The 59074-nt window shown below is 35.7% G+C and overlaps 9 protein-coding genes across 19 annotated transcripts; 4 read left to right on the top strand and 5 right to left on the bottom strand.

The window, feature by feature from the left end:
• Window positions 1-2768: 2768 nt before the first annotated feature.
• LOC110821817 (Late embryogenesis abundant protein (LEA) family protein) lies at window positions 2769-3727 on the top strand. The gene is made up of 3 exons (XM_022051766.2): window positions 2769-2966; window positions 3060-3164; window positions 3259-3727. Exons 1-3 carry the CDS (start codon window positions 2844-2846, stop codon window positions 3502-3504), a joined length of 474 nt encoding a protein of 157 aa, XP_021907458.1. The 5' UTR covers window positions 2769-2843; the 3' UTR covers window positions 3505-3727.
• A 1996-nt stretch (window positions 3728-5723) lies between these two features.
• ABI3 (AP2/B3-like transcriptional factor family protein) lies at window positions 5724-9022 on the top strand. Its single transcript, XM_088216039.1, has 6 exons — window positions 5724-7505; window positions 7677-7769; window positions 7870-7970; window positions 8126-8172; window positions 8277-8353; window positions 8441-9022. Exons 1-6 carry the CDS (start codon window positions 5724-5726, stop codon window positions 8600-8602), a joined length of 2262 nt encoding a protein of 753 aa, XP_088072165.1. The 3' UTR covers window positions 8603-9022.
• Window positions 9023-9897: 875 nt separating this feature from the next.
• LOC110821664 (uncharacterized) lies at window positions 9898-13317 on the bottom strand. The gene is made up of 2 exons (XM_022051582.2): window positions 10386-13317; window positions 9898-10297 (listed from the first exon to the last, which is right to left on the bottom strand). The coding sequence occupies exons 1-2, from the start codon at window positions 13315-13317 to the stop codon at window positions 9960-9962; spliced, it is 3270 nt and encodes a 1089-aa protein (XP_021907274.2). The 3' UTR covers window positions 9898-9959.
• Window positions 13318-15001: 1684 nt separating this feature from the next.
• On the top strand, window positions 15002-24155 carry LOC148266717 (uncharacterized). Of its 3 annotated transcripts, none has more exons than XM_088215937.1 (4): window positions 15002-15365; window positions 16543-16604; window positions 16691-16795; window positions 23839-24155. In XM_088215937.1, exons 1-4 carry the CDS (start codon window positions 15134-15136, stop codon window positions 23890-23892), a joined length of 453 nt encoding a protein of 150 aa, XP_088072063.1. In that variant the 5' UTR covers window positions 15002-15133; the 3' UTR covers window positions 23893-24155. The 3 variants fall into 3 exon arrangements, with proteins under 3 accessions (XP_088072063.1, XP_088072062.1, XP_088072061.1); XM_088215936.1 differs by lacking the exon at window positions 23839-24155 and adding an exon at window positions 18240-18600; XM_088215935.1 differs by lacking the exon at window positions 23839-24155 and adding an exon at window positions 18247-18600 and having other exon boundaries at window positions 15004-15365.
• LOC110821719 (alcohol dehydrogenase-like) lies at window positions 18654-21807 on the bottom strand. Its single transcript, XM_022051641.2, has 10 exons — window positions 21619-21807; window positions 21039-21175; window positions 20727-20773; window positions 20128-20453; window positions 19962-20044; window positions 19777-19852; window positions 19610-19671; window positions 19357-19452; window positions 18955-19116; window positions 18654-18866 (listed from the first exon to the last, which is right to left on the bottom strand). Exons 1-10 carry the CDS (start codon window positions 21797-21799, stop codon window positions 18750-18752), a joined length of 1287 nt encoding a protein of 428 aa, XP_021907333.2. The 5' UTR covers window positions 21800-21807; the 3' UTR covers window positions 18654-18749.
• A 1820-nt stretch (window positions 24156-25975) lies between the features above and the next one.
• Window positions 25976-30174, top strand: TMKL1 (transmembrane kinase-like 1). The gene is made up of 2 exons (XM_022051788.2): window positions 25976-27731; window positions 29366-30174. Exons 1-2 carry the CDS (start codon window positions 26261-26263, stop codon window positions 30004-30006), a joined length of 2112 nt encoding a protein of 703 aa, XP_021907480.2. The 5' UTR covers window positions 25976-26260; the 3' UTR covers window positions 30007-30174.
• An 869-nt stretch (window positions 30175-31043) lies between these two features.
• Window positions 31044-35414, bottom strand: LOC110821787 (Pectin lyase-like superfamily protein). Of its 4 annotated transcripts, XR_002541124.2 has the most exons (8): window positions 35124-35414; window positions 34868-34921; window positions 34440-34505; window positions 32168-32810; window positions 31983-32086; window positions 31745-31883; window positions 31364-31642; window positions 31044-31280 (listed from the first exon to the last, which is right to left on the bottom strand). XR_002541124.2 is itself a non-coding variant. In XM_022051732.2 (7 exons), the coding sequence occupies exons 1-7, from the start codon at window positions 35225-35227 to the stop codon at window positions 31421-31423; spliced, it is 1332 nt and encodes a 443-aa protein (XP_021907424.1). In that variant the 5' UTR covers window positions 35228-35414; the 3' UTR covers window positions 31044-31420. The 4 variants fall into 4 exon arrangements, 3 of the variants coding, with proteins under 3 accessions (XP_021907424.1, XP_021907425.1, XP_088072060.1); XM_022051732.2 differs by having other exon boundaries at window positions 31044-31642; XM_022051733.2 differs by lacking the exon at window positions 34868-34921 and having other exon boundaries at window positions 31044-31642.
• A 6434-nt stretch (window positions 35415-41848) lies between these two features.
• Window positions 41849-44032, bottom strand: LATE (C2H2-like zinc finger protein). Of its 2 annotated transcripts, none has more exons than XM_088215932.1 (2): window positions 43108-44032; window positions 41849-42666 (listed from the first exon to the last, which is right to left on the bottom strand). In XM_088215932.1, exons 1-2 carry the CDS (start codon window positions 43121-43123, stop codon window positions 42056-42058), a joined length of 627 nt encoding a protein of 208 aa, XP_088072058.1. In that variant the 5' UTR covers window positions 43124-44032; the 3' UTR covers window positions 41849-42055. The 2 variants fall into 2 exon arrangements, with proteins under 2 accessions (XP_088072058.1, XP_088072059.1); XM_088215933.1 differs by lacking the exon at window positions 43108-44032 and adding an exon at window positions 42796-43101.
• Window positions 44033-44187: 155 nt separating this feature from the next.
• Window positions 44188-57991, bottom strand: SGT (UDP-Glycosyltransferase superfamily protein). 5 transcript variants are annotated; one of them, XM_022051509.2, is made up of 14 exons: window positions 57582-57975; window positions 56175-56362; window positions 54858-55094; window positions 54235-54346; window positions 52293-52463; window positions 51006-51069; window positions 50810-50867; window positions 50542-50719; window positions 50143-50273; window positions 48823-48925; window positions 48564-48640; window positions 47326-47373; window positions 44714-44863; window positions 44188-44558 (listed from the first exon to the last, which is right to left on the bottom strand). In XM_022051509.2, exons 1-14 carry the CDS (start codon window positions 57760-57762, stop codon window positions 44391-44393), a joined length of 1866 nt encoding a protein of 621 aa, XP_021907201.1. In that variant the 5' UTR covers window positions 57763-57975; the 3' UTR covers window positions 44188-44390. The 5 variants fall into 5 exon arrangements, 3 of the variants coding, with proteins under 3 accessions (XP_021907201.1, XP_088072056.1, XP_088072057.1); XR_015817810.1 differs by lacking the exons at window positions 44188-44558; window positions 44714-44863; window positions 47326-47373 and adding exons at window positions 47554-47745; window positions 47841-48210 and having other exon boundaries at window positions 57582-57991; XM_088215930.1 differs by lacking the exons at window positions 44188-44558; window positions 44714-44863; window positions 47326-47373 and adding an exon at window positions 47554-48210 and having other exon boundaries at window positions 57582-57991.
• Between the last annotated feature and the right edge of the window lie 1083 nt (window positions 57992-59074).

Below are 59074 nucleotides of genomic sequence, written 5' to 3'. Positions count from 1 at the left end.
TACAGTTAAAAATATTTTAAATCTTAACGCATTAAATTAAAGTGTGAACTTTATTTTATATGCGAAAATTAAAGTGTAATTTTTAATTTTGTGATAGATAAAATTAAAAATAATAAAAAAAATTAAGAATATAAATAAACAATTATGATTCACAGATTATATGTTAAGATTTTTATATACTTTCATTCTATCACTAGAAAATAGAGAGTGTGAGAACTCCAAATGATCAATGTATTGATTTGAAAGATTTATCACGTAATCAATGTATTGATTTGATTTTGTGATGGATAAAATTAAAAATAGTAAAAAATTAAGAATATAAATAAACAATTATGATTCACAGATCATATGTTAAGATTTTTATATACTTTTATTCTATCACTAGAAAATAGAGTGTGTGAGAATTCCAAATGATCAACGTATTGATTTGAAAGATTTATTACATGACGTACAAATTTTTTCTGTTATGAATTCAGTTACGTTTCCGTTTACAGATCTAATCTCAATTATTCAATATAAATATGTGTTTTAAATTTAGTTCTAGTTTATTTTGAAATCTCGACAAGTGAGACTGACAAATAATTAACACTCTGAACAATCGGAACAGCCAGATCAGCCCAATACAAACTCAACCCGGCCCATTAATATTTGCTGAAAAAATCTGCCAGGTGGATATCTGCGAATGGGATTCTAGTTTAATTGTATTGGTGAATAATGTTGAAGAAAATCACTGAATCTTGGATATAACATTTTTTTTTTTCCATCAGAGCAGATTTTGAGCCATATTGAATTTGTTCATTAACCTAATTTGAAAATACATACATCCCCCTTGTGATATAGCAGTGCGTGTATACATAATTCTGTTTAAAATTGATATTTAATTTAATTACCATATGAATGAAAATAAATCAGTCGAGATACCCTTTTAAATATTAGATAAAGGTAAAAAGATCTGGTAACGTTTTTCATGGGTATGAAAATTAAATTTTTAATGGAGAATAGAGGAAAGTAATTAACGTTAATTGTGTATAAATATGTTTAATCTGGTTTGATTTTACCCAAGAGATTCATTTGGTAATTGGAAGTTGGAAACACAGACAATGGCCATCAACAATGCTACTCTCGTAAAACGCATCTTCATTTGTTTTGCATTCGCCGCCATCCTCTTGATGAGTTCAGGTCATTCTTTTTTTTTTTTTTTATATATATATATGTGTTACATAATCTGGCATTGTGTGTGTGTGTATATATATGTATATATGTTTATGAGTTTAAATTAACTGAGAAGGTGTATATATATATATATATATATGTATATATATGCAGCAAGTGGTGAGGAAGAAGGATGGTTGGTTTACCAGGGCAAATGTGAGGACTTTCCAGATTGCGATAAGCACTGCAAGGAGGTGAAATATCCGCTCGGTGGATTTTGCAGGAAGCCTGCTCCTTCTTCAACCTTTCTTGCATGCTTCTGCAGAGCATGATTTTAATTTTTTTTTTTTTTTTTTTTTTAAACTCCGAAAAAATAAAAAAATCATCTTATTATAATTATTAATAAATTGATTTACAATTTTAATAATTGTTTATGGATATTCCTCAAATTCAAAAAATGTTGATTACCATCTAATTAATTGCATTTAAAGGTTGGATTAAATAATATTCAAATTTCAAACTATTAAGTTAATATTTTTGTTTAGATAAAATTTTTTTTTAAAAAAAAAGTATTTATATCAGAATAAGAATATTGCACAGTCCGGTTAAAAAAGAAATGGTTGAATCAGCTTTGTGGGTCCAACCAGGTTGTTGGTTTTTCAACTTGGTTAAAATAAAATAAAAATTTTGATCGAAAATGACCTGACATCATCATCGCACTGGCACCTATCACATTCGTCTATGCTGACGCCACCATTGTATGGACTTGAACACCACCATTTTCCCTTACTTTTTTTTTTGTTTTATGTATTCATTTGTAACTTAGCATATAAGAAATCTTTTATATATATATATATATATATATATAGTTCTATAAAGGTAAATTATGCTTTAGAAAATTAATTTCATGATTTTTTAAATGCACATATTAAATCATACCATAAAATGGTAAATTATTATATTAGTGTACATTTATTTTTAAATAAACAATTTAAAAACCCCAATTAATTTTTTTACTGTTATTATTCCAATTTTAATTATTTTTGTTCTTTATAAATTTCATTTACCTACTATTGTTTGGCTTATACATTTGCTTTTAATTTTAATTATTGTTTTATTATATAATTAGTATATTATTTTTTTAAAAAAAATTATGAAATTCGAGGTTAATTATATTTTTATTTGCAGTTTTTAAATATTATTTTTATTATATTATTATTTATTGAATTTGTATATATTATTTAATTAAATAATTATGAATTTATTAAAAAATTTATCTTCTTATTTTTTTGGGATTGATTTAATGTAATTTTGAGAACATTATTACGTGAAATTCATGTTGAAAATTAATATTTGCAAATTAAGTTAATTATTCATCTTAAATTAATAATTAATGTGCACCCTCAGGCTTTGACCCTTTGATTGATAAGTTACTTGTGAAAATAACCGAGCAAAATCTGCCTTAATTACTGGGTCTACTTAGCTTTTATAAGAAAAACATTTTCAGCCACCAATAGGAGAGACGCAGAACGAACGCCCATTACCATCCACAACCAAATTTTAATGGTTTTCCCGGCCTTCAGTACTGCGCCTTATACATGTATATATATATATGTATGGATACACACGTACATGCTCAAATACTATTAGCTAACAATCGAAAAGAATAATTAAATTCGAACAAAGAGAAGATGTCGAGCTCATCCTTGACAGCAGCCCCCTTTGTCAAGTGTGGCCAATTTGGTGCAGGCCTCGTCAGGCAAAAATGGAACTCTAAGCTTTTTGTCCCTATGATCTCTGCAAGGCGCTTCCAGGTATATTTATTTATTTCTCTTACCCATTTTGCGTAAATACATATACTAACGTCCGCCATACACGTATATAAATATATGTCTTAATTGACCCAGGCAAGTTCACGGAAGGAGGCATCAACTGTACTCCAGGATGCAAAAAGCACTGCAGCTTCTGCTAAGAGATTTGCCGAAGATGCCAAGAACACAGCTTCTGAAAAAGTAATTAATATTACTTAATTAAGCACCTTGAAAATTAGTTATTATATAGTTAAATATTTAGTTATAAAACTTAATTTGTGGGTGATTAATTTAGGCAGGAGAAATAAATAAGAAGATGGGAGATATGAAAAAAGAAGATAGTGATAGTGGTCGGAAAATGGCTGAGAGTGCAGAAGATGTGAAGGAGAAGGCGAAGCAAACAGTGCAGGATGCATGGGGGACGGTGAAGGATACCACCCAGAAGATCAAGGAGACGGTGGTTAGCAAAGCTGAGGATTCCAAGGAATCAATCAAGCAAACTGCAGAGGCTGTCAAGAAAAGCATGAACCTTAAAAATTAATTAACCAACTAATTACCACATAATCAACAACGTCATCAAATATTTCTTTTCAATTTTTCTTTCTCTTTCTTTTTTGTTTCCTTGTTCAAAGTTGCAGCTCGTGAGTTAGCTTGCAATGGCATCCGCAATATTGCAGTGATGTGGAATGTCTGTAATGGGCTTCTTTTGTATTTAACCTTATTCATTTACGTGCGAATATAATGCACCGCCTATAACTATCCAATTCGTCCATTAATCTTCTAGATTCCTCCACTTAAATCTTGGATCAGAACGGGATAAAAATAAAAATGCCAAAATTGAAAAAGCATTGGCAGGACGGATACAAATTACAGAGAAGAAAAAATAAAAAATAAAAAGCGTGTCAGGACGAGATTACAGAGAAAGACGACGGTGGTTCCAGGCCACGTGAATAGCCACCATGTAACATAAAGGTCCAAGGTGGCGGTAATTGTACGGAAGCCAGAACCACAGCGGCAGGATTAAGCATCCTACTTGCATTTTAGAAGCCGACAGCACCTCGTCCTCGTGGCACAACACGACGCGTCTGTCATGCCCAAGATGAAACCAAGCTAGGTGACAGTAGCAGCATGACGTCTGCAACCAAAGAAAACGACAAGAAAGTGAAACGGAGGGGTTGTGGTAATTGGCGGGATTAGAACAAAGCGGGAGAGGAGGGTGACGTCGGGCTAGGAGGAAACACGTGGCGGCAAGACGTGAGGCCCGCCGCTTCGCCCACGAATCCGGACAAAGGCTGCGAGCGACAAACGTTAATTAAAGGGAGTCGGTTTTTTTCAATTTTTTTTAATAAAAAAAAAATTAATTTTTACATCAAAATTCTTCTCTCTCGAAACTAAAATAAAAGTGAAGAAGAACAAATTTATTTACTGGTAAATTGTTCACAAATTTATTATATAATTAAAAAATGGAATTGAAAATTTTATTTGCTACATGAAATGAATGGATCCTTCATGATTTTATTTTACTTTTTTCGCGGTCTTGTTTTGTTTCAGAAAGTTAATTTGTCATGAAGCAAATTCGTCATCTTCATCAAAGCAGGAAAACGGACGAACTGAAGTAATCATTTTAATGGGTGTTTTTTTCTTTCCTTTTTTTTTTTTCTATTTAAATACATTTTAAGCTTGAATTTTAATTCGGAAATTAATTTTAAAGAAATTATTTTTTTTTAATTAAAAAAAGAAAAGGGCGAATCACCGCTTGGTTCACCATAGAGGAGCGGACGTATGGAGGGTGGCACAAAATCCGGAGAGAGGCCGAGAAAGCAGCAGCACGAGGCTTCGCTTAATTTCTTTTCGTTGCTAGTTTTTGAAAATTGAAACTGCCGTTTTAATTTCTTCTTTGTTTTTTTATAAACAATCACCTCGTTCAAAATATCTTCAAATTAAAACTGCCCTCTTTTTTTTTTTTTTTTTATATTTTGGGCGGTAATCATTTCATAAAACTCCAAAAAAATTAAAAAGAAAGAAAGAAAGAAAAAAAAAAAAAAAAAACACACCATTTGAACTTATCTACAGAAAAGGTCAAGTAGACAAATGAAACTCCGTGGAGATAACCAGAGCACACATGGGGGTTAAACTTTTCTTTTCTTCGTTTTTCTTGTCTTTGAGGGGATTTAAGCATGTGGGTTAGTCGCTTCCTACCGCTTGCCTTCCAGTTTATTAAGATCAACCCATCTCCTTTCATCTCTTCATCATTTGATCCCAATAAAAATTTTCCTCCACACTCTGCAACTGAATCAATTTTGTATGCTGGTGCTTTTTCTTTGTCGACGAAGATTGGAGTCTGGTAATGTTTGGATTGAAAGAAATTGTTAAAAAGTAAAAGATTGGGGGCAAAAGAAAGAAAAGAGCGAGAGAAGAAAGTCGCTTTCTTTTTTATTTTAAGGGTTTAAGTGAGTGCAATTGGGTATTTGTTGGAAGTGAAATTCACTGTTGCCGTTGATAGACTCATTCAGATGCTTTATGTTGCTTACTTGACGATTTTTGATATCAAAAGCGGGCCCTTTACATTTCTTGCTTCCTCAATCAGGTACACAATATCTTAGTACTTCTGCTCTTGCACTTATCCGTACGCCATCACTGGTCTTGTATTTTCTCTCTCTTCAATCTACCCGCAACCGCATCAGAAGAGTCTTCAACTTGTACCCTTTTATTTTTTATTTTCTATTTTATGAGAAAAAAATTAAGAACGGCTGAGAAAAAATGAAGGGTCTGCAACTGCATGGTGAAGATCTACATGCACAAGGGAGGACAGAGGCAAACCCATCTGATCATGTATTTTGTGGTGGTATAGACCCTGATCCAGAAAAAGAGATCTGGCTTCATCAGGGTGAGCAAGAAGAGGACTTGCTCGATGTTGACGGTGCTTCCATTTTCTATGGTGAGTTACCCGCTCTCCCTGATTTCCCTTGCATGTCATCTTCTTCGTCTTCTTCTTCAACTCCGGCGCCCGTCAAGGCTTTTGGTTCATCGTCCTCCTCGTCTTCAGCCTGTTCTTCGTCGTCCTCCTCTGCAGTTTCTTGGGCGGTTCTAAGATCCGAGACGGAAGAAGAGCGTGGGGAGAAGAGGAATCGTGACTACCATCTTCAACATCAGTATCAGAGTAACAGTCAGCAGAACGGGCAGTATCAGCATGATAATTCGGTGGATGCAGCACCGTCGGGAGCGCTGTCATCCACAGCCTCGATGGAGATCACTGACCAGATGATTGAAGGTGTGAATTGCATGGATGTGATGGAGACTTTCGGTTACATGGATCTGGTAGACAACAACGATTTCTTTGATCCATCTACCATATTTCACCACGACGACACTCCTCTCGAGGATTTTCAACTGCATGCAGCAGAGGAGCAGCTGCTGCAGGAGCAAGAGCAACCGCAGGGAACACATGGGGAGGACTTAATTCCTCAAGGTGATGATACAAAAGAAACCCATCAAGATCATGTTCAAGAGGGGGGAAATCCATCGGAAGATTTGGCGATGGTGTTTCTAGAGTGGCTCAAGTCCAATAAGGAGTCTGTCTCTGCCGAGGATTTGAGGAGGGTGAAGATCAAGAAGGCAACCATAGAGTGCGCAGCTAGGCGATTGGGCGGAGGCAAAGAGGCCATGAAACAGTTGTTGAAGCTCATTCTTGAATGGGTCCAAAAGAACCACCTTCAGAGAAGGAGGACCAACAATAATTCCCCTACTGCTAACAATGTCTGCTTTCAAGAATTCTTTCAGAACCCTAATTCTAACCCGTCTCCCCAAAACCCTAGTCTCGCCTGTAATCCTATCCAACCTGAACCAATTCCTTTCTCCCAACCTCAGTGGATCCCTCAACCGGGTTATGTGGCCGATACGGCCGGTCTCGTTCCTGGTTTCGCGCCCCCAGTTGTGGGGTATATTGGCGATCCGTTTGTTGGTGGGGCTTCTAATTGCATCCCTGGTCATCCTTATCCATCTCCCCAAGAGTATCACATGCTGGAACCTGCTCACTCGTGGCCAGCGCATCAGTTTGCGTTGGCTGCCAGTACCCAATACAACACATTTCCAGATAACAATATACACCAGCCTCCGGGTTATAATCCTGGGTACGGGAATCAATATGCGTATCAGTATGTTCAAGGCCATGGTGATCAAAGATTGGTGCGGCTATGTTCGTCTGCGACGAAGGAGGCAAGGAAGAAGAGGATGGCTAGGCAAAGAAGGTTCTTATCGCACCCCAGGACTCATAATAATCAGCAAAATAACCAGCAGAACCAGAATCAGAGTGGAGATCAGCAGCATGCAAGACTTGGCGGTAACGATAATTGCACCCCTGCCGCAGCCCCTCGGGGTAATTCGAATAACTGGGTATATTGGCCAGGGCCTGTCGCTACCGGAGCGGCTGCTCCAACCCAGCCTGTACTGCCTAATGACGCACCAATAGTGCACCAAGTGGAGCGGACTCCAGCAGTTCAAGGGCAATCGTTTCAGCGACAGGTGGCATCAGACAGGCGACAGGTGGGTGCTTACGTCGGTTGAATATTATTTTGCTGGCTCGTCCGTTGAATAATCATGAATTCATGATTACTAATCCTCATGTGTTGTGGATGCTCAAATTCGAGGTGTAGTCTAACTTTTTGAATGATGATGAGTTATTTTATTCTGCGGATGCATGTCTTTGATAATTAGGGATGGAAGCCTGAAAAGAACTTGCGGTTTCTCTTGCAAAAAGTTTTGAAGCAAAGCGATGTGGGTAATCTTGGAAGAATCGTGTTGCCGAAGGTAGTCTTTTCTTCCTGGTTTTTTATAATAGTGCCGGTTTTTTTTAAGGGTTTTCGTTCTAATGTCATCATTTCAATTTGGGTTGAATTTGAATGCACAGAAAGAAGCAGAAACGCATTTACCTGAACTAGAGGCAAGAGACGGGATTTCGATAGCCATGGAAGACATTGGGACCTCTCGTGTTTGGAACATGCGTTATAGGTATTTATTCCCACATAAGCTTAATTAATTGATCAATTAATCTCTTCAGTTTTTTCGCTTAACTCGTTAATAAATTATTTATTTCCCATTTATGCTTGCAAACTAAATCGTTTTGGGTTCCTTCCGTTCCCCACCTTTTTCTCTTGGAGTTTCAGATTCTGGCCCAACAACAAAAGCAGGATGTATCTTCTCGAAAACACAGGTAGGTTGATTATATTAGAAAATTAGGGCATACATACTATCTGTATCTCTCACTCTTAACTTAACTCCTTATAACTAAGCAAATCACCTCTTGTTATGCTTCAGGTGATTTCGTCAAAACCAACGGGCTCCAAGAAGGAGATTTCATTGTCATCTACTCTGATGTTAAGTGTGGCAAATATGTATGTAATTACGCTTTGTTTTCTCGTTCTTAGAATTTGGATATTGTAGCATGCACAGTGATCAAATTGCATTGGTGTAAATTACAGCTAATACGAGGAGTGAAAGTAAGGCAACCAGGGCAAAAATCAGAGACGAAGAGGCCTGGAAAATCACAGAGGAACGTGCATTCAAGTTCTCCATCTAGCACCGCCAATGGCTCCTCATCATCTCCCGCCACCACCACAACCACCGCCCAGCCTGTTAAGTGACGAGGCAAAAAGGCAAAAAAGAAACAAACTGAATCGGCAAATGAAATTTGAGGCTTTGTTATGATGAGTGGTCACAGAGACCAGTACTGTACAGTTCATTACAGCTGCATGGATGAAACTGTAAGAGGAGGAGTATTTCTTCTCCGATAAGACAATGCTTTGCGAGATCTGTTTTTTAAAGTAGATATACATATATACAACATAATATCATCATGGTTGGTATGTTATAATGATACTCTATATATATATATATATGTCACAGTGTAAAATATATTGTTGTGTTTACAAGGTGAAATTGCCCCTTGCCCTTCTAGTTTTTGTACTTGATATGGTATACTGTGTTTAAGGGCATTATTGTCATTGCCATTGTTGTTGTTATGTTATATTACTTGTGATGATATAAAATTACTTGTGTTTCTAGTTTTGCTTGTCTTATTGTATGTGTGTGTGCGTGTGTGTATATATATATATATATATATATGTATTTGTTAGATATATTTTCAATTTAACCTTGTAATGAAATCGTTAGTCTTATTTAATTGATAAAATAAGAGTTAAAAGAATAATGTGTCATCTACGAGTATTTTAGTAATGTATTAATCTTTAATATTGTAATAAATTTCTTTTTAATACAGTAAAAGTAATTATTGTCCTCAAACTAATTATTGTTTAGATTTTAATTAATTTATAAGAAATTAAAAAATTCTATAATTTTTTTCGCTCGTATGCTAATTTTTTTTTAGAATATTAATTCTAATAAAAATTTAATTAATAAATTAATTAAAAAAATTATAATGATTTTAAATGAAATAAAGAGTTGATTCACAAAAACAATTAATATAGTTCTTTATTTTTTTTTATTTATTTAAACTAATATATACAGATTACTCAAATATTTATAGAATAGATCTGGCCCAACAGTTCAAGAGGAAGAGCTCAGCCCAAAAGTATATGGGCTTGGACATTTTAACTGGGCTTATATATCACCAGATTATATCAACAGTCTATATAAAATTAAATATTATAAATATATTATTATCGGTTTATATTACACTTATAAAATAATAAATTTTATATCTAACGGCTGATTTATAAATATACTGCATTTAATTTGCTAATTGATGATGTGTTGAATTTTTATACTTTGATATTTAGAATTTGTAATTAGATTATTTTCCCTCGAGAAGAACTAAAATTTTTTGGCTCCATTATTTTTGAAGTGATTTCTAAAATGTCGAAAAAATAAAATTATGCAGTTTTAAAATAAATTTAAAAATATAAAACCTGTAATTTTTTTTTAATTATTAAATAGTTTAATTAGGCATAAGCAAGTGAAAAATATTTTGATGATTAAAAATTATTTAATGCAGTCGTCACTGTCTCTGTCTTTGTCTGCCCTAATTTCCTTGAGCATTGCTGCTACATCTTTCATGCTAGGCCTATCATCCGGGCAAGCATTTACACACAACGAAGCCACACCTAAAGTCTGCATCATCTCCTCCTTTTCGTTCTCCTGCAGATTACAACGCCCATCCAGCACTTCAATCCCTCGATTCTTTCTTACCCAGTCCACTATATGAACTCCTTCTGGTATTGTCGGATCAATTGGCTGCTTCCCTGTTAAAACTTCCAGCACCACAACTCCATAGCTGTACACATCACTCTTCTCTGTTATCTTCAACATGTATCCATACTCTGCAACAGGCCCATTTACATAAACATCATATATATATATATATATAATTTGAAACAATCTTAGACTTACATATATATAAAGACATACCAGGAGCAATGTAGCCATAGGAACCTGCGACAGTGTTGGAGGATCTTGCAAAATCTCCATCATCCACCAACTTGGCAAGTCCAAAATCAGCAATATAAGCTTCAAAGTTAGGACCAATGAGTATGTTGTTTGCTTTAATGTCTCTGTGAACAATGGGAGGAACACAGTCATGGTGCAAGTAAGCCAGACCTTGAGCTGCCCCTACAATTATTTTGTACCTCACCTCCCATTCCAGCCAACTCCTACTACTACTACTCCTTTCATGGAGGAGACTCCCTAAGCTTCCATTTTCCATATAATCATACATAAGCAGTCTTGTTCTCCTGTTCCAACAGCAACCCAGAAATCTAACAATGTTCTTGTGCCGAATAGACCCAAGTGTTTTCACTTCTGCAGAAAATGAATCACGAACTCCACCATATCCACTTTTCTCACTCTCATTTCCACCTCCCATTGTTGTTGGCCAAAGCTTCTTTACAGCAATTACTTCACCAGTTTCCAGTTCTGCACGATAAACAATCCCGGAACAACCTTTTCCTACTACATTTTTTTCTACCAGACATTTCAGGACTTGCTCTACTGTGAAATTCAGCTTTTGGAATGGAGTGAATTGCCAAGGCCATGAATCTCCTCCCATCTCGGAATCGTTATCATCTCCAACCATTTTTTTTGCTCTAAAAATTGCAATGCTCCCTAAGATTGCCATCAATGCTGTCAAGGAAACAAGCATTGCAATTGCTACTTTAAATTTCTTAGATTGTCTAAAATCATGACTATTTTGTCTAGCCATTACCGTGGAATTGCTGATGAAACAGGACTTTAGACCATTGGAGCATAATCTTCGATTTCCAGCCAGTTCTGTTGCTGACAATTGTCGGAACAATTTGTTGTCCGGGAGAGAGCCGGAGAAATTGTTGTATGAAATGTTGAGAGACACAAGGTCCTCTAGCCCGGAAAGGGAAAGTAAATCACCTTCAAGATTATTATGTGAAAGGTCTAGTATGGATAGCTTGTCTAGTGTAGAAATCTGAGGTGGGATAACCCCAGTGAGCGCATTCCAACTCAAATTTAGAGAAATATCTAGAGCTGCAATTTCAAAGAGTTGTTGTGGGATTGTTCCAGAGAGTTTGTTGCTGCTAAGATCAAGCAATTGAAGGCTTGAACAATGACCAAGAGAGGAAGGTATTGGTCCAGAGAGGGAGTTTTCACTAAGGATAAGTCTATTTAATGAAGTTAATTGACCAAAAGTTTCTGGAATCTGACCCTCAAATTGATTTACAGAAACATCTAATACCTGAAGTCGAGTTAGAAAAGAGAAGGAGGTAGGTAAAGTACCTTCAAGGGTGTTGTTGCTGAGGCTCAACATCTCCAATTGGGTGCAACTGCCTATCTCATCTGGGACTGACCCACTAAGATGATTTCCAGAGAGATCAAGGAAATTGAGGTTGCTGAGGAATCCAATTTCCTTGGGGATTTCTCTGCTGATTCTGTTATCAACAAGCCTTAATCTAACAAGGGAAGTACAGTTGCCAATCTCAGGAGGGATTGCACCAGAAATATCGTTAGAAATTAAGAGAAGCTTTGTCAAATTTTGAAGTTGAAACAGGCCAGGAGGCAGGTTGCCAGTCAGTGCATTGTGAGATAAATCAAGAGCTTCTAGGCTCTTGCAACCTGCGAATGAAGAGGGGATGCTTCCTTCAAGTCTATTCTGCCAGGCAAAGAAGACTGTTAGCTCAGTCAACAAGCCAATCTCCTCCGGAATGGAGCCTGCTATCTGATTGGTGTCAAGCTGCAGCTGCATTAGGCTTGTGGCATCGCCAAGAACTGCCGGGATAGAACCAGAAAGGTTATTGTTACTAAGCATAAGCTCTTCAAGTTTGGACAAGTTTCCAAAAGACTGAGGTATGCTTCCAGAGAAGTAATTCAGTGAAAGATCAATTGTCTTCAAGCTCTTGCAGTTCCCTATTTCTTCAGGGATGCTACCATCCAAGTTATTTTGCCATAGTAGCATTTTCTCCAACTTTTGAAGCTTACCCAACTCTCTTGGCAGTGAACCAGATAGATCATTCTCGTATAGAAACAAGAAAACAAGCTCTGAGCAGTTGCCAATATGTGGTGGAATCTGACCAGAAAGCATGGTGGTATACACAGACAAAGTTTGAAGTTTACTTAGTTTGCCCAATGAAACAGGGATTGAACCAGAGACTTTGGTGTCAGCAAGACCAAGCACCTTCAAGTTCTGGCAACCTCCAATCTCTTCTGGTATTTTCCCTGCAATGTCCTTGTTCCCCCCAGCTCGTATGACTTCAAGATTTGATAGTTTTCCTAGCTCGACAGGAAGACTCCCACTTAAGAAGTTATCGTATATGATGAGATTCTTGAGATTAATGCAATCACCAAGCTCTGGTGGAATCTCCCCTGTCAGCTTATTAGAGTTCAAAACCAAGTCCTGGAGATTCTTAAGCTTACCGATACTAGAAGGGATGCTACCAACAAGACTGTTTGAGCTTACATCGATGTATGTAAGCTCAATGCAGTCACCGATATCAGGTGGGATTGGTCCAGTGAGATTTGCACCAGAAATTATGAGCTTTTGAAGGAAGCGAAACGAGGAAAGATTGGAAGGGAAAGCAAGAGCTAACTCAATGAACTGGATATTGATCTGGGTTACATAGTTGTCAGAGGAACAATTGATGTAAGACCATTGACAAGGATTAAGATCTGAAGGGTTCCAAGTGGAGAAACCAGAAGGCAGTGAAGAAGAGTCCGAGCTGTGAATCCAAGAAAGCAGTGTGAGCACTTCACTGTTTGCAGAAGAAGAAGGAAGACATGAGAAAAATGGTGTGAAGAGGAAGAGAAGGCCATAGCAGAAAAGGTGGACGGTGAGAAATTCGCTGGGCATTGGATGGGGGTTGAAGCATTGCCTCGGCATCGGCATTGGCAAAATTTTTTTTTGCCTCAAATCCCAAACCAAGTTTCCTGGTTTTGCATTGGGTCTGTCTCTTTCTTTCTCTTCCTCTATGCTTGATTCTTACCCTTAATTAAACTCACCTTGCTTACTGTTTCTGCAATGACCAGTGTAGAATATGTACATATCTATATATAATCTGTATATTTTCTTTGCAGACAAGCATTAATATTAAAAGATTTAAGAGAGAAAACAATGACACAGCACCTCCACCAGCTTTGCCTCGGGGTTCTGTTTTCTTTCTGTATCTTTTTAATGTTGTATATTTGATAAATGCATGTCTTTCTTAATTAACATTACTGATTAGGGGATACACCATGTGTTTTTGCATTGCTTTCCTCAATATGGGCTGGTTTATTTTTGATAATTGAGCCACTCATTTTCAAGCCTACCCTATTACCTTTTTGGTATTTATTTATTTTTTGAAGAAAAATTAATTTGGTTTCAAAATTTTTCATAATGAAAGCTGCTTCCTGTAGTGTTTCCCATCATTGGAATCTCTCAAGCATTGCATGGAAAACTTGAATGGAGCTTCTGGGAGATGCCCATTTTAATACACCCCAACAAACCCATCAAATTTCCCTCTCTTACTTATATATATATATATATATATATATATATATATATTTATCTATTTTTGAGAATATGTGTTTATTGATTAGGGTTTTCAATTTCCAATACATGTTTGTTATGGCCAAAATTATTGTTAAAAGTCACAAAAACGAGAAACAATTCAAAAATGCATCACGGTTTACAAGATACAAGCATCATATTCTCTATGGAGAGATGCATTTCTGAAAGCAAAGCATATATATGTTGATGATTATCAGACTCTTACGAAATCCACATACACACACCCACTATACATCTATATGTGTGTGTATATCCAAACTTGATGTGGGTACTTTTTTAATCACTGTTTTATTGGGTTGAGTCTATGTTCTTTTCAATAAACTACTATGGACTATATATATATATATATGTTTTTTGAGGGATAATGCATATTACTTCTTCAAGGACAGAGACAATGGATACTTCATGAACTCAACCACTTTTGTTTCTTTTCTTGGTTGTTGTTATGTTTTTCTTCTTTCTTAACTAGGATATTGTTTTAAAAAAAGTTTAAGAAGAGATCACAATAAACCTTGAACTAATATATAAAAATACAGAGTAAACTTACTAAATATGAGACATTACTAATTAGCCAAAAAGAAAGTGACACACCACTAATTTTGAGGCTAAAACCATGTGGAAGCAGCACTAAGAATTTCAAATCAAACCTTCGACCTGTATCTAATTGGGTCATTTTATATTCAAAGATTCAACTAAAGGCAGTCTGCCCCATTGCCCAAAATTCTAGACTCTCTCCTTGGGAAACCTTCCCCTAAGGAATCTATGCACGTTATTTGGTTTTATTTTGTCAAACCTATAATCATACGTACCATTTTCTTCTGGCCCAAATTATGAAATATATAACATAAATCATTTATCAATTAATATCAATTATTAATTCATTTAAATAAGTTGTATGCATCAGTTTTTTGTTTTGGGCCGAAGCTCAGAAAGCATGCTTTGTGCAAGCCCAAGCCTAGATCACAAAAGTCATGAGAAATTGAGTTTAAGACTCATGTGGACCCTTGCCTCCCATTCTTTGTTTTGTGACCATGAGTTCTTCTGAGATTCTCTGTTCGTCTTGTTTGGATTAAAACCCACAAGTAATATAATTACAGGCAGAGTTTTCTTTTTCTAACTTATAAAAGTAGGAAAAATTATATGTCGGATGGATTCTTTGCTTGTGCTGAGAAACCCTTGTTCTGTTTCGCTTTCTTCTCCAAAATGTTACAAAACCCAGACTCCGGGTTTCACCCACTCCCTGTTTCTATCCCCAAACTCCATTTTGAGGTTAAGGGAGCAATCTTTAACGTCAAGACTCCAACTTGCTAAGCTCAGAACTGTAGTAAGACCTTGTCCAAAGCCAGTTGTTTACGCTGCTCAATCCAATTTCTTGAGAGGTTAGTTTTCAGTTGCCTCCGAGCTTCCAGGTTCTAGGTGTTTTTGTTTCCTTAACCTTGTTGAGATGTTTCGAGTTGGTAGGTTGTATTTCTTTTCTAACCATGAACTCTCAGTTGCCTCTCTTTTCGAAATGGATTGGTGGAAATTAAGCTCATAGCTGACTGATCGAAAGTTATCTGCTGATCCTTAGTGATGCTGTATTGTGGTATTGCTATTGGTGCTAAGTAGTCGAAACTGAATTTGATTATACTGATGGTGCCTTGTGCCTGTTTCCCCTCATTGAATGCAAAGACAATATATAATTTTACTAGAAAAATAGAATGTCTAAGAACACAAAACCTAGATCTTTTGGGGCTTAAATTAGATTAATCTTGGGTTAGAAAACTGTTTGAACCTCTACATGAACCTGTTTATGAATTCCCACACAAGAAACTATGGGCTGTACTTGTATTGTGGCTGGTGCTTTCATTCGATTGAGTTCCTCTTGGGTACTTTTTCTTCCTCTGTTTTCAGGCCATATATTCTTCTCATGTTGCTTGAGGTGCTTGGTGGCTTGGGTATGATATGCTAGCCTTTTTGCTTGGAAATGGAAGCATTCTAGTCATTGCATATACAGGCTGAGCTCACAGTGGAGAATTTGATTTTTATTCTCCCACCATAATAGGTGATAGGCTAGGTTGAAAGGCCTTGGGTACGGTATGCTAGCCTTTTTGCTTGGAAATGGAAGAATTCTAGTCATTGCATATACGCTCTGAGCTCACACTGGAGAACTTGGTTTTTATTCTCCCACCATGATAGGTGATAGGCTAGGTTGAAAGGCCTTCCGGGCCATTTCCCAAGATGTAGAGAATATTTTTAAGGTTAACTATTTGTGTGACTCTAAACTACAGAATATGAAGATAAGGTAATTTAACCTGTCAATTTCTGCCTCTATAAATTTGTGGAAGCCCCTTTCATCTTCTCAGGAAGGATTAAGGTAATGGTTGATAATGTTTCTGCTAGAAAACTCCACATTTGATTGGTGTTATATTCTATGTAGTAGAGTTCCAGAGGTAAATTAACTTAGTCTGCTGACTGAGGTATTGTTGTACTCGTGTTAATTTAAGCAACATTAAATAGCAGCTGCATTTCATCTGTATCTTCTTTTGTTAACTAGCATTTTGGATCCATGAACAGTTATCCAAACCGTGTGGAGAGTTGGGAAGGATGGAATCGAGGCTGGAGCCAATATGGTGCCAGTAAGTTCAGCTTTGCTGTCGTATAAAGTACTATTTTCATAGTTTTAGTTTTTACTATGTATTTTGTGTTATTCTTTTGATGCTAGGACTTCGTACCCAGACCAGTAGCACGGATTTCAGTGGGAATTCTTGCATTGTCCGTTTCTCTTTTTGTGTTGAAATCAATCCTCTCCACGGCTTTCTTTGCAGTGGTATGCTGTCTACATCCTTTTATCTCTAATGATAGAGGTGATCTAAGAATCTTGTTAATTTACTGTACTGCAAATTCTTTTTATGTTAATGCATCCATGATCCAACGGTAAGCTGCTGCTTCTATAGGACAACATATTGATGTAGATGAGTGCATATTTTCATGCAAAATGTACATTTTCAAATTATTAAGCTTATCATGTTTAAAATCCTTTGGAAGATTTTGAGATGTTAACTTTTGAAGAAGAGCAATGGATCATCAAATATCAGGAATGCCAGGAAAGATATCCGGTCACCTCTTCTCTGCTCAAGATATGCATAGAATTCACCATTTTCAATACCTATTACTCTTTTATTTATATCTCAAACCGTAGATTCTGTAAAGTTCATCTCCTTCTGGAGGACACAGAATAAGAACAATTAGTTCCAACTTGTCATCTTTAAAAATTATGCTTCATTTGGTGGACAGTAGGATAATAAAAAGAATGAGACCATTTTGTCCTCACGGCAAAATAATAGTTGAGGCAGATGGATGAAGGAATGATTTGAGAGGAGATCAAGAGAGGAGAGAATGAGGAAAATTTGGTTCGCAGCAAATTATAGGATCCAACTAATCTTTTGCCATGGGAGTCACTACTACTTGATACATTCCACACCAACTAATTTTTTGCTAGGAGACAAAGTAAGTGTCATTCCCTCCCTTCTCTGCCCCCTCCCCAAACAGACCACTAAGAACAGAGATCAAGATATTTGTGTGATGAAAGAATTACTGTCCTTGGCTCGCCTCCACCTCCCTTCCTCTCCTTCCCCTGCTGATAGAAATTGAAAATACACAATATTGTGATTGATATTTCCCCACTTCAATGAAATAAATGAATATGGTTGACTTCTTGAGCTTGCTGCAGATGATACGTATGATGCTGATCAGTCATATCTGGTTAGATAGTAGGGGTAAAAAGTTTTGGACAAGAAAGTGTCTTCACATGCATAAAGCCATTTTCTGAAATCTTATGTCAGGATTGCTTTATCAGAACAAGTCATGTATAGTTTCTCTTTTATTGTCCACACAGTGCACGATTATAGTGGAAAGGTCATCTATCAAAGAGTTGAATGCTTATAGTTGAACTTATATGCATGCTTGAAAGTGTAAGTTATGCTATTAGTTACAAACACGATGGATATTTAGCTTGCCATTGATGCAATTTTGGGTAAAGAATGAAATCAACCTCATTAAGTATAGCCTTTTTAAAAGATTACAGACATACCCATATGCAGATGCTTTTGTTTCCTGCCCTTCTGCTTTGTTTCTATTTTTCTATATTTACTTGACAAAACTAGGTGATCATCCACTGCTTATGAATTTGACAGTAAGAAAAACAGCCAGCTTAGCTTACGTAGCCTTTAAGCATTATATTTAAGTAGTTGAATTGCTTCATTTTCCTTGAGTGGACAGGCCACAATGGGGCTTGTATATTTCATATTTATTGCCTTGAACAAAGATCAAGGTCCTAGAGGAGGTGGTGGGTCTAAGTCCGGCCCAATGGAAGACCCTATAGAAGAAGCAAGGAGAATAATGGAAAAATACAAGTAGCTCTGCCAGAGCAAACTGCCAAAGATTAACCATTCAATTTTCTTTTGCTTGTCCTATGTATGCACTGTAGAGACTAAAAACAATAGTCATAAACAGGGAGTACATATGTTTTTCCGTATACAGAAATCCTTCCTGTGTCACTTACTGCATATTCTTAGCCTTTTCTTATGTCTCTTTCTAATACATTGAGGTTAAGTTTGATTGAATTTTGTTTTACATTCTGTCACTATTATCAACTAGGACATTCTTGAACATATAGAATATGATCATAGTTTTAATATTTGTTCATTATTATATCAATTTCATTCCAATCTTGAATTTATTGATTTTTTTAGGTAAAATTAACAAAATAGAACCATATGTTCCTAGTCTTCCATGCTAATAATGCACCTCAAGCCCTCCCCGTTAACCATGTAATCAAATGCTTTGTTGATCTCAGAGAAAGGTACCCGATGAGTTATGAATTTCTCCAATTCCAATTTCTGCAGATTACAAAAAAAACAAACAACAAAGTTTATATCAAACACGTCTTCTCTGCACATAAAACCTGTAACTTGTCATGAATTGTACCTTGTTAATGTACATGTCAACGACAGAGGGGAGATCGGTTCTTGGCTTATAGTTTGCGAAGAAAGTTCCTTTTAGTGTCCTTTCATTCAGCAAATTTATTGGCTTAGTCATGAACAAAGCATCCTTATTGGGCACCCCAACAAGCACAGCCACACCCCAACCCTGCATATTGTTGTTCCAGTAAAATCAAGAACAAACACTTAAAAGTATGAACCAACTAGGCTCCTCAATCTAACATCAAAGCTGAAATTACAATTCCTACTTTCATTTCTTTAACCCCCAGATTCAAAGATAACACAATGATTATATATGATAAATATATATACATATATATATGTACATATATTGTTGCAAAATGGTAAACCATACAATAGTTTTAGACAGTAAGAGGAAGAACCGTACATCATGAACGCATTCAAATGCTGAGATCATAGCATTGGTATTGCCAGTGCACTCCACACTACGGTCCACTCCACCATTTGTCATCTCTACAAGAACCTAAATATCTCAGAAAACAAGTGTTTTTATGGGTCAGTTGACTTTTAGCGTAAATGTATAATATAACATGATGTACACAGGTGATGTAAAAGAACTCTTGGAATGGTGTATATGAAACCGGAAGAGCTACCCAAGAAAGTAGAAAGAAAATCTTCACCTCTTGAATTGGTCTGTTATGGTTCTTCGGATTCACAAATTCTGTTACTCCAAACTTCTTGGCTAAAATTCATTAAAGAGAACAGAAAAATTGCTTAAGTTTCTGCCTTGATGCCCTGTTAAAGATTGTATAATCAAAATATATAGGTAAACAAAAATTTAGGTTACCTTCCTGAAACCTACTAGGGTTCAAATCCACCCCAATTATCCTCGAAGCGCCTGCAATTCTTGCACCTTCAGCAGCCTACAGATGAAAATTCGAAGGTAAGGGTCATTTTGTTAGGATAAAACAGAAGGCTTTTATCTAAAGATACAATATATTTTACCCAAATGTAAATGTTCCTGAAACTTACAGCTAGACCTACAGCTCCAAGCCCAAAGACTGCAACAGATGAACCCTTCTTAGGTTTTGCCACATTCAAAGTTGCTCCTAATCCTGAAATTTTCAAATAAATTAAACTCCTCAACACCATTTTTTAAGAGAAATCATTTTGTTATATCCAAGGTTTATAGACGGACCTGTTGAGATGCCACAACTAAGGATGCATACTTTATCCAAGGGTGCTAGTGGATTGATTTTCGCAAGACAGCCGGAATGGATGACTGTGTATTCACTGAAAGTGGATGTGCCAAGAAAGTGATTTATGGGAGCTCCGTTGATCGAAAACCGAGATTTTCCATCAATAAGCATAACTCCCCTGTCTGTGTTTATTCTGAGCAAGTCACACATATTGCTCTCTTCAGATTTGCAATGCCCACATTCTCCACACTCCCCTGTGAAAACTGGGAGCACGTGGTCTCCAACCTCAAGGTCTTTTACACCTTCTCCCACACTCTCCACAATTCTGTTACGACATCTTACATGAGCTGCATTCAAATATATATTGCAATTACAACAAAACAAAATCAAGAAGAATTCCCACATCAAAAGTTTAATCTTTTAAGTATTGGTTTAATCCTTTTCACTCAGATTCTCTGGCCATGTGTTGATTAAAAGACCTTTTTTTCCCTTTTCCCAAAGGATAAAACACGAGACAACGTATCTTTAAGAAGCAAAAGAATGTGGGAATTTAGAAGTTGAATATTGTAGACCATGTAATGAAGTATTGAGAGCATACCCGGCTGCTTCATGGCCAAATATGCGAGGAAATAATGGTGTCTGGCCCTGAAAAAACCCGAAAAACATATATGTTAAGTCAAGAAATTAAATCAAGTAGCACAAAGAAACAAAAAAAGAGGAAACGCTGAAATAATAAATATTAATATTGTGATCTAAAACTAAGAGTAAAAAACAATATAAGCAACGGGTTTTAATCCAATAGTTATCTAGGTTCTCGTTCAGATTATGGATCTTAGTTTTAACACTTGTTTAGCGTTTACATTGTATTCAAAAAAGAAATAAAAAATAAGATAGAGAGGGGAAAAGTGACCTTAGCTTCCCAGAAGTAGAGATCAGTGTGGCAAAGAGAGGTATATTTGACCTTGATCCTCACTTCCATGGCCTGTGGTGGAGCAACCTGCACCGTCTCAATCACCAATGGCTTCCCGGCCTCCCATGCAACAGCAGCTGCAATTACAAACATCTCATACACCATCACCGCCATTACCAATTCCAACCAAAAAAAAAAAAAACAAAGTATTAAAAAAAATATTGGAAATTTTTCAATAAGAATCCCATTTCCAGAAGTAAGTTAACGAATGGACTGATTTAGGTGCTAAAGACTCCATTACCCCACTTCTGATTTGCAGAAGTACCAGGCAAAGGACCTGTCTACACTGGAAAAGAGATGAGAAGCCAATTTTCTAGATTCTGGGTCTATTCAGTTTTCTAGCAGATCGCTTTTCTTTTAGAAGAAAAACGTCATCTAGCTCTCTCTCTGTATTATTTTTTCTTTCTTTTTTTATTATTAAAAAAAAAAAATCTTACTTTGATTGGAACCCCCACTATCTTCCTCCACCAAAAACAAAAAAAAAAAAGCCTGTAAAACCCAAAAGATGGAAAATGCATACCTTTGCAGGGAATAACAAGACCGGCTGTAGTAGACATACGTTCTTGAGCCTGAGAATGCAGTGAACGGAACAGGCTCCTTTGGGGAAGACCAGTAGGAGGTTTGAAAAATGGCAAACCAAAAGTCTGCTTGTATAATAATAGCTTACTACCAAGCGTCAAAAGTCTTATCCTGGGATGCATGTGATGCATCTATGATCTGATATTACGTGATTCTTCAGTGCACGTACATGCATATAATTGTACTCGTTGCGTATGTATACAAGAACAATTGGTCAAAACCATTTCACACAGATAATGTAGCACCCGGAAAGGAGGAGGAAAAAAAAAAAAAAAAGTCACGTCAGCAGTCACGTCAGCAGGCCCGGTCAGCAGTCCCAGCCAACCAGGACCTGCCACGTGGCAATACCACGTCGTTCCAAAAAGGGCCACGTTGGCAATCCGCGTGGGCGCGATCGGACGGCCCAGATCAAGCGGGCGATCGGACGGCCCAGATTTAATCGCACGGACGGCCCAGATTTAATCAAAAACGGACGGTCCAGATTAAAACAAAATGAACGGCTGAGATCAAATGGCAAGGGGTTATAAATTTCGTACCCCCGACTCGTTTTTCCACGCTGATTCCTCCTGTGGCCAAATCGGAGCCAAAATCCCGGCCAAACGGCCGGAATACACGGCCGAAGCCCAGCGCGCCGCCGCGCCCCTTCTCGGTTTTTGCCTCCGATGAGGCCCTTCCCGGCCTCCGTTTGATGCAATTTTTATATCACCGTGATCACCATTCTTTTCTCTACAGGTTGACCAGAGCCGAATCACCAAAACACGAACCTCGCCGGAGAGCCGTCGCACCCGAGAGCGCCGCCGCCGGTAAGCTCCGTTTTTCCGTAATTTTTTGGCCCCCCGAGGGCCCTAGGGTTGTTTTCTCACAGGGACCGATGCGAGTGTGGCCGAAAACAGCCAACCCGAGGCAACTGCGGCGGCGCCGTCGCCGGAGCACGGCGGAGCCGCCGTGCCGGAGTTGCGATTTGGGCCGATTGAGGCCCTGGGTCTAATTTGGGTTTTTTTTTGGAGCACGTGCAAGTACCAGTAGTGCGTTTCAGTTCCCCGGAAAAAATTCAGGGAAAATTAGGGACAGCCTGTAGGCGCACTGTGAAGCCGTGTTCGGACCCCGAAACGTGTAAGGACCCCTCACCCTATTTTCTATCACGGTATTAAAGTTCAAAATGATAAAACGGTATTTCTTGAATTAACGAATGTGTGAAATTGCTTAAGGTGGCTAATGGAGCCCGAGTCTAGTGTGATTGGTGATTTACTGTTATTTGGCATGTTTACAGCTTTAAATGCAAAATGAGGTTTGATGTGTTCATTTTACAGATTTGTGTGCATATACTACGTTTTTATTAATTATGGGTTGAATGACTGAAAAACTGATACTGTATGTTGTCTGTTTGGCATGAATTACGATTTGCTTGTTTAAATGTGAATTGATGATGCTGACTGAGGAAAAGGAAAATGAAAGATTGTGTAGACTGATAATTGTATTATGGGGGTCAGCTTGACTAGATATCCTGGGAGATGGTGGACGGACCGGGTCCGTAGGGAACCCTACCGGGATTGTGGTCTCACATGCCGGACGGGGTATGGAGATCTTATGGTTTTGGCGCCCATACCGGACGGGGGTGGGGACGGCCCGTTTCACCCTCATACCGGACGGGGTATTGAGGTTTATGGTTTTGGCGCCCATACCGGACGGGGTATGGGGACGGCTCGTTTCACCCTCATACCGGATGGGGTATTGAGGTTTATGGTTTGGCGCCCATACCGGACGGGGTATGGGGACGGCCCTGGAAACTGATTATGAATGTTAAAGGTTAACGGGTAGCGGGACCCCTATGGACCCCCACGGATACTAGTAGGCTGGTAAATGAGAAAAAGATATGTTGTACAATGCTTGAATTACAAGAGGCGTGATAAGTGTTACGTTTTACAGCTTATATTATTCCATGATTATGATAATGTTATTGTTGTTCTTATATTGTTTTCATAAATTCCACCGAGATAAGTGGATGGTAAAGGTTTTTATGTTAATAAGCGAGTTTATTGTAAATTATGCTCCATTGGTCTTTTTGTGTTTTCTACCCATCTTTACCTCCGTGACGGTGAGATATCGTGATGTTCTTACTGGGCTAGTGTAGCTCACTCCTTATTTAACCATTTCTGATCAGGAAGACATGGTTCCCGAGCCCGTTCCGCAGGAGGACGACGAAAGGGATGCCTAGAGACTCTGTAGTCATACTCATAGCTTTGTTTTCGAGTTTCTCTTTTAGTTAGTTTAACATTTTATAATTTAAGTACGTTTTTGGTTTTCGTGTGAGGGATGTCAACTGAAATTTTGATATCGCTTTCGCATTTGATATATTTAAATACTCATTTCATTTTAATATTTCCGGAGCCGTTACAGATAATCTGTAATTTAGGACAAAGAATCAAAGAAATCGTGTTTTTGACTTGGACATAAAGAAGATGATTTGGATTTTCTTTATTCTCCACTGGATTCTTGCTTAGTTTATAAGGGGATTTTTTTATTTGAGCTGAAAGATAAGATTCGAATTTAGATCAATTATACACTTATAAATTATCAATTATGTTATTTGAACTAGATATAAAGAAAATTTTATTTAATATGTAAAAAAAAATATTATTTATTTTTATTGTGAGCAACCATGTTTTAGTAATAATAAGAATGTTTTTTTTTTTTTTGGGAATAATTTTTGTTATTTTTACAATGCATTGTTGAGGAAATTTATTCACGAATTTAAAATATTATTGGAGATATAATAAATTCAATTTTAGAAATGATACTACAATATAAATATATACGTTTTGTCATTAATAAATTTGAAGTACTTCTTCTGATAATTATGATAAATATTTTTAATTTTCGATATTTGAGCACATACCTTTTAATTTAAAAATACCTTAAGGTAAATATTATTAATTATTTATCTATAATTTATTTGTTATATCAAGTAAAAGATTATAATTTTGAAAGACAAACTGTTTATTTATTATTGGAAGTAAAAACTTAAGCTTTTTTTAGGCAAAATTTATTTATTATTTATTGTATATGAAATCGTTGACTTAATTTTTGTTTTATTATTGTATATAAAATTATTGATTTAACTTTTTTATAAAAAAAAGAATAAATAATATATCTAATTAAATAAATTTTTAATCTTAAACCTCGAACCATAAAAATACTAATAATATCTTGACTGCATTCTGAGTAATTCCTCATCCTCGACGAGGAAGCAGGGCTGTGTGGCACCTGCGGACTATACGTAAATCTGTGTCGTGGGTGGTAATGTATATATGTGCAATCTGTAAATGGGTGCATGGGAACTTCAGTGAAGATCACAGATCAATTAGTATGTCTCAACCATGCTGAACAAAGTTTCAAAGAGCTACTTTTAAAATCACGAACTAAACAAAATTATTAATTTCAATTCATTTTCAAAGCAGAGAGGACCTGTTAATTTCAAATCACGGTAGCCGCTGAAGATGACATCTTAAACATCCTTAATCATTTCATCTGGGTTTGGCGTGAGTTTCAACAGCACTACTCAAAACATACATACACATATTTTATATTGTATTGTATTGTATGTATGTATGTATATATATATATATATATATATAAATATATGTATATGTCAATGATTTATATGCCCACTTAAACATCATTTTGGAATCTCAAATATTTGAAATTGAATCATTTTTGAAAGAGAATTTTATGGTCTCCGGCTATATGGGGGGGCATAGGTGGAGCTACCCTTTCAATCACATATCATTTTGAGACATTACCCATTAATCAATTCAAGAAATGATAATTTTTAGGATTAAAATATGTGGCCTGGTTTACTTCTTTTGGACCATAACAGAGTCTCAATCCAATTGACATGAATGTAACTTCTCGAAATTCCTCCATTAAGCGGCTCCCGGACACATGTTTGATTCACCTTCGAACTTTGATCTTCTTTGTAGGCTGACCCACGAGCATGTGGGCCCAATTTAAAACGTACAAACTCCCTTCCTATACCGTCAACCTCAATGTACTTTCTCCATCACCCACCTTCAATACCCACTTGGTCAACGCCCAACAGTCAGACGTATCCAAGTTCGAGTAATCCTACGGCCATTAACAAACGACCACAATTCATCAAATGCGCCCGTCTTCAAATTGTACCTCGGAGCGACAAAACTTGGTGGCGACATGCATAGAAAATAAAAAATCTTCTCTTCTCTTCTTTCTTGAATAGTGGAAAGCTTAAAAAGAGCGAGCGTGCAGGCAATAATATATACAAATCAAATGGGTCTCGTCTCAGGTGTAGCTCTTCATTGTTTCATCTTCAATCTTGCGTCAACATCGGACGGTCGATAATGCAAGATTGTGATAGTTGTAACTTGTTGATGTTGATTGTGGGTGGATGGTATTATCTGGTCAAAATCATGACCGTTGAAGCGTAAGACTACGAGGGTTCTGTAGAGGGTACTGATAGCCAATACTCTGTCAGCTTTCCCAAAAGGAGGAGCGGCCCCCCCTCCGCCCTCCCTTCTTCCCTCTCCTAGAACTCCACAAAAACCACAATGTCACCTTTCTCCTTTCTCTCTCTTTCTCTCTCTGCTTCTTTCATGGCTGTTTTGAAGCTTTATGCGTTCTTCATTTTCTTCTTCTTCTTCTTCCTAACTAAATGTCTGTGTACAAGTACAGCGCTTACTTTCTCACCATCTTCTTCTTCTTCTCCTCCTTCTTCGTCAGATGTCGAACTGCTTCTTGGACAAATAAAAGCTTCACTTCAAGGTAACTCTGACAATTTGCTCTTATCTTCATGGAACTCCTCGATACCCCTCTGTCAGTGGAGAGGGCTCAAGTGGGTCTTCTTCGATGGGACTCCTCTCTCTTGTACTGACCCCTCTTCGCCACAATGGACCAATCTCACTCTGTACAGAGACCCAGCTCTGCACCTTTTCTCTCTTCAGCTCCCTTCTGCTAACCTCACTGGTTCACTCCCTAGGGAGTTAGGCGTCTTCTCTATGCTTCAAAGTCTCTACCTCAACATCAACTCACTGAGTGGAACCATCCCTCTTGAGCTCGGTTACAGCTCTTCGCTCTCTGATATTGATTTGGGTGATAACTTGCTGACTGGGCCTTTAGCACCCTCAATTTGGAACTTATGTGATAAGCTTGTTTCCGTTAGGCTTCATGGCAATTCATTATCTGGGTCTCTTCCTGAACCTGCACTGCCAAACTCTACATGCAAGAACTTGCAGTTTCTTGATTTGGGTAGCAACGAGTTGTCCGGGAATTTCCCCGAATTTATTGCCTTGTTTCAAAGTCTAAGGCAGCTTGATCTTTCGAATAATAAGTTTTCAGGCTCTATTCCGCAAAGCTTAGCTGCGCTGAACCTCGAAAAATTGAATCTTTCGCACAACAATTTTAGTGGAATGTTGCCTGTTTTTGGGGAATCTAAGTTTGGTGAGGAGGCTTTTGAAGGAAATGACCCTCGACTTTGTGGGTTGCCTCTAAAAACCTGCAGTGGTAACTCTAGATTGAGCCCAGGTGCAATTGCTGGTCTTGTGATTGGTTTCATGACTGGAGTTGTGGTTTTGGCCTCGTTGCTGATCGGTTATGTACAAAACAAGAAGAGGAAGAGTAGAGATGAGAGTGAAGATGAATTGGAGGAAGGAGAAGAAGATGAGAATGGTGTTCTTGTTGGTGGAGGAGGAGGAGGTGGTGAAGGAAAGCTGATTTTGTTTCAAGGCGGCGAGCATTTAACATTAGAGGATGTGCTGAATGCAACAGGTCAGGTGACAGAGAAAACAAGTTATGGGACCGTTTACAAAGCAAAGCTTGCTGATGGAGGGACAATTGCCTTGAGGCTTTTGAGGGAAGGTAGCTGCAAAGATCGGAGTTCATGTTTACCAGTGATAAAGCAACTGGGAAGGATTCGTCATGAGAATTTGGTTCCATTGAGAGCTTTCTATCAGGGAAAAAGAGGGGAAAAGCTACTCATCTATGACTATCTCCCCAATAGAAGCCTCTATGATCTTTTACACGGTATGCATACTTTTTGCATCTCCTTCTGCTTTTTGCAATTTACAGCCTTTGGGATTTGCTAAATCGTTTAGTACCCTAATTATAAGAACAAGCCTTTTGTGATTCTTGAAAAGCTTGGTAGTTGGTAGGTGTTATTAAGTATGAGCTGAAAATAAATGAGGAAGAAACGTTCAACACTATGTATTGCTTGTAGTAGAAATGGTTGTTTCACTGATGGAAAGCATGGGAAAACTTAGAAGTAAGATGTATGAACCCACCATGACAGCATGATCAAGTTCATAACTTCATACCAAAATGGAGAAACTCCAGAAACCCTCTTACTAATTAATGGTAGGACAAATATACTATGGTTTGGTAAACAGCTCTATCTTGTAATTGTGTATCCGTCGGACTCTTCTACTTGTACTATGCCACAAATAGCATATTTATCATACATCAATACACAAAGATAACTTGTTCATAAATTCTACATGGTATAGAGCTGCATTAGACTTCTTTTTACCATCTTATTCTCCTATATCTTCTTTCAATATTGCCCCTTCCTGAAGTATCTCATTCTCCTGTGTATTCTTCCATTATTGCTAACCTCGCATCTTCCTCTATCTTCACTTCGGCCCACCTGATCTTCTCACCCTTTATCGTCTCAAACGGATGTGTATATATATATATATATATATATATGTATGTATCTGGTAAAGTCTAGATTTTGCAGGCTATCTTCTCTGGAAATATCAGTTTCTGCCTGCTTTTCAAGGGTATGGGTCAAATTGATGGAACTGTTGTTTTGCCTTGAACAACAATCACAGAAATCGCAAAGTGGGTGACAAACCCTGAGGCCATCTTTTCAAAACAGATTGATGCTCTCGACCTACTGTTGATCCAAGCTATTGTTTCTTCTGACATCCTCTGTTATCTCCTCAAACCCAATATTTCTATCATAGGTAGACTAGCCTTACTAATAATTGAGCAATTATTTGATGATCATCATACTCATGCCAGCCTTCTCCAGCTTAAATATGAATTTCACAATATTTTAAATCATAGTTATCCCCTTAATTGAGACCAACTCTAATCTATGATAACTTTAGTTCTTACATCCACTCTTAGAAGAGCTGCACCAGCAGCCCTGATTCTCTCCGTGGTACAGGATGGCAGATTGCTCCAGCAACCCACTCCTGTTTAAGCAATTCCTAGTATTCTTCTTACAAGGGCATCGTAATCTCGTCTAAAGGAATCTTATAGCTTTTGAGATCCTAAGTTTGTGGAACTTTAAGCCTTGTCTTAAATGGGGGAAAAGATCCTTTTTTTCTAGGCAAAACTCAGTTTCTAAATTCTATTTATTTTAGCTGTAGATATGCTAAATGCAGAAAAGGTTGTGATATGTCTAAGTTTACATTCCTATATAATTTCTAAGCCAGTCCGACCTCTGTAAAGTGGATCTATCATCCATGATGTGAGTGGCCATGCACCTTTATTGTCAAGCAAGAAGCATTTACTTTCAGTCTGGATATAAAAATTTTTGTTCAAGAAAAAAGAACCTGAACTCATTGTAACTTAACATGAGTACAAATTTCCATGTGAATCATTGAACACTATAATGGAATTCTTATTGTGACTGTTCTGGTTGAATGCAGAAACCAAAGGAGGCAAACCCGTGCTGAACTGGGCTCGACGACACAAAATTGCGTTGGGAATAGCCAGGGGACTTGCGTATCTCCATACAGGATTTGAGGTGCCAATTACTCATGGAAATGTTAGATCAAAAAATGTACTAGTAGATGAATTTTTTTTGGCCAGACTCACAGAATTTGGGCTTGATAAAATAATGATACCGGCTGTAGCCGATGAAATCGTAGCACTTGCAAAGGCAGATGGGTACAAGGCACCAGAACTGCAAAGGATGAAGAAATGCAATTCCAGAACAGATGTTTATGCATTTGGGATACTTCTATTGGAAATTTTGATTGGTAAGAAGCCTGGCAAAAACGGGAGAAACAGTGAGTTTGTGGATTTGCCCTCGATGGTAAAAGTAGCAGTTTTGGAAGAGACAACCATGGAGGTTTTTGATGTGGAGGTTTTGAAGGGGATCAGAAGTCCAATGGAAGAGGGATTGGTTCAGGCCCTGAAGCTTGCTATGGGTTGCTGTGCTCCAGTAGCTTCAGTTAGGCCTACCATGGATGAAGTAGTGAAGCAGCTGGAGGAAAACAGACCAAGAAACAGATCTGCGTTGTACAGCCCTGCTGAAACAAGAAGTGGAAGTGGTACTCCTTTCTGATCTATCTTCTGAAAATGCTTTCATCAAATTCTGAGTTTCTTTTACTTTCATGTTAATCCGTTTCTCACCAAGTATTAATTGTAGCAGATGGTTATGTGGTTGTATGGAAGATCAATATTATTACTCTCCGATATGATTCAAAGCAATGCATCATAAAAAGTTTTCACAGACCCTAAGAGTGCGAAATATGTTGAATCTTGGTTCATGGTCAAATTGTTGACACCACCAAGTGCCAAATCTTAAAAATAAGCCATTTTGCTGCTTATTTTCTTGCTCAGCCCATCCTTGCAAAAACAGAGACTTACTTTTTGACCATAAAATTAGAAAGAGTACTGTTTGAGTTGGTGTTCAAATGGCGACTTTGTTTAATCTGTCTTTTGGCAGGATTTCATGCCGTTGCATTTTGATTGTGTAGTCCACTCTTCTAGAGTCATCATAGCTGGACCCAAATGTTTATAGGCCTTATTTACACATCCATGATTGTGCATAATAATATGATGGTGGCTTGAGCCTACCCCACAGGTGGAGTGGTATCCCACCCAAAAAGTGGCCGCTGCTTCTGCAGTTTCAATCTAGCTACTATTCTAATCACTACCTTTAATTTGGAGGTAATATCATTCAACCATGTTAAATCAAGGCTTTTCACTAATCTTATCAGTCTTTATAGTTGAAACATTATGCATGTACCATGTGTCAAAGATATGTTAAAAATTCAAAGTTACTATGTTAGCTCCATGATGGTGAAACAGTATTGCCATGTCATAAGATTGGATTGAACTTGCTCAGCGCCCATTAAACTTTGTAAGTTCATCATATTCTGTAATCTGGTTATAAAGCATTAAAAATAACAGAAGCCTTGCATTCTGAATAATAAACCCTAGTGAAGGTGAAAACTAGTCACAGAAATTTTGTCCAAACTCGTCAAAGTACCCTGTGGTGGTGGGTACCTCCATGAACCTAAACCCACCCCTTCACTCTTGAAACAAGTAATTGGAATTTGTGTGTTAACGAGGAGAACATAGGTAGAGGAGTAGAAATTTAAGAATTATAAGGCAGATCGACTAAATAAATGGGAAGATTTATAAGGTACGTACATAAAAGAGAGAGGAAAATACAAAATAGAGAAGTGAACAACACTATGGCTCTTTAAAGCAAGCCTAGGTTGATCGATCAATGGGCATTATGACAAGTGAAACAATGTAATGTTTGGGGATTACAACAGGCGACGGCTTTGTAAAGGAAAGACTTTGTACACTTGTCAAATATGTTTGATGCTGAAAAAGAAAGACTCATTTCTTAGTACCTAAAATGATGGATGGCAAGGGAAGGAAAATGAGTATGTTTTCTTTCCGCTTACTTCTGTTTTTGTATTTCTTTAATTGTTTGGCCTTTTCCTTTGGCTGAAGATTGAGAATCAACATTGGGAACCATAGCGGCAAGAAAGAGCACCGGCGCTAGTAGTAATAGCACCAACCATGGAAGATGACTTGGCTGCTAAGCTTGAGGCCCTGGCATAACTTGCTGCAGCTCCAGCTCCTGATGGAGTGAAGAAGGCTCCATTCAGCAAAAGGTCTCCCTCTGATCTCCAATTCCAGTGCCTCCATGCACTATTTGGCGTCACAACCCTCTTTGTTACCTGTTCATGTTTTAAAAATTTTATGATTTTCATCTAGCCCGCTTTTAAAATTCTATCCGTGAGTCTCGTTAAACATTGATATCAACTACTCTTGTCTCTTACCTCTTTAGCGAAAGGGTTGGCAGGAGCAAGGTATCTGTTGCCCTGGCTGTTAATGGTGGGGTTGGCACTTCCACCGATTGCGTACATCACCCAATGTGTATAGTCATTGTTTACAACATGGAAATACCCATGTCTACACCTGCAATGTTAAAACAAGTTTTTTTTATCTCAAAGTTACTTTCCAAGGCGTCAATAAAGAAAAGACCAATAGTTAAAATCACCATAGTAGATATGTTACCTTGGCATTCTCTGGATAAGACCCTCACCAAAATGGTTGTAAGCAATGGTGACCTGCATTACCTTGTCTCTTGTGTAGGAATCACTGTGTCCCAGTAACATGACCTACATTTAAATCATATACAGAAACATAAAGTCATCTCAATTGGAGACAAATCAAGTGATAGACGAAGGTATGTGATCAACCTCGTTATGGTGAGTGAAATAGTTGTTAGATACGGTGATGGCAGTAGAGCCCATTACAGCATCGATGAGGCCATCAGCACAGTTTGACAAAGAATTGTGGTCAATCCAGATATGGCTTGATCCAAAGATTGAAATACCGTCTCCATCTGCCATTGTTCTCCACCCATAATGAGATGGGGAGCTCCTAACCATTGCATTCCCTGTGGGCTTACAATCATGGATATGAATACCGTGGATAATGATATTTGTGACAAACTGTATAGTTATACAGGCACCGTTAGCAATGTGCACATTGACACCACGTCCATCAATGGTCTTGAAACTGTTCATTATAAGCTCTTCCTTGAGCTTGATCACCATGTCACGCTTAAACACAATCCACAGAGGTTCATCCTGGATGACCGCATGGCGGAGAGTGCCTGGTTTAGGATTTACGGGGTCATCATCGCCAGGGTCACTGACAACATAGTACTTGCCGTCCCGACCACCAATGGCGCTGCGTCCAAAACCAATGCCACAGTTGGCTAGGCGCTTCCTGCGCAGGTGCCACTTGCGGTCACAGCGCCAGCAATCATCAATTGGATTGCCCGTTACACAAGAGAAGAATCCCAACTTTCGCCTTTCCGTACTATTACGTATGCTCCTGATTAAAAAGAAGAAAAAGAAAAAACAACAATATAATAAAATAAGCATTCCTTTGTTCTTCCGTAGCCTAACATCAATAAACTGAAGTCCCGTTGTTGATGTTCAGGTCAGAAATTGTTATTAGACCATTTAATGTGTTCCAAATTTGTAACTTATTGTTGGGTCGGCAATTTAAATTTTAATGGTTTAAAAAAAAGCATTCATGTGCTGCATCCTTGAGTAGGCCATGTGGGCCTTACGTGGAGTGTGTGAGGATGATTGATGGGTGACGATCCATACAGAGAAATCGGATATGTTTTTTTTTTTTTTAGCAGATGGGATATTTCTTTTATGTTTATTGACAACTAGCAGTAAATGAGAAATAAATGCAAAGTGGGGGAGGGATCTAATTCCTGTATAGTACTGTACAGTGCGTCGGTGGAATTTAAAAATGGGACATTTATTTGGATCATGCTGGTAGCTCGCTGAAAAACTCTGTTTTGTTTGTCTTAGCAATCTTGTGGTTTAATCTTTTTTTTTATAGTCTAGTTACAGATTCTTCACAAAATTCTATTACTTGAATTAGATGGGAATAAGAACTAAATCCAATTGAGTAACAAGGAAAAAAAAAAAAAAAAAAAAAAAAAGGTCGTTCGAGTTTCCTATTGAATCTGGTGAAACATTTCACCCAGTTAAAAACTATTTTTGTTCCGTTGTTGAAATGGATGACATAAAATCTGTTCCGAGGCATTAGATTCCCAGTAAAAGAAACAGTACCTACCCACCTGGCATATGCACAAGCGGATTGGAGAGGACACCTCATGGGTGAAATCGATTTTAAAATAGAAAAATAAGACAAAAAACATTTTTGGATTAATGTTTGCTGAACAGGTGCTATTAACATTAAAAATAAAATAAAATAAGTTTGATTAGAAAACAAAAAAGGTTTAGGGAATAAAATAAGAGAGTCGGCCGTACACAGATCTCGTGACATGGGCATGTGGGTAAGCTGGGAAGAAGACTAAAGAAGTTTGGGAGAGATGGCAACAGTAGAGAACATGCAACTGACTTGTCACATAATAAATTCCAAAGGAGATCCAATAGCCTATATCACTCAAAAAGACTCTTCACGATGGCCTTGACAATTTAATACGCAATAATATTCAAGCAACCAGATTATTTAAAAGCCTCTTAAAAAATTGAACGTCAAGACACATGTTAACAAGTAACTGAGAGTAGCTGCAATCTAGTATTACCTCCAATTACTATGCATATGCACTGACAGTTAAAACAAGAACCTCTGGATTAACAGGCAAACACTGTAAAAAAAAAAAATTGACATGACACAGTTAAGATCAAAATCCAGGCCAACAAATTACTTTTGTCTATTGGCTCTTTTGACTGGGCGGTGAAAAAGAACGCGTCAAAACTGTCAAAGCGGTCATTATCATGTGAGCCCTGTATGGCTAGCAATTTTTAGAAAAGAAAAAAGAGTTAAAAAAGTTTTTCACCTCCAGTCAACTATCAAGCAAGCTTAAGAGTGAAGATAATAAATTTGCGTAATTGGAAATTAAATATTAGATTAAGCAAACTCAGAATCAGATCAGTTATCTTCATCTGTTTTAGCGTGAAAAACAGAGAGACTCACATGTCAACCATAGAAGCAACTTCCTCTGGATCCTCCACCGCGTGCTCATGCCATGCATCATCAGACCTGAAATTAAGAGAAGGAAAAATATCATTTTCATCTGTAAACCCACCATTTTCTTAATTTTTGTTTTACACTAACAAATTCTCCCACGGATCCTAAACGACACCGTGTCGCAATATTCCCTTAAGGCAGTTATTATCTGCTGCTGTGCTTTAAATATTGACTGAACCGGACTAACAAGGGACACATTTTCGTACCCTGACCACTCTGTTTACACAGCGCGCTAAATCGACGTTACGGATAAACGAATTTCCATTAAATAAAAAACTAACATTACGGATTTAACGTTCCAGATTTGTTTGCAGATCCGATCTAAACGGATTAGATTTAATAGAATTTTTAACTGAATCATTCACCAAGCTCACCTGTCCGCTGTTGATGAGTTCTTCGAGCTCAGTGACTGCTCAATTTCATGGAACCTGGAAGGCAAATGAATTTTCCTTAAATCCTTATTTTAACGTAAAATATCCCTAATTTGGCGCCAATGTAGCACCTTAAACCTTTGATTTATCGATCTTTCAGAACAGAGAACTCAATACAAGAACGAAAAGAGGGAAAATGAAAGAGAAGAAACCTAGGAACAAGAAAGAAAGAAAAGTTGAGATAAACAGATAAGCTTACCTTGACTTAAACTCGTTACTCTCAGCAGCTGAGGAATATACACTCACGAAGAATACTATTATTAGAAACGCGAACAGAGAGAATGATCTCGGTGAAGCAGCCATTGTTGCTTTGTCAAAGTCCTCCGCCTCTCTCTCTCTCTCTCTCTCTCTCTCTCTCTGTTTATATATATATCTATTTATATATATGTCTTGAAGAAAATGTAGCTGCTTCTCTGAGTCTCTATCTGTTTATATGTGAAAATGGCTCAAGGAGTGAAGAAGAAGAATGGGGAAACAAATGTAGTCAAAGAATTGGTAAAAGGGAAGCGTGATTATATAGCCAAAAAAAAAAAGATGGGTTAGCAGCTTCCTAAATTTGCCTAACCTGTTAATTATTTTTGTATTTAAGCCCTTAAACCGTGGTTAACTTTAATTAACCCTCTCTTTTAACTCGCCTCTTTTAACCACCTTACCATCTCCCTTAACTGCCACTAACTGACTGACTCTTTTTTTTTTTTTAACTAGGCCACGTGTCCCAATTGTCGGTCACTACTTGCCAACCCGAAGTTTTCTTTTTTAGAGCTTTTTTTAGTAAAAAAAAATTAGGTGGCATTTTTAATCCGCTGTTATTAACCTTAATTAAAAAAATTTATCAACTATAAACATTTCTTACGCTAATTAATATAATAACATTAATGAGATTTGGTTCAATTTAATCTTTATGGTCTTAGACTATAATTTTTTAAGCTCTTATCTATACTTTCATTTAATTAATTAGTTAAAATTATTTTTTTAAAATATTTAAATATGATTAATTATTTTATTTTTTTTAGTTATAAATAAAATAAAATATACTGTTAAAATAAATAAAAAAATATTATGAATTAAATTATAATAAAATAAAATTATAATTAGTGAAAACTAATTCAATAATTTAATAAATATAACAAGCTTTTTATGTGGCTTGGATTTTTAATTCAATTTTGTTTTCATATATATATATTTAGTCATACTCATCAACGCGTTAATTTCCTTTTGAAAAAGTTATTTTACCTAATAATGCACTATAATTTCACTTTTGTGGTTCAAAAATTAAAATCAAACTATTGACTTATTTTATTTTTTAAGAATTTCTTATCGTACTTTTGATTTTTAAAATGCACGTGAATTTTATGTTAATAGCATTAAACTATGTTGAAAATTGAGATAATTATTTTAATTTAATTATTATTGAAATTCATATTTACTTTTTAGTAGCTATTGATAAAAAATTTGGCGGAAATAGAATAATACATTTCAAAAGTTTATGACATTAAATTCGCATGCGATATAGTTAGATCAAAAGTAAGAAATGGAATAAAAAAACTTAAGAAATTTTATAATATGAATCAATTAAACTAAGAACCTTAGGGATAAAAAATCTTAATAATAAAAAATTATTGAACTATAAATACAAATGGTGCAATGATAAAAAAATATATATAGATTGGACTAAATTAGAATGAAACTATAAAAAACTAAAAATTCTAACTCAAAATTATTATAAAATTTGATTAAATTAATTTTTTAAATTTTATTTTAATTTAAATTGATTCTATTTCACAAATTTAAAATATGATAAAATAGAACGTAATGGAACAAGTTTTAACTTTAATTTGATAAATTTCAAAGGGCAATAATAGCTCTATGTGCCGTACCATACAAGCAATGGCCTAGTGAAATTAAAATTTGCAATTTGTCCAATTAATTAATGTTATATATTCTTATTCTCACAATTAAATGGAGAAATCATAATTTGATTTGTCAATTTTAGTTAATTCAATAGGATTGGGATTAACATTTTTTTATTAAGAGGACTATTAAATTTGCTCCTTGAATTTACTTATGGGTCCCATACAATTAAGATGACACCTCTAGAAATTTTGCATGTCTTAACTGGCATTGTCACGTACCAATTTATCATGGAATAAATTCTCCCCCCACCGACTTGGTCTTGGGCCAGGGCTTACACAACGCATTTTTTAAACTTTATTTTAAATATATGTAATATCAAATAATATTATATTTACTTTAGGGAATAGGGACATATGTAGATATAAGAATAATGCATTTTAATTAAATGGTAAATGTTGGTCCATCGTGCTCAAATAAATCCAAGTGCATATTACAAACCCATGATTTTCATCTCTTCTAAGCCCATTTCTTTTTATCTTCCTTTCCTGAACCTTACAATTAAATTTGTACACAAAATTAAATCCCACGCTTAGCTGTACTTTTTGTACGTACCCCCTGGTACATAGCTAATGTTTAGTTAGCCATTGACTTACCAAAAAAAATAATCGGTCACGATAGTAATGCTAATTAATCATGATGATCCCTTGTCATGCATATTATTAAAATTAAGCATGTAATTTAAAATTAATTTATCATTACATTTTTTATTTGGACAGTCTAAATACCACGTATATGTAGAATTGAAATGAATATATAATAAAAAAAATAAGAATCATTTTAGTCTACCCAAATATTTACTTCTTTTAATTAATTAATTGTAGGTAAAGCAGAAGATAAATTAATCAAATTCAATATCAAAATTAAAAAAAAATATATGAGCCAAAGAAATTAAAGAAGAACAAGAATATCAATTGGGCAAACTTATGTTCCCCACCGAAGACATTATCCACGTGCATATAATTCACTTTGGGTTTGGCTTAAAAATTGATCCACATCTTGTAATCAAATTAACCCTACTATTATATATATATATATATTTATATGTAACCACCCCACTGCTATTATTTATATATATATATATAAACCTACTATATTATACATTTCCATTAATATTATTATATATTAGAATGGAATTATGATATTGGATATGTATGTATTATTGATGTATAAGCTAGATCACATTAACTTCTTCACGATCGACGTACATGTGCGCGCGGACCATCTGCTTCCCCAGACACGGAGCTCAAACCGTCACCATCAACTCTCTCTGTCTCTCTTTCAATACATACATATATATATATATAAGTCTGAATATATAAACTTGGTAAATTTATGATTTTGTATATAAAGTACTTTAAATTTTTATAATTAATTCTATTGAGCATGGAAAAATGAGGCGGTACACAAAGGTACAGGACTGCAAATCTACTAAATGAACTGGGCCCAATAATGAATTATTATTATTATTATATTTTTAGTTCAAATTAATTATAAATTGAGACAAAACAAAAAAAATAAATCAAGATGCGAATCAAAATGGGACACCCCAGAATTGGTGTATGTGCAACGAGACAATTGTTATTGAAGCCTTCTCTAATTATTAAAATGGTGAATTTCTTTTTTTCTTTTTAATTTAAAAATTACATTAAATAAAACACAAGATTCATTTTTTTTTTCTAATTATATTATGATCTGACATTTATAATATTCAATTTTATAAAATTAAAAATTTAACTTATTAATATATTATTGGTAATACTACAATGATTAACTTAAATTAATTTTTAACAAATTTATTACATTTATAAATAAATAAAAAAATTTATGGTAAGTCTATTATGTTTTCAAATAATTTTGTTAATTACTCTCTAATTTTAACTAACTAATCTCTAATTAGCATGAGAAAATTCTCATTAGTTGACCTGCAAAAACCTTCTCTTATAAACTAAACTTAAGAAAGTGTCAATAAAATATCTTTTTATGAAATTGACTTTCAAACGCTGGAAAATTCTTTGCTTTTAGAAAAATCATTTAAGGTGTTGAAGGGAAAATTACATATACATATATATATATATATATAAATAATGATATACGGGCTGCTCAGCGCCAATCAAGGGTGAGCTACAAGGTTGTGAGATCAAACAAACTGTTCTTCACCTAACAATCTTTTTTCCTTAATTCCCGCCACTAAATTGCTACTCCACTTAATTTTCATTGAATAATTTCGTCAACATTCTCCTTAACTCGTTTAGATTATCAGAAACAATTTTTAAGATTTCATAAGTACACGTCAATTCCCCTTCGTATGTTTGAGAATATTAAGATTTAATACATGCTCTAAAAAGTCATACTATGAGTTCTTGTATACATATATATATATATATATATAAAAGTTGTGTAGGCTGAGAAAGTGACATGTTAGTTTTCATATGACCTTTTTGACAAGAGATCAAATTGGCTTTCGCTAATTTCCCCAACCACATTCTGTCAATAACTCAATTCTTGAACCAAAAACATTGACAGAAGAAATTGAAAAAGAGAAAGTTAAAAGACTTTTGACAATACCCAAATGCATCAAACCAGGCCCTAATCAAATCTAAGATAGATATATATATATATATATAAAAGCCTAGAAGCAAATGGGTTTTTTTTTTTTTTTTTTTGTTTGTTTCTTCTCAAAGTAAAAAGGTATATATGCCAACAATGACTTGATATGATCTGTTGTACCAATTATAGTGTAGCTTTTTTTTATAGGCTAATTAACCATTAATTGTTCTCAAGTTCCAGGGCATGACACATGGGAGAGATTAGCAGGAACCCTAATTATTGGCACATGGGTACCCAATAAAATTAATTATATCTATGCACATACATCTAAGATTCTCCAATTGGCTAATTTAGGAGCCGTAGATCCCACCTTTAATCACCTAATTTTATATATATATATATTCCGATTATCAAATGTGCCAAAAGCTAAATCGACAAAACCCTTCTCTTCTCTCCCAAATCATTTAAAAACAAATTAACACCGTGATCTTTTATCAGTCCCACCATTGCTTTTCCACTGTAAACAAAAGGCAAAAACCTAGATAGGGCTCCGAGCATCTTATAATATATATATATATATATATATATAAAATAATAGTAAAATATAGCTGATAATTCCGAAAATTTTGGGAGGGGAACGTTACAGGTATATATAATCAGTTCCCCATGAATCGTGATGCCACTTTCTACGATCAAATCCCATATCGTATATAATACATTATCCGCAGGCATTATACCATATATGTGTTTGTTGTATGCATGTAGTACACATGTTTTCTAGGATATGGAAATACTAAATACGTGTCTCTTAATGATTTGAGGGTATAAATTCTCTATTCAAAATTTTTTATCGTAAATATTTAATTACATTTTAGGTTGTTCCAAAAAGAAGTTGATAAAATTCTTTTTTTATATTTAAAATTACCATCTTCATATAAAATAATTATTATAGCAACGGTGTTATTAATTAATTTTTTAGTTTTTGTTTTTTTTTTAAAAAATATTAATAAAAAAAGAAGATAATATTACTCTGAATTGCTAAAAGGCTACGTATGATTTGCACGTGTGTGTCGGTGTCTTTTCGGTTTATCATCAAAACCATCTTTTCATCTTTCAATCTCTCACCGCACAACTGCATATGTACAGACACAAATACTCCATTCTTCAGCCAACCCTAAATTGACACATCTGTAACTTCTCTCTCTCTCTCTCTCTCTCTCTCTCTCTATATATATATATATATATGTGATGATTTTATACATAAAAACATATTGTTGTAGACATAATTTCATGGTTTCATGTTTTGCAGTTGGACTACATATGCATCTAACGCACACCGTCTGAGAAATTTTCATGGCTGACCCTAATTATGTTTGTTTCTACATGCATGTGTTGCCATATCTTTAAGCTTGAAGCTTCACATGTGCAACAAATTAATTTTGGCAAAACCAAATTCTTAATGTACAAAACAATTTCTTTTCTACCTTAATTAATTTGAAATAATTTCTTTATTTCAAAAAGAGATTATAGTAAGCACTACGATTGACTTCTCTGGAAAAATAATTCTGAGAAAAATAAGATTGAAAAATTAGAAGAAACAATGAAGAAAGAACGGCCCAATTGACCCAATAAATCAAATTTTCTTGCAGTCCAAAGTTTATCAAATTGGGCTCTACTCCTATTCTGAATCAAGAGTTATACCCACTTTCATTTCCCTTTTTAAAATTGCAATTAGGCTTTCCCCAAAAGCAATCCATCCCTGATGTTTTACACCACTAACCCAGATTGGATTCAAAAGGGCAAAAAACTTTCAGTCCTGCTTAAAACCCTAGATCAAATTCAAAGCTTGATCCAGCCCTTTATAGAAAATTTCCTACAGAGACCATATAAGAAAATCCCCGAACAAAATTCAAAACTTTTTCTGTCCTGCTTAATTTCTTTTGTCAAACCCAAAAAACCCCTTTCTAGCATAATGTTTTGTTACTCACAATATTTGATTACAAACACTAACATTTTATATTGTTATGTAAATTATAATTTTTTTTTTTTTTGAGAAAAGCGGTTTTTCTCTACATATCAATATATAACAATAAAAAACTACTAATAATTAATGTTCTAAATTCAAATTTGGTGAACGTTTGTTTTTTTTCTCGGTAATACAAGTGCCACAATCTCTTCAAGCACGTAACTAGCTTTTTTTTTTTTTTTTTTTCCCGATAAGATGGTGCCAGTTCGTCCTTAATTTTATATGTATATGTCTGCATGCTCTCCAAGGGATTGGTTCTTTACTTGTTGATGAAGTGTTGATAATATAAAACCCTTTTAGTTTTAATATTTATATACAATAAGAATAATTGAGGTGAGGTTGGGAAAGAGATATAAATATAATGGTTTCATTATCTATAAACCCTTTTAAAATTCCAAGACGTCACCACTCGCAAAAGGACAATGTGATGAATAGAATTTAATGAAAAAAGAAATTTCCAAAGTTGGTAGCAATTATAATTCAATGTAGTACAAAAATTGTTCTTCCTTGAACTACCCAAAAAAAAAGAAAGAGTGAACTTTAACCATCCTAGATCTTTATTATAACGACAAGTGATCTGAAAAAAAAAAAAAAAAAAAAAAAAAAGGGTGCCCCTGAGTTTGACTTGATCCCTCACTCACAAGTCATAAATGAAGAGACAGATCAAGCTTTTGATCTTTATCTTTATGATCATGACCGACATTGTTGTGATTGTTATCCACCAGAACAGGTGGAATGTCCTGGGGCAAGCTTCCTCCGTTGCATCTTATGCTCCTCTGCCAATTTAACATACTTCGTTCATCTTCCTCCAAATGATGATGAGGCGGAGGCGGAGGACGATACGCAGTGGTGGAGCAGCCTCCACCATGAAAGGCAACGTTATCGAACCTTGCAGCTCCGTTTGCTCCAAAGCCATCGGAGAAGTGGTTGGTGGGGAAGTAGCGAAAGTTGGTGGCATGAGCGGTTATATACATTGAAGGGTGTAGAAGGCCTAAGCGATGGTGAGTCGGTGCAAAAACCAGTGGTAAAGATGGGGTGTTGCTGGAGGAGAAATGGGTGGGTGCGTATTCAGAAGCTCTTTTAGCTTTTCTTGCGGCTGTTCTTTCCTTCTTGTGGGCGTTTTGATGGCCTCCCAAGGCTTGGGAGCTATAAAACTTTCGTGAACAGAACAGACAAGGGAAGACTCTCGATGTGGTGTCTCCACCGGGAGCATTGCTCTCTGAAACTCTCTCTTGATGGTCATCTTCCATTTTTCCTGTAAGAAGAGATAAGAGGCAAGTAAGTTAATAGTGTTTATGGCATGCAAGTGCAAAGAATTGGGTTGAGTTTACGGACACGATATGTTTGGGGGAAAAAGGAAAAGAACATGAGAGCGAGAAGAGACCTTGAAGATGGCGAGCAGAGGAAATGGGGGTAAAGAGGAATATGGCAGTGGAGATGAAAGAGTATGAAACTGAAAATGTAGAGAAAGAGAAGCAAATATACTACTGATCTCATAAAGGGAGTAGTAGATAGAAGAGTTCAGAAGGCAAGTACTTCTCAAAGAGTTGGAAAATGTGAAGAGACTGTAAGTAATTATTAAATAGAGTGCTTCAACACAATGGGCTGTATGGGGTTGGGAACAGAAGAGATAAGAGAGAGAGAGAGAGAGAGAGAGAGAGAGAGAGAGAGAGAGAGAGAGAAGTGAAGTAATCACCAAAACGTTTCTGCATGCTCAGGCAAAGACAGTGATTGGTGAGAAGAGAAAGAGATGTTTGGATTGGGAAATGGAAATTTCCCCTACTCTCTTTCTCTCTCTCTCCGCCTTTCCTCTGTTATCTATTTCATGGGCTGCCATTTTACCTTCTCGTTAACAGGAGTTTTCTTTCAAAGTTCAAAATTTTGCTGTTTACCAGGGAGTTTCATAGACTCAGATGTTATCAAGCTATCATCTTTTGAGTTCGAGCAACATTCAATCAAGAGAAGTGTCAAAAACTCTCGTGTTTTATAAGATTTCGGGAGACACCCGCATGAAGCCTGTGTTCTTTTTTACTTTTGGTGAAAGAAAGAGAGAGAAAGTGCGAAGGAATACAAGTCAGGTCAGAATGTCAGAGGAAGCAATGCTTGGATGATCAGGTTTTGTGATCTCCAATGGCCAAAATGTGGACATATTATTGGGTGACTTAAAAGCCCAAGTCAGTCCCCACTTGATCTAAAACTGAACCATCGCCTGCTGCTGTCTCAGTCCCCCTCTCTCTCTCTCTTCAAAAGGAAATGGCGCTCCCCTCTTCGCATTCCTCTGCTATAACTATAAATGGTTATGGGGCTAACACCCACTAGTTCTTCATTCTCCACCGCCAATCCCACGCTATTTTGTCACTTTTTATCCCTTGCATGCCCTGAACCATGTGGTCACACCTGTTGTAAGAAGAGAACCCAATGCCTAGACCTAATTCCACCTGTTTCTTTAACACGTGGCACCCAACCCATCACCACCTTACAACAATGAATAACTTCACTTTCACCAACATACACGTCCTCATATTCAAAAAACTCGGAACAATCAAACTCAAAAACTCTCCACCCCTACCAAATTATAATGGATGACAACCCAAAAAATGTGCTATGCGGATCCTCCTTAAACCCCAAAACAATAATCTGCAGGTCATATTGTATCCCGCTTCAAAATTTTATGGACAAATTAACCAGCTCTAATACAACCACAAGGTAATGGAATTTCAAATTCACGGATCCTCATCCATGCGGTCAAACTAGTTAATTGAGGTGAGACACCGGAGAAACCAAATAAATGAAGGCTTTTGTACAAATGTTCCTTGTGTCTTTTACATGATTTATAGTGTCTGTAACAAATGAAAATACTCGCATCTATGGGAGAAGAAATGAGAATCCGTATTATAGGATTCACAACAAGAGAATTATGCCTTGGTTAGTAGAAAAGCAATTTCCATTGTGCAGCAAAAATCTGCAACTGAGTTAGAGTCAAGAACAACCAAAACATCGTCTGATTGAGAAAAGGTTTGAAGGTTCAGGTGATGGTTCAGCCTCAGCCTTTATTGGAGGGAGATGCTTAAGGAAAGCTTTCACCGCTCCAGTTACCCCATCCTCATTCTCCATCGCTTTTGCAAGCTCAACAGCACGCTCTTTCACCTGTAATGATTCATAAGTTATGTAGCAAACTTCCTTTTGTCCCAGCCCACTGTACTTCGCTATCCTCTTGACAAGAATACAAACTGAAGAGTTTCTAATCGTGTAGTCTACTAGTTACAGCTGCACCTAATATGTTTTGCTGTATAATTAATTACCTCAGGGCGGAGCATGAAATTTATTGCATTAATCAACTTGGGAAGTGAGAATTCATCCACTGGAATAGGAGGAGGACCAACTCCTCTGGCATGTACCCGCTCTCCCCAGAAAGGTTGGTCGCCAAAGAAAGGTACAATGGTTGTCGGGCACTGTAATGCAAGACAAATGAAGATCAGTCAACAAAGAAACATGTTATATAGAAGGAAAAAAATGTACAAGATAAATAAATAAACATGTCATATAGAAAAAATAATGATAAAAATAATGTATCCAAAGGGAATAAAAATGCTCTATATGGCTTCGGCATCATGCATGAGGAAAAGGTCAAGGCTGTTCGAATCGGATCCAAAGAGGAAATATGTATGAGTGGCTACTATATGCCATGGGCATTTGCTAGTTCTAATCACACGGTCGAAAAATTCAGGCTCTTATTTCACTTTTTAGTTTGCGGACATTTAGACAGAGAAACCCAAGTGCCTTTGAAGGAGCATTTTTGCTTCCTTTCAAAAAGTTCATTATATTCGGTTAAGGAACCTTTACCATTGAGCTAACTGGTAATTTTTGGTCATAAAAAGGGAACTTTTTGTTAGAGATTTGAATTATAAGATAGTTATCTTCTTCTAACTTTTGTGCACAGGTAGCACTCCCTTGCTATGAAAAAGAAATAACATGCTGTTGAATTTGTAATTTGTTGAGGGTTGGGATTGTCAGATGATGGTATAAAAAGAAAATTCTGAGGGAAAATTATGGGTATTTCAGCAACTACAGAAAGTTTACCATGTAATTATAATTCAAATCAAGAGTAATTCACTAATCTTTCTTTACATCAGAGGATCTGGACTAATTCAGAAGAACTATACTTGTTGGAATAGGCATAACTTGCATTTAACAAAAAAAAAATCTTTTTTCTTAAAATAGAAGAAAAAAATGAAGATCAGTCAACAAAGAAACATGTTATATAGAAGGAAAAAAATGTACAAGATAAATAAATAAACATGTCATATAGAAAAAATAATGATAAAAATAATGTATCCAAAGGGAATAAAAATGCTCTATATGGCTTCGGCATCATGCATGAGGAAAAGGTCAAGGCTGTTCGAATCGGATCCAAAGAGGAAATATGTATGAGTGGCTACTATATGCCATGGGCATTTGCTAGTTCTAATCACACGGTCAAAAAATTCAGGCTCTTATTTCACTTTTTAGTTTGCGGACATTTAGACATAGAAACCCAAGTGCCTTTGAAGGAGCATTTTTGCTTCCTTTCAAAAAGTTCATTATATTCGGTTAAGGAACCTTTACCATTGAGCTAACTGGTAATTTTTGGTCATAAAAAGGGAACTTTTTGTTAGAGATTTGAATTATAAGATAGTTATCTTCTTCTAACTTTTGTGCACAGGTAGCACTCCCTTGCTATGAAAAAGAAATAACATGCTGTTGAATTTGTAATTTGTTGAGGGTTGGGATTGTCAGATGATGGTATAAAAAGAAAATTCTGAGGGAAAATTATGGGTATTTCAGCAACTACAGAAAGTTTACCATGTAATTATAATTCAAATCAAGAGTAATTCACTAATCTTTCTTTACATCAGAGGATCTGGACTAATTCAGAAGAACTATACTTGTTGGAATAGGCATAACTTGCATTTAAAAAAAAAAAATCTTTTTTCTTAAAATAGAAGAAAAAAATGAAGATCAGTCAACAAAGAAACATGTTATATAGAAGGAAAAAAATGTACAAGATAAATAAATAAACATGTCATATAGAAAAAATAATGATAAAAATAATGTATCCAAAGGGAATAAAAATGCTCTATATGGCTTCGGCATCATGCATGAGGAAAAGGTCAAGGCTGTTCGAATCGGATCCAAAGAGGAAATATGTATGAGTGGCTACTATATGCTATGGGCATTTGCTAGTTCTAATCACACGGTTGAAAAATTCAGGCTCTCATTTCACTTTTTAGTTTGCGGACATTTAAACATAGAAACCTAAGTGCCTTTGAAGGAGCATTTTTGTTTCCTTTCAAAAAGTTCATTATACTCGGTTAAGGAACCTTTACCATTGAGCTAACTGGTAATTTTTGGTCATAAAAAGGGAACTTTTTGTTAGATATTTGAATTATAAGATAGTTATCTTCTTCTACCTTTTGTGCACAGGTAGCACTTCCTTGCTATGAAAAACAAATAACATGCTGTTGAATTTGTAATTTGTTGAGGGTTGGGATTGTCAGATGATGGTATAAAAAGAAAATTCTGAGGGAAAATTATGGGTATTTCAGCAACTACAGAAAGTTTACCATGTAATTATAATTCAAAACAAGAGTAATTCACTAATCTTTCTTCACTTCAGAGGATCTGGACTAATTCATAAGAACTATACTTGTTGGAATAGGCATAACTTGCATTTAAAAAAAAAATCTTTTTTCTTAAAATAGAAGAACTATTAAGATGAGAAAAACATAATTACAAGAATGGAGAATAAGACATCTTCCCAAAATTGTCTAAAAGAAAAAAGAATATGGCATGAAATTATAGCCCCCCAGTTTCTATGCATCAAAGAAAACTAAAACACTTGAATCTGGAAAAAAGATAAGCTATCGGTCATTACCGCAGCTTTAAGTCCAGCAGCAGTTGTCCCAGCACCCCCATGATGAACCTGAAAACAAATTACAAAACATAGCACCTTTGCTGGCAATGACAAGGCCAGGACTACCTCAGATTAACAAACATAGAAGTTAATTATTAGAGTGGAATTGGAGTTCCCAGGTCCTCAACATAGCCTAATATCATGCCATCACCAATAACCATCTAAAGCTTGCACTTCATGTAAATATGATTCAATAAGAAAACAGCCAAGAGACTGTTCCCATTTAGTGAAGCAGGATAGTAGCACTCTCTTACAATAAAAGCAGCAGAGCTGTCTATTGCCACTCCACTGCAAAAAGGAAATAGCCAAGAAAGCATCCCATTTAGTGAAGCATAAGAGAAACAGTAATGCTGTCTGTCATTCTCCTCTCAGAACATGCCCCTACTTTTCCAATATTTGTGGTGATCAGCAAGGAACTTTCAAGAATATTAATAATTTAAGACAACATCCAGCAACTTGGGTTGATTGTCACCTACTTTCTTAATCATTTGTGCTCTACTTTCTTAGTAATTCAAATGTCATAAAACAGTCATGACCGTCGCAGATAACCTTCATCTTCAACCAGATCCTACCTAGGAAAACATAGTCATACAAAATGATTAACCAATAATAATATGCCTGGACTGATAAAGCTTTACACTAGAGAACTTCCCTGGATGAAATTCGTCAGTGTTAAGTCTTAAGTCACACTGCAAATGGCTTGTCTGAACCACTTGGCTAACATCCTCTTCTTAAATCCGACAAAGAGAGTGGTAATTGTGCTATTCTGCTTGACCTCTTCAACAGTAATTGTCCTCTTTTTGTTTTGGAAAGGCGGAAGTTCGAAGGGATGAACAGGAGACAGAACTTAAGAGAAGATCAATAGACAAAGTCATAAGAAAGACAAGGCTGATACGACCAGCTCTACACCTCAATTCTCCGTGCAATGAAGGTTGGAGAAAACAAAGAGCAATTCTTCCTACCTGTCTGTCAAAGTCCATTTTGGTTATGGCCTTGGAAATATTACTATAGTTCTTGTTTCTCTTACTTTTTCCCCTCTCCAAAAAAACAATGACCACCTTTGTGAGACAAGACACTTATTTTCTTCCTTTCTCTTAAAAAGGATCATCTCTATGAAAAAGGACTGAAAATAAACAATGTATTTTTTTGATAAAAAAGATACACTAAGCCATATCTGAGATGTTATAATATAAACTTACAACAGCCTTGCACTGTAAGAATAGCCAGTCATGAGGGCAATTGTCCAATAAATATATGAAGTCCTTCGGTTCAGCCACTGGGAGAGAAAAATTAAGACACAAATAAATCACTAGGTTTATACTAGCTGAAAGATACTATGAGAGTAAAAGAAAGTTAAGATACATTTAAGAACTTAAAGACAAGTTAGGATATAAAAAAATGATTGTTCTCTCAAAAAGAATCTCTCCAAAAAAAGATATAAGGTAACTAAAAACTTACAGTTCCCAAGGCCACCCCACCCTTTGTTGATGATGCCTCTCTGTCCGGTTTCTTGAAGTGCTTCCACGATTATCTGAGTCATTTTTTCTGGCTCTTCAACAGGCTGGAATGAGAAAAGGGAAAAATTAAGTTTTCAAACTGCAGTAAATTGAAGATTGAAAGATGATACACATCCTATGCCAATTAGTACTCTTCTTCTTTTCTTGAAAAGGAAAAGAGAAAAAAAGACTCAAGGATCCACCTTATAAATAGTAAATAACACAAGAAATTCTACAATGCCCGTTCAGTTGAACAACCTTTGGGGAGGTATAAGATAATTGGATCAACTTATCTCACAGTCAGATGCACTCGTACTGTAATCCGACATGAGCTTTCAAACAAGAAATAAAATAGGTTTTGATTGGATGGACAGGTTGAATAAAATGGAACCTAATACCATTTTCGTAAATTTGGTCCAGTAATTGGGTAACATAAATGCAAATTTGCTAAAATTTTTGGTAATTTGGTTTCAGTTTTTAATTCTTAAAGAAATTTGGTAATTCGTTTTTACCAAAATACTATTTTTTTCACAAAAAACTTAAACACTTAAAAAGTAAAAAAACTAAAAACTAAAAATTTTTAATTTTAATTTCAAATTTAGTTTTCTAATTTCAGCCAGGGAAAAAAAAACATGTTAATAAGTTTATATAATAATAAATCATATGTATGTAAAAATAATCTACCTTTTTAAATAAAAAATTAAGATAATTACATGAAATCAACTTTTTTATTCTAATATTTTTATTTTTCTTTTCAAATTGTAAAAAGAACCAATTAAAAAAATTGGTAATTTCAGTAAAAACCAAAACTGAACAGAGTTTCCGTCCTTTCCGCTAGTTTGACTTTAGTATCAGTCTCAAGAATTCGGCAATTTAGTACTTTGGTAACTTTCAGTTTCAGTATTACCAAAGTTCTAATGCTATGGACTATGGAGGAAGAGCTTCTATTTTGTCCATGAAGGGTACATAATTATGTAATCTGAATGGATGAAAGATGCTTTTATGCTGGCTATGCAATTATTTAGTAAATAGACTGCTTCTTAAACTGTGGCACAGCAGCACCTTATTGGTGCCTTGTGAATTTTAAACCTGCCTCCTATCAACAATTGTATACATATATTATATTGTGCAGTAATGGTACCACAATTCACAACTCTGATAAATATTTAAGGTTCTCTAAGCATGCATAGATTCAATATTTTTTAGAAAAAGGCATAGATTTAATATTTTAACTGTATAGAAAATTAACTAATAGCAAGAGAACTAAGAACAACAAACTCACAAGGCTACCGAATCCAACATAAATAGGCCTTGTACCAGCTTTAAGCCATTCTAGAAGTGATTCAGGAGGTTCATAATTTGATGCAAGATCAAGGAAGCAAAACCCTACCACATCAATCTTAGGACCCCAATCTGCAAGACAAGAAAAAATAAGTTAGATTATAAATATATATCCTTCAAGAAAGAGCCATTTCCACATATCCAAGCAAGTAGCCCAGCTGTAAACTGTTACCAACCAAAATGGACAAAGACATACTTGACCAACTAGATTATTCAAAAAAAGAAATTTTGATAGAAAAAGAAGCAATTTTTTGAAAGAAAGCATGGGCAGGAATCACCTATTTGGATATTAATTATTACCAAAAAAGAAGTATTAGAAACCTGGACCAGGAGCAACCACCTTTTGGTTTAGGAACAAGATGTGGACTCCAAATATATCCATGCGGTATATCAGAATCATGACCTTGGGAACCACTTAAATACGTAACAGGCCGTAGCTTCAGTTTTTTTTTCCTTAAATCATTTATCATGTCCCGTATCCCAAGCCAAATCAACGAGTCAACAATTTGATATGAAAGCTGAAAATACCATGAGGTTAAAACAGAAAATAACAATAAGCATTAAGATACGAATCATATTATAATAAGATAAGTATAGAAGTAACCCACCCGATACCCAGCAGGTTGCTTGACACGGGACAAAGGATGAGGAAACTCACTAGTTGGCCTGGAAAAAACACAATAATTTTTTTTAAGCAGTTTAAGAGTCTCAATAAACTGACCACACAGGAGAACAATATTTTAGACTAAAACTTATACAGCAATATTTGTAAAAGCCATATTTCATTACCCAGGCAAGACTTACGTCCATGGCATTGTGAAAAATATATGAATTGGTATTTTTAGTGCCTCCGCCACATGTGTATGCCCTAGAAACGCATTTTTACAATGTTAATACTGAAAGATGTAAGCAGATATTCTAAAATCCACATGTAAACAGCCAGTTCCAACCACTAAAAATCCAGCATGTAAATATGAGCAGGGGTTAACAGAAAGCATGAAAACTATTTTCATACAGCACAAAATAAATATAATAAAAAGAAACAAGGTCAATTTTTTTTAAAAAAAACCTCTCTTTCCATCTTTTTATTCTAAAGTAGAACTTTGATACCTGCCATCAGTCTATTCTGAAAAACTACATTAGGCCACTAGAGATTTGCAAGCAAATCATTTACAAATATTTTTTAGTAGACTGCTCTTGCATATCCTTAAAGGGATAAAATTACTCTTATAGTTAATCTGTTATTAAACTTGTTGTATAGTTTGTGTACATTATTACTCTTGTATTTTTGTATCATAAAGCTGTAGAACCTTAACCTACAAGGATTAGCTTGTAGAGCTCTGATGGTACAAAAAATATAAAAGTAATGATATACACAAACCATACAGCAAATTAATAACATAAATGTACTCTTCGATGAATAAATATACTTTTATAATATGCCTTTATTCATCAATGTTATTTATCTATCATCCATTCAATCTTCGAGAAAGCTCAGATCAGGCAGACAAGATTTTAGTTAACCTGTTACAAAAATCAATAGTTCATTAATAACAAACATAATTAAAATAGTATGGCTTATTTTTTATTTAATTTAGATGTCTAATAACTCATATAATTATATGCGAATACTTTCAATTATTTTGATTATGCATTCTGGTCAATCAATTATCTTTTAAATAGTTGATTATCAAATCTCCAGATAGACAAAATGCAACCCATAGTTTCCTAAAATATTTTTAGGGGTCAGTGTAGAATACAAGCATCAATATGACAGAACGTTCAAATCAAGGATGAATACCTCCTATAATTTTCCTCATATTAGTGCTTCCAGAAATTAGATAATGGACAGATAATTTGTTATTATAATCTTCCCCATATCATTCTATTAAAAAATTAGATTATGGACATAATAACTTTTGACCCACGAAAAATTTATATTTTCATAATCCTCTAAAATATATTTTCATAATCACATAAACTTTTACAATAGAAAGTGAAGAGAAAAGAATGGTTAGGGAACCCAATAAGAGGCAATCATGTTGTACGTGGCTAAACACCAGGACTAACTTAAAAGTGATGGGCTCTTACCATATGCTGGGGGATTTGCAATTATCGCGTCAGCTTTAAAGGGAATGCCAGAATCTAGATCAGGTTCTTTGCAAGCTGGAAGTAAGGAGTATATTATTTCCTTTATTTGATTTCTTTGAATTGGTATCTCTGAAGGGCCGGATGGCAGAAATCCTTTGTTTTTAACCATGTCTGTGCATTAAACCAAACCATCAATTGATAGTATCACCTTATAATTCTTTTTTCAATGAAAATGAAGCATTATTAATAGAGAGAGAAAGGAAATAACAAGTGAAAAGGATAAGACATCCACAAAAACCTCCAAGAAGCATAAGCTTATAATTCAATTCAATAGAACCACACAGATTCGATAGGACCATCAAAGACAATATAAAAAAGCATAATAACATCAATAAAGCATGAAGAAAACAGCCATCAACAACCAAGGAAAGCAAAACTCATCTAAAAAAACTTAAATGAGCGACTTACAATTCATACCATGTATTAATGCATCATTTTTTAATTGTGCATTTGTGCAAATTGACAATTGTAACTAAGGTTGCTTCTGGTTCAATTCCATTCATTTTCCTAGTCAATTCCTACTTCTAATTTTTATATTGTCCTTACTATGCAAATTAGAAAATAGTTTCTTGTTTTTGCATTACAAAGTCCCAAATTGATCCTCAACAGTAGGAATACATCTCCTATTTTTCACGGTGAGAGTTGAATTTCTACCATCAAAGAAGTCAAAATTGTGTTGATGATAACTCAAACATAACAGATTATGTCCGAATAATGAATATTAAGATTAATATGAAAAGTACAATAACGAGTCAATTAGAAATTAAATGGGAATTGAACCAAACACAATGTAAGAGATTTTGAAACAGAAGAACTAAACGATAGAGCAATATAGCATTGCCACATAATTTCGGTGCCTCCCTTAGAAAGAGATTACTGCTTGCTACGATCCAACTTTCATTTCAAAGCAATTGCAAAACTCTGTTTCTTGGTTGCCCATTATTTGTCTCGCTCTATATCAACAGGTGAAATGCATTTAACTGTAAGAAAAAACAGTGGTGATAACCAACAGACAATTACTTTGCAATGTCTAACAGGAATTGGAGGTGTAGAGGGGCATCCCAGCTAAGGAGAGCAAAGGACAATCTCATTTTTATGTCCATTCTCATATCCAAAGAAAAGTTTTAGGTGGCCAATGACATTCCTATATGTTGATATGCATATGCCTTTTTCTATTAAGGAAGACTAAGCAATCATAATACCTGAATCTATGAATTATAAGGAGCACCACTTAGGCGACCTTGATAAATGTCACAAGGTTTAAATTTCCAAGGCCCCTCAGCACCACTTCCAATGACCCAAAGTCAAATTCTTCTATGATGTAGCTGGGTCAAACTCTTGTAGGAAGCAGCTGTGCTGCTTCTTAATTATAGCAGTTCTAAAAAATACCACTTTGAGAAATTGTGAGATCATTTTTGAGGAATTAGGGGTGTAGAGTGGCATCCCAGCTAAGGAGAGCAAAACTCATTGATCCATCCAGCCAATTTTTTGAGTCATATTGACATGAAAGAAATAGAAAAACATTTAAAGGAAAATACTCTCAATTCACAAGATTAAAGATATATGGTTCAGACATCTAAAACTCTCACTCTGTTTAAGGGTCACGTCCCAATTGTAAAAAGAATTTACAGACCTGGCACACCAAGTATTGAACACAAATCCCACACCCACACCAATATCACATCGGACACGACATGGGTATGGCACTAAAATTGAAGAGCCCAAGCAACCTAGTACAAATCAAATGCTACATCAACCCTAGATTGCATTCAATCACATGGGACACATATATAACTAATTCGGAAAGATAAGAAGGGACAATAATCAAATTGCATATAGACGACCACCCAATAATAGAAGAGCAGGTAAGTTAGTTACATACAACCAGCAAGAACTTTTGGATCTCCTCCTAGAGGATAAAATTCCAATCCTGCAGTCAAGACAAACTCTTTGAAATTTGAATGTGTTGCAAGTCTCACTCTATGGCCGTAATCCTGCATGCAAATATTTCACAAAAGAATTGATGATCCTAGATAGCCACAAAAATAAAAATCCAAATCCAGTTTTTCTTCTCCTTTCCCTCCTGTGATAACAACACCCCCAAAAACAGTTGGTCACTCACCACAGTTTTGTAAGGACATGGGATCAAGGTAACTAAATCCAAAATCCGAGGACACCTAGTAAACAATATCTTCACACCTTATCATGGTGTCAATGTCAAAGAAAGTTGTAGCTACTTCAGAAGGAAAAAGAAAAGTAAAATATATATGTATATGTATATATAAAAGCAACGTGCAAGAATAAATATGGGAGATATATAGAAGAAAAGAAAATGTCTAGGGATTGTAATCAGAACAGACAATCATGCTTCATTTGGCAGGCACTTCAGTGAGTTTGAAATACCTAGCTGATTTGCTTCACAGAGAAATAGAAGGACACATGCATTACATGAGCAAAACTAGCATTATTCCCATTTTTATATAAAAATAACCAGATCCACATAACCTGCAGACGTTTGCCAATTGCAACAAATGGCTGTACATCCCCTCGAGTTCCAACAATAAGCATTACAATTTGCAATGGAGGTCTATACTCAACATCTGGCACATCAATGGGCTCAGTAGCAGCAACAGTAGCTTCATTAGACCTAACACCAAGGACCTGAGGCTCAACATCTACAGGAACTTCAAATTCCACTGTCCCGTCACCCTTAACAGTAGCTATTCTGTTCAACAATTTAAGCTGCACAATTTTAAAAGTTTTAAATAAAATCCTCTGGAAATATGTCTACAGAGTTAAAGTTATCACCCTATGCTTGAACTTATTAACCTAACCTTTAATAATAAAAAAAGAATAATCGTAACATGCAAAGTAACAGAAAAACTAATGGCAAAAGTGCTATATTTAGTCTATTTGCTAAATTTTCTATCCATTAACATTTATTTCTTAATCCTCAACTCCAACCATTCAGATTCTTATTGACCTTAAACATTTAAATAGATCAAGGTGCAATTTACAAGCATACTAATCCATTAAGGAGGGAAAAGGTTGTCTGTACTTAAGCAGGAAACTAAACACCCTTGTCTTTTTAGGAGTCTGAGATAGTTATTTAGAGAAAAAATAAGCGTGAGTTGCATTTACAAAAATTTAACAGGTCATTTCACCAGAAACTCTCATATCTCCTTCCACTGCTCTGATATTTCTCGTACTTCTCTCTTTAACTCCACTATCATACAGAAATACCAAGATGTTTTGAAGATGTTCTAAACCAGGATCTTCGATTGCATCATGTCTATTACATCCATTTACACCTTTCTTTTCAATGTATGAAGTGCAAAGGCAATCAAACCATTAAGGCCAAAAGGATTAAAGAACAAGAAAAATAAGACGTCATTATTTAAATTCATAAAGTCATCATTATGTGTATTATGTGTTGATCTAGCCAGAGTTGTGCTACACATATCCCTAATTTCACATGAACAACAATGCATTACTGAAATTTGGATGACTAAGTATGATAAAAATAATCCTTAACCAAGGAATTTAATCCAAAATTTAAAACCATCAGAAGTAAATAAAATTTTGCTGTAGCACACGAGTAACAGTCATTAACTTCATTACCAAAACCAGATACAATCATGTAATTGGGTTTCTCCAAAAATTTCTATACTAGCATTACATAAACTACATCAATTATTCAAACTAAAAATGCCTATAATACAGAAAAAGTCAATTTTATTTGAAAACTCAGAAGGAATATCACAGGAGCAAAGAACATTAAACAAAAACGATATGCAGATACCGGTCCATTAAGAATCTTACCTTCTGGTGAGCAGAAATCTTATCATCAAAAATCTGTGCAGCCTCTTCAGCAAGTATGTTGTGACGTCTCTGCCTCTCAGTTTTTGCTTTATCAAACTTTGGATAATCTGAACTTGATTCCATTTTTTCAATTTTTGAAATATCCACTGGCATTGTGTTCATCCTAAAAACATTTCTATCACCAGGACCTAGCCAAACAATAGACACCAAGGATATAAGATAACAACCAATTTTTGTACTTTCCTCGAGTCAAATTGAAAAGCCAAGGAGGTTCTTGCTTTTGTTAGAAAAAGGAAGTATTATTCACATAAAGATAAAAGAGAAATGTACAAATGTAGAGAAGAACACCCCCTTAGGAATATTTTTAAGAGAGAGAGAGAGAGAAAGAGAGAATACAAAGGGATGCTCAACTAACAGGACTGTAGAAGAGTAAACTTACCTCCTAGAAAAAACAACCCACCTTTCCAACGACCAAGCTGCCTAGAAACCCTACTGACTACATTATCCCAGAAAGAGACAGCCTAGGATTAACCCATAAGGGAACACCATGATAAGACCATGACAAGAAACCACACCTGATTGACTCAGCAAGCCCTCTAACGATCTTATTATCTACACTAATCCCCGAAATGCCACTCTTTTTAAGGCTGATATATTATGTATAATTACTCTCAGAACTTTTGCATTAAAATGAGAGCACTATCGACCAACCTATGATTTTGAGAAAGAAAGAGAATAGTATCATCAGCAAATGAAGATGAGAAATCTAAACTCTATTATCCCCAGGAAGAAGGCCTTTAGCCAAACCTCTCCCAGATCCCCTGATCACAATAAAAAAAAGTAATTATCCCGAATAAAAATCATTAGTGTGAATCTGATCTAGTTGAAACAAATTCTAAAGGAACTGAAATGTGAAGGTGAGCAATAAACTGCTCAATTTCTTGGCTTGACAGCACAAGTTGAATGCAATTAACTTTTTCTTTATCGTTCAAAAAGCAATTTCGGTTTATTAAATTAAACAGCAGTTGCTAGACCTACACATCCATAAGCATTTCTCCACTCAAGAGAAAATACACATAGATTCAACACAGATTTGTACTTGGTTACAACACGGGGCTAGTCATTAATTAGTATACTTCCTGGGAAAACGTACAATTCAATATAGAAAAACCCTGAAACAAAACGAAGCTCAGAATCTGACGTTTCCCAGCAACCAGGAAGATCGATTAAGTCTGGAAAAGTATACCTAAGGGACTGAAAACAACACTCCCTAAGGGGCTCCGCCGACAACTATATACTGTTGTGTGAAGCCAAATAAAATAAGGACTTAACGTTCCCTATCAACCAAACGACAAAGAACCAAAAAAGAAAATCAAATAAATAAAAATAAAACGAAATTCGGCACACCTGAAGATTCAGTGCCTCCATTATCCGCAGAGCCACTACCAGGTGCCTCTCTGTTCCGTAGCTCTTTAGCGCCGTCGCTACTACTTTCTTCTCCCATTTGGCGCTCTATTTTCACCGAGGCGTCATCGGAACTCAACGAAGAAGATGAATAGTTACGGCAATTCTCGGACGAGCCTGGCATCGCGACTTCCGGCGAGCTCCGCGCTCGCTGTAGTTGATCCAGATCCTCAGTAGGTTCGTATGCAGAGAGTTTGTGAGACTTGCGTATTGTGGTCGCCTGTGTGTATGGAATTCGAGAAAAGCAGATTCCCCTTCTCCCGGGATCGGGATGCTCGAGAAAAATGGCACGTTCGAAAGCGTGGGTGACGAGTGTCTGGGCGAAGTGGTGGGATTTGGCCTTTAATAAGAGACACGTATACAAACTGCCCGCTTTTAGGGGTATTTTCGTCAAATCAACTCTTCTCTCGGCGACTCACGGAGTCCAAACGATGTCGTATCTGTCCGTCGAGTTCTTTCAGTCTCGTCAAACGCGGTCTTGGCGCCTTGGCTCTGCGACTTCATTCAACAAACTGCGGTACGCGTGAGAAAATAAAATAAAATTTAATTGTCCGAAAATCAAATAAAATATCTTTCTTTCGCGGAATTTTATTACTCCGACAACAGAGTGCAAAAATATTTTTTTAAATGGCGAATGTGATTTGAAAAAATGTTGCGTGATTGCCCCTCAATTTACACCCGAAAAAATAAAAGATTTATAATTTACACAACGAGTAATTTCAATTGTATGGAGAAATAAAAAATTCAAATTTATATATCACTCAGCTGTACGCATAGGAATAGAATTTTGCCCAACTCAAAAGCCACCCACAAATAATTTTCTAAGAACAAAAACCTTTCGGTACTTTTACTCGGGCTGATGCCAACCTAAAATAGATCTAGATTCTGTTACGTTGTTCGTTGGAAAAAAATATATATATTATAAAGGTAATATTACTTTTACAGGTTTAATCAATATTCTCCATTTTGTATCTTATATATATATACATATATATATATTTAAGAAACATTTAGCTACCACTAGAATAAGATGTTTAATAATAAATGAAGAAGTCTGAAAACTTTTGTATTTTCTATATTTTTTTTCTAATATATCTATCATGTCAATATTATATTTCCATTAATAAAATAAGATAATTGATTTCTACATTTATCCATTGTTTGTCTATAGCCTAGAGGTGTGCCAACGATGATGAATGACAACACAAGAGTTGAAATGCCATGTTACGCCTAAAACTAATTAAAAACAAATGAGGAGATTTCTTTCTTTTTCTTTTTTTTTTTGTTGTTGTAGAAAGCTTCAATGGGAAGACATTACCCGGCTCTCCCATTGAAGCTTTAAATAAATTTTCTTAAGTAAGGTTCAATAAAGGTTCGACATGGCATCTAAGTAAAAAAATATACGTTAAATGCTACGTATAAATAGAATAGATGGT

The sequence above is a fragment of the Carica papaya genome, chromosome 3, assembly GCF_054855325.1.
Source record: "Carica papaya isolate Zhongbai chromosome 3, ASM5485532v1, whole genome shotgun sequence".
Classification (NCBI taxonomy): Eukaryota; Viridiplantae; Streptophyta; class Magnoliopsida; order Brassicales; family Caricaceae; genus Carica; species Carica papaya.
Note: the sequence above shows the minus strand (reverse complement) of the source record. Positions and strands in the feature narration are given on the sequence as shown.

Coding starts and splice junctions, on each gene's coding strand:
- LOC110821817 (XM_022051766.2), top strand. CDS start 2,844: ATGTCGAGCTCATCCTTGACAGCAGCCCCCTTTGTCAAGTGTGGCCAA. Junction 2,967..3,059: donor TCTCTGCAAGGCGCTTCCAG/GTATATTTATTT, acceptor TAATTGACCCAG/GCAAGTTCACGGAAGGAGGC. Junction 3,165..3,258: donor AGAACACAGCTTCTGAAAAA/GTAATTAATATT, acceptor TGATTAATTTAG/GCAGGAGAAATAAATAAGAA.
- ABI3 (XM_088216039.1), top strand. CDS start 5,724: ATGAAGGGTCTGCAACTGCATGGTGAAGATCTACATGCACAAGGGAGG. Junction 8,173..8,276: donor GTATCTTCTCGAAAACACAG/GTAGGTTGATTA, acceptor GTTATGCTTCAG/GTGATTTCGTCAAAACCAAC. Junction 8,354..8,440: donor ATGTTAAGTGTGGCAAATAT/GTATGTAATTAC, acceptor TGTAAATTACAG/CTAATACGAGGAGTGAAAGT.
- LOC110821664 (XM_022051582.2), bottom strand. CDS start 13,317: ATGCCGAGGCAATGCTTCAACCCCCATCCAATGCCCAGCGAATTTCTC. Junction 10,298..10,385: donor CTATGGCTACATTGCTCCTG/GTATGTCTTTAT, acceptor GGCCTGTTGCAG/AGTATGGATACATGTTGAAG.
- LOC148266717 (XM_088215935.1), top strand. CDS start 15,134: ATGGATTCTTTGCTTGTGCTGAGAAACCCTTGTTCTGTTTCGCTTTCT. Junction 15,366..16,542: donor TCAATCCAATTTCTTGAGAG/GTTAGTTTTCAG, acceptor ATCCATGAACAG/TTATCCAAACCGTGTGGAGA. Junction 16,796..18,246: donor CCACGGCTTTCTTTGCAGTG/GTATGCTGTCTA, acceptor TTGAGTGGACAG/GCCACAATGGGGCTTGTATA.
- LOC110821719 (XM_022051641.2), bottom strand. CDS start 21,799: ATGCATCCCAGGATAAGACTTTTGACGCTTGGTAGTAAGCTATTATTA. Junction 20,454..20,726: donor TTTGGCCATGAAGCAGCCGG/GTATGCTCTCAA, acceptor ATGTCGTAACAG/AATTGTGGAGAGTGTGGGAG. Junction 18,867..18,954: donor TTGACATGTACATTAACAAG/GTACAATTCATG, acceptor TGTAATCTGCAG/AAATTGGAATTGGAGAAATT.
- TMKL1 (XM_022051788.2), top strand. CDS start 26,261: ATGTCACCTTTCTCCTTTCTCTCTCTTTCTCTCTCTGCTTCTTTCATG. Junction 27,732..29,365: donor CCTCTATGATCTTTTACACG/GTATGCATACTT, acceptor GGTTGAATGCAG/AAACCAAAGGAGGCAAACCC.
- LOC110821787 (XM_022051732.2), bottom strand. CDS start 35,227: ATGGCTGCTTCACCGAGATCATTCTCTCTGTTCGCGTTTCTAATAATA. Junction 34,922..35,123: donor AGTAACGAGTTTAAGTCAAG/GTAAGCTTATCT, acceptor TTTGCCTTCCAG/GTTCCATGAAATTGAGCAGT. Junction 31,884..31,982: donor CTTATCCAGAGAATGCCAAG/GTAACATATCTA, acceptor TTAACATTGCAG/GTGTAGACATGGGTATTTCC.
- SGT (XM_022051509.2), bottom strand. CDS start 57,762: ATGCCAGGCTCGTCCGAGAATTGCCGTAACTATTCATCTTCTTCGTTG. Junction 51,070..52,292: donor TGCAAATCCCCCAGCATATG/GTAAGAGCCCAT, acceptor ATGCGTTTCTAG/GGCATACACATGTGGCGGAG. Junction 50,274..50,541: donor TCTTGTTCCTAAACCAAAAG/GTGGTTGCTCCT, acceptor CTTGTCTTGCAG/ATTGGGGTCCTAAGATTGAT.